Source organism: Armigeres subalbatus, chromosome 3 (assembly GCF_024139115.2).
Source record: "Armigeres subalbatus isolate Guangzhou_Male chromosome 3, GZ_Asu_2, whole genome shotgun sequence".
NCBI classification, from domain to species: Eukaryota; Metazoa; Arthropoda; class Insecta; order Diptera; family Culicidae; genus Armigeres; species Armigeres subalbatus.
In genome coordinates, this window is record NC_085141.1 from 30504992 (window position 1) to 30566319 (window position 61328).

Sequence of the window (61328 nt, forward strand, 5' to 3'; positions counted from 1 at the left end):
GATCGGTTCAACGCTTTCGTGGAAAATTTGGGCTTCAAACGCAGTGCTAATGATCTTTGCCTGTACGTGCGAGGAACGGGAAAGAATCAAGTGATCCTGGTATTATATGTTGACGACGTTCTAGTGGTGAGTCCTTCGGAAAAGATCGTGCTAGAGGTAAAGCAAGCTTTGTCCGAAGAATTCGAAATGACCGACGTAGGTCCGGTGAAAAGTTTCCTCGGAATGAAAATAGAACGGGACGCTGAAAAGAATGATATGCGCATAACTCAGAGAAGCTACTTGGAGAGTCTGCTGGCTCGCTTTGGAATGAAGGACTGTCGTCCTGTCTCCACGCCTATGGAGCACAGGCTACGACTCGCAAAGGGCAATGACGCCAAGCGGATTGATAAGCCCTATCGTGAGCTTGTGGGCTGTATCATGTACGTCTCAATGACATCGAGACCGGATCTGGCTGCAGCGGCGAACTACTTTAGCCAGTTCCAAACCTGTTTCAACGAAGAACACTGGACTCATTTACGAAGAGTGTTAAGGTACATAAAGGGAACTTTAAATGTTGGACTGGTGTATCGAGCGGATAACGAAGGACAGTTGCTGGAAGTTTTCTCCGACGCGGACTGGGGAAACGATATTACGGATCGTCGCTCTATTTCCGGGGCGGTATTCAAAGTGTTTGGTGCAACTGTAAGTTGGTTCGCGAGGAAGCAACACACGGTATCGCTTTCGTCTACGGAGGCGGAACTAGTCGCTTTATGTGCCGCAGCGTGCCATAGCCAATGGTTGGTACGAGTGCTGAAAGAACTTGGATGGAACTCGAACAATCCAGTGCTGTTTTGGGAGGATAACCAATCTACAATGAAGATAGTGTCGAATCCCAAGGACACTGGAAGACTTAAACACATCGACGTTAAGTACTTTTTCGTTCGGGATCTCGTACAGAATGGAAAGATCAAGATTGAATATGTGCCATCAGCGGAACAGCAGGCAGACATGCTAACCAAAGGTCTTCCTGCGCCAGCGTTCGTGAAGCTGCGGTCGAGCATCGGAGTTCTAGATTGCAGTTCTTGAGCGGGCGTGTTGAGAATAACAATCCCTGCTATCTGTACATCCACATCGACGTAACGCCTCGTTACCTTTTTGACAATCTGTCATTCTACTACTACTACTCTGTATATCTTTGCTGAATAAAACAAGTGTTAAAACGTATTACTTTTGATCGCTAGTGTTCAATTAATTATTATCGCGTTTCTACTCGAGTCTCCGAAATTCCTCTGGCCGTATCACTTTACAAAGTACACACTCTTCTCTCTCCCTTCTTACTTCTTCCTTCTTTATTAATATTTCTTCCTTTCTTCTTCATTCTTCCTTCTTATCCTTTTCCTTTCTTTCTTCTTACTTCTTCTTCCTTCCTTCCTCCTTCTTCCTTCTTCTTTCTTCTTCCGTCTTACTTCTACTTTTTCTTTTTTCCTTCTTTAATCTTCTTCTTTTTTCCTTTTTCCTTCTCCCTTTTCCTTTCTTTTTTTTCCTTCGCTTTTCCTTATTTATTCTTCCTTCTTACTTTTTCTTTTTTCCTTCTTTAATCTTCTTCTTTCTTCCTTTTTCCTTCTCCCTTTTCCTTTCTTTCTTTTTCCTTCGCTTTTCCTTATTTATTCTTCCTTCTTACTTTTTACAGCTTTTTTCATCCTTCTTCCTTCTTCCACCTTACTTCTTCATTCTTCCTTCTTCTTTCATCTTTTTTCCTTCTTCTATCTTCCTTTTTTTCTTCTTCCATCTTAATTCTTATTTCTTCCTTATTTTTCTTCTTACTTTCTTCTTCTTTCTTCCTTGTTCATTCTTCCTTTTACCTTTTTCATTTTCTCTACTTTCTTGTTTCTTTTTCCTTTTATTCATCTTCCTCATTTTTCCTTGTTCCATCTTCTTTCTACCATCCTTTTTCTTCCTTCTTCTTTCTTCTTTCTTCCTTATTTTTTCTTCCTTCTTCGTGTTTCTTATTCCTTTCCTCTTCTTTCAGCCTCCTTCTTTCTTTTTTATCTTACTTATTTTTCTTCCTTTTTCCTGCTTCCTTATTGCTTCTTCCTTTTTCCTTTTTTCTTCTTTCTTTTTCCGTCTTCCGTCTTTCTCACTTCACACTACTCGCTTTTCACTCTCCACTTATCATTCAGCTTGATGACTATTCGGTATAATGATCGTTCGGCCGAATGACCATTTGACCTAATGGATTTCGGCGTAATGACCCAGCATCCAGATTGAAATTTGTGTAAACTTCACTTATTCATAATATGGCAAAGAAGGTGCAACTACGATCGTGTTGTTTATAGAGGACAGCCAGTTGAAAAATCTTCTCATTGCAGCTACCGCTTGAAGATCAAAAATATGAAATCTTCGTACTTCTATGGCGTCATGACAACTTGGTTGCACGACGAAAGCTAATGTCGTGCGCATCATCGACGATACGACGAGTAGCAGTGAAGACACCAGAGCTCGTTGTGGCATTTCGGGCTGCGACGAATGACGATGGATATCGTTAGAACTGCTTCTGACATCAGCTAAAGCGATATTCGATATTGATAAGAAAATGGACTGATTTAACTGCAACGGGCAGGGTGGAGCCCGTTGACCAAACTTTCGAGAGCACATTATACAATCTGGACAAATTCTGCTATACTCTGGCGATCGAGTTGAGTATGCCGAGAAAGAAACGCGCAGCAAAATTATGTGCATTTCAGAACACCCTAACACCTCAGTTTCTAATTACAATCACCTCCTTCGACCATATTACTAACTGAGTCGCAGTTAATGCATCGTCAATCCTCGTGTAAAATAAAGGATCGGAAAAAAGTAGTTTAGCTTTAGGGGGATTGCGAAATGCACACATGCCTCGAGCACTCTTCAAACTCTGATAGCAAACCAGAGGGTACAATTCGCACGAGACACGGGACGAAGTAGGTATCATATGAAGTCTCCCCGCGCTCCGATTGTCGTTTGGTCAGGCAGTCAGTCGGTCAGTCGGCATATGTAGCCACCAACCACATCAGCGGATACCGGTTTACTGGATGTAACCAGTTTGTGAGTAGCGTTCAACTGTGTGCACGTTCGCAAACATCGTAAATATAGGGGGGCTTGAGTGCGGACTTATCAGTGTATAACTTGATATTAGATTTCACCAACGACGACGCCAAATGCCAGCGGTTTATAGCTCCCTCACGATTTTGTCTTTATTTTGTTGACTTCAAAGTATCGAAACCTGATAAAATTGCATATCGTATCGGGATCCTATCAATCTGTACTGGCCCAAGTTTATTCCAATATGTCATCTATAGCGTATTCTCAAATAACACATTTTGAAAGTTACACTTTTGAGTATATCACGGTTGAAAATTTACAAAATTTCGGCTTGAAAATCGACAATTACGCTATACTTTAAGTACACGAGGAGTCCTCATTGCACACTTAATTTTTTTTACCGGGATCTCAGCAAAATGTTGAACTTTTACCGAGATTCGCACAGCCGTGCCCCAGCAAACATGTTTTTTGCCGAGATTTCTGTCAAAATTGCTGAAAATCAGCAAATTATTTGCTGAAAATCAGCTAACAAACGCCATTTTTGCCGGAATATCAGTTTTTTATTTTGCTGGCGCACGGCTGTGCGGATTTTTGCCGAGCTGCAGAAATAAAAACTAAGTGTGTGGGGATCAGAATATTCCGGAAAATATTTCCTACGTGTGGGGTTGCAGCTGGGGTGTGGCTATATTTAGAGATGTCGCAAATTAATCGATTACTTCGATTAATCGATTCATCGTTGTGATAATCGATTAATTTTGAATCGATTATTACCCAACGATTAATCGATTCAATAATCGAGATGAATCGTGAGTAATCGATTAGTTACTAATCGATTAATCAGAATTTTACGACATCATAAGGATGTCGAAAATTAATTGATTATTTCGATTAATCGATTCATCGTTGTGATAATCGATTAATTTTGAATCGATTACTATACAATGCTTAATCGATTCAATAATCGACAAGAATCAAGAGTAATCGATTAGTAACTAATCGATTAATGGGGATTTTACGACATCTCTATATATTGATTACCAAGTCATTAGAAAAGAAATTGAGATATAATTTGACCAAGATAAGATTGGAAGCGAAGATGAATTACATCCCCGCAACTTCGACGTCGTGGCGCTGCAGGAGATTTTCTGGACAGGACATAAAGTGTGGAAAAGCGGGCATCGAGCGGCTATCTTCTACCAAAGCTGTGGCACCACCAACGAGCTGGGAACCGGCGTTATATTGCTAGGTAAGATGCGCCAACGTGTGATTGGGTGGCAGCCAATCAACGCAAGGATGTGCAAGCTGGGGATAAAAGGCCGTTTCTTCAACTAGAGCATCATCAACGTGCACTGCCCACACGAAGGATGACTCTACGACGGGAAAGAAGAGTCCTACGCACAGCTGGAGCAGACATACGATGAATGTCCACTGCGGGACGTCAAAATCGTCATCGGCGACATGAACGCACAGGTAGGAAGGGAGGAAATGTATAGAGCGGTCATCGGACCAGATAGTCTGCACAGCGTATCGAATGATAACGGCCAACGGTACATAAACTTCGCAGCCTCCCGCGGAATGGTAGTCCGAACTCCGAAGCACCTTCTTTCCCTGCAGAAATATCCATAAGGCCACATGGAGCTCACTTAACCAAAAAACGGAAAACGTTCTAATCGATGGTAAATTCTTCTCCGACATTACGAACGTTCGCACTTACCGCAGTGCGAATATTGATCCGACCACTACCTCATTGCAGTATGCCTGCGCTGAAAACTTTCGACGGTGTACAACACGCGTCGAAGTCGAACGCCGTGGCTCAACATTGGGCGGCTAGACGGTAGACTAGCCCAAGGATACTCGCAGCAGCTGGAAGTGGCACTCCCAACGGAAGAGCAGCTAGGCGCAGCGTCTCTTGAAGATGGTTGGAGAGATATTCGATCCGCCATTGGTAGCACCGCAACCGCTACACTTGGCACGGTGCTTCCGGATCAGAGAAACGACTGGTATGACGGCGAACGTGAGCAGTTAGTGGAAGAGAAGAATACAGCATGGGCGGGAATGCTGCAACACCGCACACTGGCTCCGGATCTCCAGGAAATCCAGACGGAGATTGGGTGGCTGAAGAACAACAAAGCCTCTGGGGTTGAACAACTACCAGGACGGTGGTGAGGCACTGGCTAGAGCGCTGCACTGGGTCATTACCAAGATTTGGGAGGAGGAAGTTTTGCCGCAGGAGTGGATGTGTCCCATCTACAAAAAGAGATTTAAGCTGGATTGTAGCAATTACCGCGCAATCACATTGCTGAACGCCGCCTACAAGGTACTCCCCCAAATTTTATGCCGTCGACTAGCACCAGTTCGTGGGGTAGTACCAGGCGGGTTTTATGGGCGAGCGCTCCACCACAGACCAGGTGTTCGCCATTCGCCAAGTACTGCAGAAATGCCGCGAATACAACGTGCCCACACATCACCTCACACGAGACCTGGACGATGCTTGTGGAGGACCAACGCGCACTTGGAGTTTTCGAAAGGAAAGTGCTGCGTATCATCTATAGTGGGGTGCAGATGGCGAACGGTACATGGAGGAGGCGAATGAACCACGAGTTGCATGAGCTGCTGGGAGAATCATCCATTGTTCACACCGTGAAAATCGGACGATCGCTTGCGCTGCCTCGCAGTGATTGAGATTTAGCTGAGCTACTTGCATGACCGAGCCCGTCTGGAGGCCGGACAGGCCTGCCCACCGGATGTGTGTTTGTTGTCTGTGCCAGGAACACAGATCAAACACCTCGGTGCGGCCTGGCAGGTGTGAGCCTTGTGACCTTCAGCTCCACCGCGAAGCCGACTCCGATCAGGACCTTTGCAGTCATAGGACTTATGTCCGTAATGGGAGCACTTGAAGCAGGCCTGAGGTTGTTGGTTTGCGCTCACCGAGCATACCGACCAACCCACCATCAGCTTGGCCTTATCCAGTACCTTCTTGGCGTCAGCCATAGGTACCTGGAATGAGGCATCCTGCGTTCCAGCACGCAGAATAATCTTGTACGATAGAAGCAACTATTTCGATTGTTGCATCCAACAACGCGAACATTGTTGTTGCAATCCCCAAAGTTGTTCTTTCAATACTGATTTACTGCTTTATTCAATCCAATATTATTGTCGTTTGAATCCTACGTCGCATGATTGACAACATTAGTATCGTTCTTTCGACAATCATTTCATAATAAGGAAAAACTGCATACACTAATCAACATAAATCATCCGACCTACACGAAGTGGGTATGGACCAGTGGTAAGATGGATGACTCTCACTCCCCGTGTCACTAATTCGATTCTGATTCTGATTCTGTCACCTTTTACTCTTTTGTTGATGTCATCGTATAGTCGATAAAGTAGTTTCGTGGCATTATCGAAAGTTAAGGTCACTCCTGACGGAATCCAATTTTCAAAGTACTCGCGTTTTCAAGGGCACCCCGAATAAAAAATATTATAGAAAAACAACACAATTTATTGTAACATCACTGTACAACACAATAAATTTACAATAGATTTTATTGTAGATAAAATAATAGAAATACATTAGAATGTATTGTTATGAACCATTAATTAAATTGTAAATGAAGTTTTCGCATTAGAACGTACGGGTTGTTAAGTATCGTAACTATACAAAATCTGATATTTTTTCATACACTTTTGTTTGTCAAACAATGGAGTGTATCGTAAATATATTGTTGAAATATCCAAAGAAAACCGTTCAAATTACGTTAGATTGAATTGTATTTTTATAGTAAAACAATACGATATTGGATTTCTTAATTATGACGGCTTTACCGTTCAACAATGAAATTTGAAGAAAAATAATGCATATCTGCGGCAATGGGATAAATATTGTTATATTGCTTATATGCAATTTGAACCAAATTTTCAGAAGTTATCAATGATTAAAATTTATGCACTAAATGTTCTAAAAACAATTGGAAGTATTGTTACATTAGAGAACTATGTTGATGTATTATATCCACGGTGTTGATACAATATGGGCAACCATCAAGAAACAATATATCCTATTGTATACCGTAGAGAGTATGGAAATTCAATTGTTTACACTGTTGAGCCTATGGTACACTTTTATCCGGGACACCATTCGATATGGAAGCAACGCACAACTGTCATTTTTATTTTTTAAGCTGACCTTAAAACAACCATGGATATGGTTGTTTTCTTATGTATTATTTGACAGTGACAGCTGAAAAGCATGGTTGAAACAAATATCAACAAAAATCAACCCTATTTGTGGTTGTATCAACCAAAAATTATGAATCAATGCAAAAATATTGTTGATTTGAAGCAGAATACGGTTGATTCTACCACATTTTTTTCTCCGTGAGCATAACCTTTCCGCAACCGAACCACGGTATCCTGGATTTCAACGCCACACTGATCTCTCAGTGCAGCTATCAGCTCACTGGCTTTGGTAATTTCGTCCAGGCCTCGTCAGCATAGCTCTTACCATCAGCCTTGACGATAATTGCTTTGCCTCTGTCCTTCCTGCTACAGTCCCGATTCGCTGGTTGGGCCACGACCTCGGCCCAACTAACGAATTCGGTTTTTTAGTTGGGCCAACTGACAGCCATTTGAACACGTGTATTTCGACTTGAACATCACAAATGATGTCCAGTGACGCCTAATCCCATTTTCCGTGTTTACATTGAATTTTGACGTACGGTTGCTTTTTAGTTGGGCCATCGCCCAACCAGCGGAGGCCCAACTAAAAAGTGACCCAAGTATTAAAATCCCAACCAGCGAATCCCGACTGTATGACCATTGGAAAGTGTGCCCTTTCCTCTACGGGCACTCCCCTTCTTGGCCAATCGCGCCTTAGCCTCCTCTACCGCTTTTCGCTCCTTCTTCGCCTTTTTGGGATTCACAACTTCCCTCCAGGGCAGGCCTTCCTCCCGGCCAACTTCGGTAGTCCTCGTAGAAGGAGGAACTGGTTTCCGTCGTTCCAGCCGGCATCTTTCGTTCCGCCTCCTTACTTGCCTGCAGCAAGGACTTCCACTCCTGCTTTGCCTCTACAACCATGTTGCAGAGGGTCAGCACTGAATTTCTTAAGGTCCTTGCTGTACTTTCTACCGTTGTCCAGAAAAGACATGATTACATCCGTTACGTCTGTATTCACCTCCATTTTCTGGCCTCCACTCTCCTTGTGACTGGTCATCACTTCCTGGTCAGGGTAGCTCCGTCCATCTTGATCTCTTATGTATCGCCTGCCCCTGGCGATCGGTGGAGCGACCTGTTAAGACCACTTCGTCTGGCGAAGGGATCCACCCTTTCGTCAGACGCTTCTTTGGTCGACATTTTGGTCCCACGAGTCGCCTTAGAAAATAGGTCCGCCACGCCAGAGCTCCGCAATAACGTGGTAAGGGGACGTTATACTGTGGGTATTCTGGAAGAATACCTGCAGGATTTTGTCAAGAGATTCCTGTAGGAAAACTGGTGGAAATTTCAGAAGGACTTTCTTCGACTGGAAGTATAAATTCCCGAAGAAAATTTCCAGGATGAAGGAAATCCAAATAATGGTGAAAAAATTTACTATGATGGGTCTCCAGTTAGCCTTGCGAGCAAAAGCATAGAATTGCCCTCCGGAGATGGCGAGCTCTATTCTCGATTTGACCAAGGATGTTTTCGAGTGGGCTCCTTGGGCATAGTTGTTACACAAAATACATACTCAAGCAATGGCGGGCACAGGAAAGCTTACAATTAATAACTGAGGAAATGCTAATAGAATACTAAGTTGAACAGCTAGCCAAGTTCCAGTTGGAATATAGCTCCATTGAAGAAGATGATGACTATGTTTAGCAATGCCCGGTGAGAACTTGATATGTTTACGAAGTCGCTATAGCTAAAACAGAAACCACCGGTGGGAAGATGGGGCGCTATCCTAAAATCGAGCCTAAAATAGCACTCGGGAAGGAGCGCTATTATAAGAATAGCGATGAGGCCTCCCGTGGAGGTGCTCTAACACCTTGTAAACAAGCTCTGTGAACTGTCAAAATAAGTGAGGTTAAGTTCGAGTTTGCATTGGTCTATAGCGGATCTAAATGTCAATGAAGGAAAAATTCATACGATTTGACAGTTAAACACATGTTTCGGACAGCAGAAAAACTTCTACACTTACGTCTACACACTTAAAATAAATTACAGATTTCTGTGAAATTTTAACGAAATCTCAACAGCAGAACTGTTCGGTGAATAATTTTACAGATTTTCGGTGGTTTTGACAGTTCGCCGAAAATTTCGTGAAATAATTACCGAACAATTCTGCTGTTGAGATTTCGGTGAATTGAAGCAAAATTCACCGAAATCTGTGAAATGATTTAAGTGTGTAGGGACACGGCAGGTATTTCCGTCCATCGTCTTAGGGGCTAAAACAACGTCCATTTACTAGAACTCCACTAAGTATAGCAGAACGTATCTCCTGAGTTTACAATTTGATACGGATGAGTTTGTCAAAAAAGTGTCTCTTTTATTGGTTTTCGAGACTATGACGAAAAGACGAAAATGCCTGCCTTAACCCTAGGACCAGAAAAGTCATTTTACTCAAATTTGGGTTATTGGCCCAAACCACACGTAAAAAAAATTAATGTTGTTTATTATTAATATTTCTAATACTTTTTTGCCAAAGCAAGCGCTTAATACTAATGACACACTGGTGGTATAAGTACCATGGTACAAGAATCGTGAAATGAGTTCCGTACCGATTATTGTCATTATCAAAGATAGTCTTGGAATAATTTTCTTGTCCTCTTGTACCATGGTACAAGTACCACAGGTGTGTCCTTAGTATAATGACATGTATAAGAAAAAACTTATACATCGCATTGGTCACATACATTCGGAAACTTATACTTTTCATTAACTTATGAATGTTATTAGCTTTTTGATAAGGGATAACTCATTAGCTGAGACGAGATCTGCAAAGACGCTGCTTCTTTTCTCTTGTTTTGACACTTGTTCTTCTTTTCATCACAGTTGACCATCGAGTTTCAACTGTTTACTTGACTGTTTCACCTAAGCCCCAGGTGGACCCTTCTGAGCACAATAAAAGTGTATCCAATTCACGAAATAGTTAATTCATTTTTATAAGGATTTTTATACCGGGAACAAAACACAGGTTTATTACTGATTATTAACAAGCTAAACGGAAGGTTTGGAATACTCGTTAAAGTAAAAAAGTCTTGGTAAAACCAAAATGATGTGGAATATTTTATTTGGGATACCAATACTTTCACTCAAAAAGCTGCTGGTTGCACCTGACAGTTCGTGACAGCAGTTGACTGGCAGCAGCTGAAGTTACATTTCTCGAGCAACATATGATGACGGCCGAAAAGCCAACAATGCTGAACCGAGAAAAATGAGGTTCAAGTTTTCTATGACTAATTTAATTAATTTATTGAAGTAGAAACACATTCCATTGCCAAAAACATGTCAATGCTATACGTAAATGGTTATATTATAACAGCAAATTTAGTTTAATTGAAACACTATTCGAAATCTACAAAATTTCAGCTTAAACAAAAATCGCGCCGTTTACTCGCAGCACGTCTGGCTTTTGAGCCGTTCGCTCAAAGCTAGTAATATCATCGTATTTGTTCAGATTTGTTAGCTAGAGCAGTTCTGCTATGCGATATATTGATAACCTAGTAGGAATATGCATTATACAATAACTTTAAGCCAGATTTTCAAATAAACAATAAAAAGTGAACGGCCTAAAAACCAAAGCAAAACGCTCAGCATGGTAGTTAAGGGCGCCAGTCAAAGGACTTAAAAACCACTATGGTGCAAATGGTTTATGAGACGTTCACTCAAAATAACAATAAAAGTGTTGTTTAAGGAATATCGAGAACGGAGTTTTACCTAACATAAAGATTCATTAACAAGGCAATCGTTAATGCCAAGGGGCACGACACTTCCGCTTTTTTAGAAAAAATCACCAAAAAACTAAACACTTTTTTAAATATCCTATCAAATTCGTCTAAGTGTGTACTTTCATCGCCTATCCTTTCATATCTGTTTCTAACCGTTTATATTTCTGATATTCCTTCCAAGCATATGTCAAAATTTGACAAATCAACTCAGATATGACAAAGCAAAACGATGAGATGAAACGATACAAAAGAGATACACAAAAACAAACATGATTTGTTTTCTTGAGCAAGGGTAGGGGTAAACGGAAAGCTGCAATCAGAAAACCTAAGGAGATTCACGGATAGTGTGGGGACAGGTGTCTATTAACTCACCCAACCCGCTAAAATTAAACCCTTCCACTGGCACTGGTCCGTATAACCAGCCGGCAGTTGAAAAAATATCAGGAAGGACTGTCGAAAACGCTCATACTTATGCTAACGTATTATGCATCTCGAGAAAATATAGAATACTGCTGCGCCCTGCTGGCTGTTTCTCAGGTAATCGCAACAGTCACTAAACACGACAGAGTCAATGAAAATCTTAGCCACCGTATGCACTTGTTATGATAAATACTCTCCATGTACTCAGTGACTCCGGTTGCCTCTCACTAATATAATCGAGTACTGCTGTCATTTGGCGAAAAGCACGTGGTTTTGTTTTGAGAGGGAAAATTTTCCCTATCTTTTAACCCGGCGGCTATCTTGACGTCTACCTTCGCAGTCGAGCCTGCGAGAGTAAGACCGCCGCGAAAGTCTAGAAAAAGATAAGCGCGACAATACAAGGCATTGAAATATAACATCGACTTCCAGGTGGCAATCTCACCACCCGTCGATCGCAAGCCGTGATATTGACCTAACGGTCTTTCATTTTGGGGAAGAGCACCCCGATAACAACCACCACGGATGAACTTCAATGGTCCTAATTCCCAATATCTTCATCCCGGCACATCCTCTCAGTAAAGTTGTCTCTGGTCGTATCCATGCCATTCTGCTCAACTTTTAATAGCAATTAATCAAGAAACTTTCGCCAACCAACAGAACAGAAACCGGAACAGGATCACCTATCACTGATATCAGATATTTCATTCCTTTCGCCAACTATTTCGTTCCTGTTCCGGTTGCTGTGCCGTTCAGATGCGGAGACATCGGTGCAATTCATTTAATTTGTTTGGTCAAACATCTGTGATCTGTAGAGGTTGTTGTTTAGAATAATATCAAAACATAATCAAGAATATTATTCTCTTTTTTTGCAAGTTTTTCGTCATTTGTCATTATTATTTCCTTTTAGTTTGTCATTCTGACAGCATTTGACCAGTATGCCACACGAAAATATCTTTAAATATCCCTTTCTAAGCATTTCTAATCTCATGAAAGACAGTCTAACTCATGCTAATCTTATCTAAGACACTGAAAGTAATGTTTGGAACAAATATTTCGAAAAGTTCGATAAAAAGCGTGGGTATTTTTTTGATAATTGTCTTGTGTCGTCCCCCTTGGTTAATGCTAGAAAATCGAAAATCATGGTTTTGGTTTATAAGCCGTAATCATATGTTACGCAAGATTTTTTCCTTTTTGCAGGTCTCGTCTCAGCTCATTAGGTGGCATAATGGAGAGTATTGTCAGTTTTGCTGGTAACAAAACGCGCCGATCACTTTTTAATCACCTTAAAAATCGTCGCCAATATCTTTAAATTGAATCTGTGTTAGTTCAAAGCCAAACCTTGAAAATATGTATGAAAAAAAGTACTCAATTTCAGGAAATAAGTTGATTATTAAAATCAAACAATTTTGTTCACAGTTGATTTGACAGATCTTATGGGCATTTTTGCTGGCGACGATTTGCTTTGCGACGATTTCTAATCGTCGCGGCCGATAAGGTGGGAAATTGATAATATAAGTATTTTCGAATGGTTTTTTGCCATAACATATTGCCGATTTCACCAATTTGAAGAGTTATGTGTAGATTGTGATTTGCCCGCTTCTTTTTCTCACACCCACTCTCATTTCGGGTTGATCGATTTTTGTTACTGAAATTTACCCAATTATAACCCATTACTCGTTAGTCATATGTAAGCGTGTACACTAAATCGATTCCCGCCATGATTTGACGTCTAGGGTAAAATGCCCAATAGTGGACCCCCTAGTAGCGAAATTTTGCTCTTCCTGGCATAAGGAGTGGAAATTTTCAAAATATTAATTTTGCGTGATATCTAATATCAAGCTCTGCGTCTCCTCTTCACGATACATACATGAAACACTCAAATTCTCGACGTTATTCGTTGAAATTAACATTTTAAAGTCTGACTGAATTCGCCCTCTAGTAGCCCCCCTGGGGGTCCATAATAGGAAATTGCTGCCCTATAGTCGACACTTCATTTGATTTTTACGTTCCGTTTCGGTACTTTCTTCTTCCCTATTATGAACCCCTAAAATATTCCTATAATGGACACTCTCGTGTTTATTTTTTATAGAATTGTAAAAAATCATCTAGTTTTACTTTCCATCCCGCATAATTCTGAACTATAATTGGACCATCCCTTAGATCATTCCTGACTATAAAAAACGTTAGTTCTACTATTCCGATTGATATTTATAATTATGATAAACTAACTGCATCATAGATGGTTCATACAGTATGTTATACTGTGTTTGGCCAATCAACTATATGGGTAATAGGCGGTTAAGTATAATTACAATACAAAAGAGGGCGTTTTCCAGTACATTTTTGTCGATGCACAATATGTTATATGGCTCAGTTACAATCCTTGTTTTCAGGTAAAACAATATGAGATGTAGTGTGGATACATTAGGATGATACATGAAAAAATCCACGGACCGTACCTCTTATCTTCAATTAGTAGGTCAGGCAAATGGTATTTTTTTCCAGTTATTGAATGAAAACACGTTAAATACATTACATTACAATTATGTTTTATTGACTAAACCAATTTTGAAAATTACCTGTATAAATCATAATACATTTCTTCTTTAAATTATTTCCGTGTTTTTTTTTGCACACAAACAAAAGCAACAGTAGTCTTAAAGGAAACCGGAAGTTTAGGAACTGGTTTCCATGGCAGAAGACACGGTCGTTTTCTAGGTATAGTTGTTCTTCTCATTAGACAGCATCTCGGACAGCACCGTTGGTCGTCCAGCAGTACGGTGGTCCAGGGTCTTCAGTCACTTCGACAATGATGGTACAGTTGATCTTCTCCGGTAAATTTGTTCAACGACAACTTTTTGCGGTGAACTTTTACATCTTTACTGACCTGGTTGACCGTGTAGTAACCACGCACGAGTCGCCCTTGCCTTGATCGGACGGAGTGATTCTCCATCAGTTTCTTGCCAAAAAAACGCCGGGATCAGCTTTCTGCCGCTTGTTGATCTTGCAACGTGATGAAATATTTTGGGACCTGGAAAGCCACATCCATTTTTCCTGTTTTAAACTGGAAAATAATATCAGCGTTAATAATTTATATATTTATAAATTGATTTAATACTGTATTCATCTCTAAAATATTGTTGTTCTTACCTTTTCGATGATTGAACAAATAAAACAAAATATTTCACAATTTTTCACAAACAAAGAGACTGTCTCTAGTCAGTTTGTAATAAATAATGGCAGTCGTCCGCTTGGTCGTATGTCTCTATACAAAGATACGAACACTTATTGCAAAAGAAAAACGCTTACCATAACTTTATCATTGAACAATATGATTTTTAAATGTATGTGTATAATCACAACGAAATAATATTAGCTTCGTATGATACACAATTATATCACAGCTACATTGAGTTCTGTTACTATATCTGTTGATGGCTAATCATAGTTGATTATAATTTTCTTCCAGAAGATAATCATAAACATAGACTATAAGAAATTGTAAAGAAATTATATTTGGGATCGTTCAAAAATTACGTCCATCGTTTTTCGGCATTTTCAACCCCCCTCCCCCCCTCCTGTCACAAACTGTCACAAATAATTGACCCCCCCCCTCCCCCTGTACGTACATGTCTCATTTATATTTTAGCGATTACTGTGGTTTATCTTTTTCGTACACTATTTTCACAATAACATAGTGAGTTATGTCCCTTACTAACAGTTTGAATGTTTTTAAAATGCAAGTTGTTTCTAAAATGCTTTCAGTATTTTTTTCTTGTGGACGGACGTCACATAAGACGAACCCCCCTCCCTCCCCCTGTCACAAACTGTCACAAAACTCTGACCCCCCTCCCCCCCTCAAACCTTGGACGTAATTTTTGAACGGCCCCTTTTATGAAATAATAGCATATGGTGCTGTACGTTTAAATTGTTGTATAGTTTTTGTTGGAGATAATCTTACAATAATATTTTAAATAGATTATTTTGTAAATAGTAACCATATTGCTTGAAATGAATAATAATTACAGTAAAGCAGATGGTTTTAATTTATGCGGGATAGCATTTCCAATGGATGTAATCAAATCATAGGACTGTAGGGTAGGTTCTCCCGATGGAATTTCATAGCAAAATGTTAACATTGTGCTGTAATAATGCAAACATGGCTGGAGGGTCCACTATTAGTTGGGGGTCCACTATTGGGCACTTTACCCTATTTGTTTTCAGATTGAGCACTCACACACAAATATTATACACGGAAAATCAAACTTTTTTGAGTGTATTGAGTGTGAGAAAAAGATGACTGTGAGAAAAAAAATCTCGCAGAACTCTTATAAAGTGCAAAAAGCGCAATATAAGGTTATTTTTTTACGTGTACGGTTTTGAGTGCAAACAACCCACTTTTGGGTAGTTTTGGTTTTTAGTGTACATGAAACCCAATTAATGGGTATTTTCAAGCTTCCGTGTGAACATTTTTCGTGCACTACCGTGACACTGACAGTTCTATTTCGCGCTGCAGAAAAAGCTTTTGTGACTTGTCAAAAATAAATTCATGTTGTTTCGTGTGCTTTCTAAAAGGAAGAGTGGAAAGTAGTTTCGCTGTCTCAAAAATAGTTTTTCTTGTTCAATAGTTATTTAGCTAAATCTCGGCTTTTGTGCAAACGGTACAATGTCCAACCGAGGAGGCAAAAACCGTGGGCGCAACAACTGGAACCACGGTGGGGGTCGTAAATTTTACGATGGTAAGCGGATACTTTTTTTTTCTGCTTAGGTAGTCGCCATTTTGAGGTGGCTGTTGGGGAAAATTTTTCGTGGGCTGCTTTGCAATGTTTATGTTTTTCGGTTTTCCATTTCAGGTCCGGCAAATAACAACTACTCGGAACATGACGATCGAATGGAACGAGATCGAGATCGCAAGGTGACTGACGTCAAGCGACGAGTCAGTTTCAAGCCGTTCAACGGCGGACGGAACAAAGGCGGAGTGAAGATAACGGATATGCAGATTAGGGCGCACCTGGAGGATGATGATAGAATGGGACATGCCGCCGGCGGTGATGGTTTCGATGGAGAACGGAGAACGTTTAAAAAAGGTTTCAAGGGACGAAGGAGAGGGTCCCCGGTCCCGAGAGGTCCGATGAGCAGTGGACCGGTGTTCCGGAAAAAGTTAGTGCCCGGTCCGACCGGTTGGTTCGAGGTAAAAATTCCGTATGGGCACAAGTATGAGAAGGAGTTTATTCTGCGCTCGTTGGTTCAAGCAATTTCTCCACTGATATTCATTCCACAATACTGGAAAGTGGAGGACACGGCGGTCAGTTTCTATATCGAGGATTTCCCAGCGGCTGAAGCTCTTCAGAAAGTGGATCGCACGATAGATCTCCCGGATGGAAGAAAGATGATTGTGATCGTGCGGAACAGCAATCCTCAGTTCCAGGTGAACGCGCAGCTGAAGGAGCGCATGAAACTTGCCATGGTCAAGCGCTACAATCCCACAACCAAAGCGCTGAATTTGGAGAAGTTTCACACGGATCCCGATCTGAGCGATATATTTTGTGCACTGTTCCGGCCACAGATTATGCTGGCCGCGTTTGATGTGATCAAAGACAATATCCCAGACCTGGAGGCGCTCAACTTGAACGACAACAAACTGCACATGGTGGATCACTTCAAGGTTTTGGCGCAGAAAATGCCGAACCTAAAAATTCTCTATTTGGCAAACAATAAGGTAAGCTGGCGACTATTTTGTATATTTTATTTTATTTCCGTTGAACAGAATAGTTATAGATGCTATAAGCTCAACATTTTTTTTCACTTGTTGGGTATTTTATTCACTGCGACCATTTGTTTGATATATTGAGGGTTATTGCGCTTGTTTTGATAAGCCGGTCAAAAAGCAGCAAGATAAACGATTCAAGCAAAAGTTTCAAGCACAGGGGGTGTTCACATTGATTGACAGTAAAACTATTGGATAGACGGAAGTATGTCACAGTGGAGATCAACGGAGTACCAATTAAACTTCAACCATATTTAGTGATAAACTTGGACTATGCAAAAAAAAAAATGTTTCGTTCACAGTCAAACAAGAAGCATTGGCGATCATTTTTGCCGTTACCAAATTTTATCGAATGTTGTTTGGACGTCCATGTACATTGCAGATAGTTCATAAGCCTATGGTTTCCATTTTCGGATCGAAGAAAGGAATTCCGGTTCACACTGCTAATTTGCTGCAACGTTGAGTGTTAACTTTGTTGTTGTATAATTTTCAAATCGAATTCAAAATAACGGAAAGCTTTGGATGCACCGACCGTCTATCAAGACTCATAAATCAGCATGCTTTTTTTCTGGCAATCGTCGACGGTTTCACTAAGTGGCTAAAAATTTATTGCTCAAACTCTATGACAGTATCCGTCACTATAAACAAGCTTTTAGAAACCATAGCAAGGTTTGGACTACCAGATGTTATCGTTACTAATGATAATGGGACACTGTTCGATTCAAGTTTGTTCGCAAAGTTTTGTGAAAAGAATGGAATAGAACATATTAAAATTCCACCATTTCATCCTCAATCGAACGGTTAGTCAACACATTGAAAAGGGTGTTAACAAAAATAAAATGTGATGCAATTGAAGAGCCACTTCAAACGTTTCTGTTTACGACAAACACCCTAAACACATATATTGAAGATTCAAAATCACCTGCCGAAGCGATGCTTGGAAGAAAAATCAAAATGAATTTGGGCCATCAGAAAAATGACAACCCAAGTTGCTACAGATTAATCACCAGAAAATGTATAGATCTCATGGAGCCAAGAATTTCCAAGAAAGCCAAGAAAAAAAAGAAGTGTGATGTACAACGTTTGTTGTCAGCTGGTCTTATGCAAGTGTGTGATTTACCAAATCAAAACAACAAATATTTGGACCTCGTTTTCACCACTGATGAGTTTGCCAACTGGCCGTGACTGAACCGTTAGTATAGCATGAATTTCACCACTATGGTATGCAACTGACGATCGCCACTGATGCATTACGAGAGTTAGAAGTAGGGGTGCCCAGAAGGCATCTCAATCTTGGATTAATTTATGTGACTTCGGTTAAAGCTGCTTTGATAGATGTTTTATGGAGCAACATCTTCATCTCAGTACATTCAAAGTTAATTGCCTATATGCCGGGTATTAAGCCACCCGGAGTGGAAATTAATTACTATGTCTGAAACTTGATTATGCATATGTACAACATGTGATAGATTTAGTTCGGAAAAGGTACTGGAGGGTAACCGCCCCTTCGGTGGGGTTTGATCCCACGACCCCCTTCATCTCAAAAAATGAATTTGAACACGAACACATCCTTTTCACAAATCTCTTCCTAATTTCTAAAATTAATTAATCTTATTTATAATAGGAACACGTCAAATATAATTGAATTTGCGTAAGGATTCAAGGACCAGCGGCATGTTGCACAATGGCGCGTCAATGCAAATTCTTTAGTTTCCAAAACTATTTGTGATGACAGCGCACACCTCACACCATTCGCGTTAAAATCATCTTAACAATTAAAAATCCGGAATTTCAGATCCATAACAAAATAACTTTTCTTAGTGGTTAATATAATATAAAATTGCTTCCATCTTCAAAAATGTAACGTTTTCCAAAAACATGTTTTACTAGTCAAAACGCCCCAGTGTAGGCAGGACAATATGCCCTTACCAACTGGACACAAGCGCGGCGAGTTTGAATCAGTTGCTTCCCAATTATATGGAAACTATTGAAATGGAATGTTATGGAAATCACAGTACTCGGTATAAGCGCTTTCCAAACATTTGGCGTAGACCTTGAGTTGCGGATGGGAGATAACACGGGTTTCGTCATTTACTGCAATTTGGATACGGTGCACCCCGAGACAAAATTTTTAGAAGAATTTTTTTTTCGAACCTTCTAGAATTAAAAAAATGTTCAGAAACTAACCCCCCGCCCCCCCAGACCAATTTTCTGGCTACGGCACAGGATGGAGAGATTTTTGTCGATAACTTGCACTAATGGTGTCTTCTTCTGTACTACAGGGAAACCAGCGAACTCATCTTCGCTAGTATGTAGAACTTGATCGGAGTTTTGATTTTTCACAGGAGTACGATTCATCATTCTTGATAGGGATTCAAGTCTTGACAAATGATGCGATTTTGTTTAAGAAAATTATTTTGAGCTTTTTAGTGGAATGTCTTCATTTGTCATAAGACGAGTTTGTACAATCCCATTGAATTCCACCACTTAATTGTATCTTGACAGATGTCAGATTGACCTCAAACCGTAAGTCGATAGGGTGTCGCCTGGTTGCCCAGGGATGCAACCAATAGTTCAGCACAGATTACGACGAGGTTTATGCGCCGGTTGCGAAACACCACATTCCGAGCACTCTTATCGGTAGCAGCACGTCGCAGGATGCAAGTAAAGCACATCGATATCAAAACTGCGTATCTGTATGGTGAGCTCTCGGAAACCATCTATATGCGCCAACCACCCGGATACGAAACCGAAAACCTTGAAGAGGTGTGTCTTTTAAGTAGGAGTCTAAACGGCTTAAAACAAGCTGGAAGAGTGTGGAATAAGACGATCACCGATGATCTAAAGCAGATTGGATACGAAGCAACTGAAGCGGATAGATGTCTTTAAGTAAAAAGGAATGGGAGTTTGTCCTTTATTCTGCTATATGTCGATGATATGTTGATCGTCACCAACGATAACAAAGAGTACGAGCGAATACGGAAGCATCTAGAGCAAAATTTCAAAATATCATGCCTAGGTGATATAAATAGTTATCCTGGCATACGTGTTGAACGGCAAGAAGACGGAAGCTTTCTGATAAATCAAGAAAAATATATTGAGAAACTGCTTGTGAAATTTGGGATGGAATAAGCCATCAATTCCGATGGACCCTGGATACGTCACCGCAGAGCAAAAGGAGGAGAAAATAATTAACACTAACGACATGTATCAGAGCACATAATCAGAGTCTGGCAGGCGCTTTGCTCTACATCGCCATATGCACTCGGCCGGATCTGGCTATTACAGCGTCCATCCTAGGTCGTAAAGTTTTTTTTTTTTTTTTGTGTCTTTATTAAAGAGACTTTCAGCCCGAGGCTGGCTCGTCTCCGATCGGTCGTAAAGTTAGTAAGCCTACAGAGAGCGATTGGACTGAAGCAAAAAGCGCATTGCGTTATTTGAAAGAAACTGCGAAACTAAAACTAAAGCTAGGTGGTTGTGGTGACATCAAAGGATACGCGGATGCAGATTGACGGGTGATTGTTCAGACAGGAAGTCTAACTCGGGATTTTTGTTCATGCTTGGCAACGGTACGATTAGCTGGACGGCACGGAAACAAGAGTGCGTAACATTATCGTCCACCGAGACGGAATACGTTGCACTGGCAGAAGCGAGCAAGGAGTTAATCTGGATTTTTGAACTGATGCTAAAACTTGGCGAAGACATCCAGCAACCAGCGATCATCCACGAAGATAACCAAAGCTGTATAAGTATGCTAAGCACTGAAGGCGACAATAGACGAACAAAGCATATCAAGCACGATGATTAGCATGCCATGATTTTGTAATTTATAGAATTGATAATTAAAATAAACGTTAGTTACTCTTAGATCATCAACCAAACAGGTTGTACTTTTTTTTACCTCCAAGAGATAACATATGAACAAACTGACCCGACTACTGTGTTTAACGTGTTCGTCATGGAACAGTTGTTATTATGTTGCATCATTCTGGCTATCATTGAAATATCTGATAAGAAAATTATTTTGAGCTTTTTAGTGGAATGTTTTCACCTGTCATAAGACGAGTTTAGACAATCCCATTGAATTCCACCACTTAATTGTATCTTGACAGATACGTATTTCGACCTCAAAGGTAAGGCCGTCTTCAGTGTCTCGTACGAGTCAAGTACGAGACACTGAAGACGGCCTTACCTTTGAGGTCGAAATACGTATCTGTCAAGATACAATTAAGTGGTGGAATTCAATGGGATTGTCTAAACTCGTCTTATGACAGGTGATTGAAATATCATTATATTTATTTATTTATTTATGTATTTAAGGCGTACATGATGAAAAAATGGACACAAACACTAAAACAGCTATCTTTTACGATGTGAAAAATTCTTTGAATCTTTGACGCAGCATCTGACGAGGCAGATTGAAGTCGAATATTATAGAAACCCTGTTGAATATACGCTGTAATCCTTCAATACTACCGTTCATACTGTAGTTAATCCGACGAAATGGCATTCTTAACATAGGTTTATTTCGAAGTGTTCTCGGCTGTACATTAATATTAATCTGTTAGAAAATGTCACTACAATCTATTCGGCCTTGCAAAACGTCTGCAACAAGTACAGCTCGAGCGGTGTTACGGCGTTCTCTTAGCGGCTCCAGATCGATAGGCCGACAGCGGCTTCCATAACTTGGCAGGCAGGCGTATCTCTCCACGGTAGTCTACGCATAGCAAATCGTAGGAAGCGTCGTTGCACGGACTCAATTCTTTCGGCACCGTTCGTATAATTGGGATTCCAAACGGCGGAGCAATACTCCAGACCGCACCAGTGAGCAATATAAAAACTTTAGACAGTAAATGTCAGAAAATTCTATAGTCATCCGAATGATAAAGCCCAGGGTTTTGGAAGCCTTACCTACAACGTATGAAATATGCATTTTGTACGTCAGCTGGGAATCCAAAATTACGCCCAAGTCTTTGACATGACTCAGACTCAGCTGACAGATCTGTGTAGATGACATCTGTTTGAGCTCTTTTCGTCAGGCTGTTCGTTATGAAACTTACATCTTTCATAAATTATAAATTAGTACTAGTGGAGCAACCGGCTATGAATCCATGCTGAGTTTCAGACAGATACTGCTTGCTGTGGTTATTCCTCGATGATTGTCAACGTCACGTTTGTTCCTTTTCTTGTACACAGGAAACATTTGTGCAATCTTCCAACATGAAGGAAAGATGCCACTGGATAAGGAAACAGGAGAAGCAACGGATACTGCAAACTGGAAATGTGTTTCTTCAGGAAATTGGACGGAACACCATCGGGACTAGGTTTAATCAATGACTTTAGTTTTGATGCAGGAGAGGAGATCATCTTTTCGCCTATGTCGATAACACCTAGTACATGGCCATATAGGGGAACATTGTCTGCTGCAAGATGTAGGGGAAAAGTGGGTAAAACCGACACCTTAAGCAACTTTACAGTTCCCCAACCTATGAAGCAATTTTCCGGTCTAGAAATTTCATACAAGCATACTTTGGGTCTTCATGCATCAGTCCATGAGGTCTCAGGACAATATTTTTTGATAGAATTTGATTTATGATGAAAACGCCAACAGTCCATCTTCAACCCTAACCAGCTGGGGTGCGGGTAAGATCGACACCACGTGAGGGTAAAACCGACACATCAAGTCGTTATGGAATCGAACATCAGAACAATTCTAAATTATGTAACAACATAATTGAAAATGTTAAGAAAATTATTTTGAGCTTTTTAGTGGAATGTCTTCACTTGTCATAAGACAAGTTTGTACAATCCCATTGAATTCCACCACTTAATTGTATCTTGACAGATACGTATTTCGACCTCAACAGTAAGGCCGTCTTCAGTGTCTCGTACTTGACTCGACTAAGTCTGTCAAGATACAATTAAGTGGTGGAATTCAATGGGATTGTACAAACTCGTCTTATGACAAGTGATTTGTGATTAAAAATGTTTAACAACATTCATTTTGATATTTGTGTATGGAATTCATGTTTAGGGTTCACTCATAAACGATCGTTGAACAAAAGTTTATACATTTAAAATCATCACCACGTATCATATTTTATTTAGTAAAAAATATATAGAGTATACGCTGCCGGTACTTTCATATCAGTCCCATATTGGTTTTTCGCATACTGAGATAATAGCCGATGAAGTCTCAAAACGCATTTTCCATGCAAAACTTTAAAAAAATCTAATAAATTCAAACATTCTGCGATCTGGTTGAAATTTTGCAGTCATTCCTCATTCAATGAGTTAATGCAAAACGATTCAAATCAATGGAAAAATAATTGAATTTTGAGCAATCCACTTATGTAAATTCTTAATGGGACTGGTATGCGGGTACATTCAATATGGGACAAGGTTGGTTTGGTATTTTTTCACATTTCTCCCGAACAAAGTCTCATTTTTTATCATGTTATGTGGAAGTATGATACAATTAAATGCTATTCACGGTGTTAACTCAAAAGTGACGAAAACATAAATGGGACTGATATGCGAGTAGCGGCAATACGAATGTTAGTAACAAATTTAATAACTACTGTAAATATTACCTACAATTAAATTTCACTTATTTGTTGTTTATAACGGCGATTTAAAATAAATGCGTATGGTGCAGTTATGATAACGACTAGTTCCGTAGGTGACAAGCTACATATTTACAGGGGTGAAAATGGATCACGAAAAACAACAGTAGAGAACGGCTTGAATATATCTAAGAGCAAAATAAGCCTAAAAATACGGGGCTTCTTTGAGCGCTATTGTTATTCGACCTGCAGGTTTTCCTTGATGACTCAATATTACCCCCTAGACCTATAGTCACGCCCAATGATGATATAGTATGTAATCAGTCTTTGATTAAGTTATATTCCCCGGCGCCTCGTTTTCTAATACTTAAATTATATTATGCGAATGATGAGTCTAATAAAACAGAGGTATTTCGTGATTCGATGGCAGGTGCCGAATTTACCCCAACTGATAACATAATAATGATGAGCTACATGTGGATGTTGCTAATTGGAAAAGTTGACTATTTTTCCACAACATACAGATGTTCAATTATGGATCAGAGATGGATTAAATACTGAAAATCAACAAATTATTGTCGAAAAAGCTTAAACACCGATGCCAAAATTTTACATAACTCATCTCCTCAATGATGATCGACGCCAATTGTCTTTTTATTATGACTCACGCCTGTTACAAAATCTCCGTCTCCGTCTCCGCCTGTTACAAAATCACTAGAAATACAAGAAATTAAACGTTTATTCAAAGTGTGTCGAAATTCTGTCCGATAATTACTTGAAATCAGAGATTTGAAGTGGTGTCGGTTTTACCCACAATTCCCCTACTTCGTTGTCGGTAAGCTTTTCTTCGGTGTAAACGTCAGCAAACTTTAGCGAAAACAGTCTGCAGATCTCCTGCAGTGGTGATACAGCTTCGCCCTGAAATGTCATAGAGGAAGGGAGGCCAGATACCCCGCGTTGCTTGTTGACATGATTCCATAACAGTTTAGGATGCGTTTTGAGATTGGTTTGGATCTTACTTTGATATCGGGATTAACATATACGACTGACCTGTTTATAGGCGATGTTGAGTCTGACGTAGAGTGATTCTTTAAGGAAAACGTGCGGTATTTAGTGTATTTTCTTAAGGTGGCTCTTTTGGCAGTTTTAAGTTGCCTTAATTCCCGAGTGTACCAGGACGGATGAGAGCTATTCTTGTGTACTTTTTTGGGAACATGTCGGTCAATAACGTATGCCAAGATATGCGAGAAAGTCAACGCAGCATTTTCGACATTATCGGCAAGTATAGCGTCACAAGGCATACCAGATAGTACGTCGACAATGCTTTTATGATCGGCCTTCTGTAAGTTGTATGATACGGAAGCGGGAAATACACCGAACTCGTTGGCCAGGCTCACCGGAGTTTGGGCAACTAAAGGAGGGTGATGAGGGACGAGCTTGACCATAGGAGCTGTACACATATCCAAAAAATATATTATGAACAGGTTTTGTCATTTTAGACAATAATACCAGAATCGTCTATGGAATTAGAACACGAAGTGAGCAATTTTATATCAGCTTGCAAGTTCAACACTCATAAAATAAATAAATTTTAATCAACAAAAATTAAGACTTTCAATGCATTGACTTTATAATTTATCTTTTCAATCCGAAAGAAAAACTTCATATACCATGTTATGAAAACTCATATGTGAATATGTACGTTATGTGGACGATATTGATATGGAAAATGTGATGGAGGTAACCACTTTCCCTTCGATGGGACTCAAACCCATGACCCTACAGTACGCTAGACTGGTGTTTTAACCAACTAAGCTACGAAGGACCTCCCAGCACCAGTCTAGCGTACTGTAGGGTCATGGGTTCGAGTCCCATCGAAGGGAAAATGGTTACCTCCAATACATTTTCCAAATTAATATCGTGAGTTTTCATAACATTGTAAATTAACGTCCAAGTCGGGTGGTTTAATCCCCGGAAATAGGCAATTAACTTTGATTGAACCTTAATATACCGTTGTACGGAAAATAATTTCTATTCATAGATATAGAAGATAGGGATCGCACTTTTATTATGTATGATATTTTTCTGGATTTTTCAACCACGCTTTCCCAATGTTAGATTTCCTTCAATAACTTTTTTGCAAATAAATTTGTATTGAGGCATTCCACGGGGGCATGTCAGTCGATCCTGAGCGACCATTTCGAAAATATTTGAAACTCTGCACAGTTTTTCAATTTCATCTAAATCGTCATTTTTCGATATCAAATCTTCATATTGAGTCACGACTAACTTTTCAAAAGGGTGTATGTGAAAATGGTTCAAAAATATTTAAAAAGCTGCACAGCAAAAACGGAATGTTCGATTGTTATGATTTTTTCAGCAAAGTTAGACAACTAAATGGTGATTCTTAAGAAAATGTGCACAGTAAAAAAAAAAATTTTTTTGCCTTTAAAAATATCATTTTTGTCACAAAAACTCAAATATCTCAAAACCCTATCTTTTTTCGAACGTAATTTTTTTAGGGAAAACGGTCCATTATATTAGCTATCTACCATAAAAATTTGGTGATGGTAAACTAATAAACAAAAAAGTTATGACATTTCAAACATTTCACAATTTTCACATTTAGTAAAAAAAAATTTTTTTCTGTGTAAGTTATTTCGAGAATTGCAGTTTGATGCAGATTTTATTGTTAAGGGACGTGATTTAAACAAGTTGTTTTCATGATATTTTGATTTAATTATTCATAGCATCTATAAGAAACTTAGACACGATCCAGTGTTGTGATCAAAAGTATTGATAGTGTCATAATTTTCATTGCACGTGACTGGCGAAAAATTCTTTTAATAGTGTTGAAACCTGTTGATAATAACGTTGATAGAAACATATCAGAAATGTTATTTTAAGACAAAAGCTGCAAAATCAGAGATTTATATACACGTGTACGTCTATAGTTTACCTGCAAAAATATACCTCTTAGAGAATAGACTTTATGATCGGGAGGCAACGGGTATCTTCAACAACAACAAATGCATGATAGGTACATACCATGACAATGCTCACGAAAAAGCAAAAAATTACTACTACTAAGGTTGTTAAAGATCTTATAGTAATTTTTTCTTCAGTCAAGCAAATGACACCAAACTAGTCAGTAAAACTTAAAAGTGATTTTGTTTATTGAAATATTACGAACAACATGAGTAGCCGCTTTCTCAACTGTTGTAGGCCGTTTGATGGAAAAAGTGTTCAAAAGAGTTACGAAATCTCACCGAAAGCACCATAGATAAACTGAAAGCGACTGGTTATGCTCCAATGTCCACATTGAATACAAATTTACGCATTTGCACGTCCTGCCGTCTAAACGTTGACAAAAGAGCAATCTGTATATCATCGGTTGAGCAGAGCGCAGGAAGTTCGAAAACGACAGCAACTGAGGAATTGCCAGATGTATCGACAACAACTGAGGAATTACCAGAAGTATTAAGTGCTGAGAGCCTTGCCACCGTACCATCAGCGAAATCTGTTTCAACAAATCAATCGGAAGATGAGTGTATCCAAAAGGTCAACATCGAACGCTTTAACGAGGGCATAGCTGGGATAAAAGTGACTCCGATTAAATGGAGTAAGATGGACTACGTTTATTACCCGGAGAAAAAATACCGTGAAATAAACGAAGCTGTACGAAGAAACCTCTTCAAATTAGGACTTGATGATGTGGAAAATACAGACTACGATGAGGTAATTATAAATATGAAGGAAAGGTTCTCGAATGCAGCCACGACAAGGAAAGAAAAATTATTGATTTTGTCGATGCTGCCAAGTTCGTGGTCTATTCAGGATGCCATTGATGAGTTCAAAACCAATAGAAATACAGTAAAAGAGGCAAAACAATTGAAGAATAACTGTCTTTCAACCAAAAATACTAGGTCTAGTACTGCATTAACAGATGAGACAAAAGAAATAGTAGTTCAATATTTTGAAGATGATGAAGTAAGTCGAGCTATGCCTGGTCAAAAAGATTATGTATCAGTAAAAAGATGGAAAGCGTCAAGCAATCCAAAAACGATTAATGATGACGACTTTGAAAGAAGCGTACACACGCTTCAAGGAAATTCACGATAATATTAAAATAGGTTTTCCTCATTTGCAAGCCTTCGGCCAAGGCAATGTAAGCTTCTTTCCAATTCAGGAACACATAATGTGTGTGTGTGCACAACCCATGAGAATATTAATCTTATTTTACATAGTTTGAAAAGAATCAATTTAACAAAGGATATTAAAATGTTAACTGGTAGTCTTTTGTGTGAAAATACAACATCAAATTGCTATCTACGATCTTGTTCGGATTGTCCAGATTCTTCATCATTGGAAAATACTTTATTCGCTGAGTTTGAAGAAAAATATATTGATCAGTTATCATTTGAGCAATGGGTGACCACGGATAGGTGTGACATAGAAACTATTGTAAAACCTGTAGATGAGTTTGTGTCATATTTTGCTTGAAATTAGAAAGTTTAATCCCTCACGATTTCATTAAAACAGAACAATCCAGCTTTTTAAAAAATACGAAAAATACATTACAAAATGGTGAATTTTTAGTCATTTGTGATTTTTCTGAAAATTACAGCTTTGTATTGCAAGATGAAGTGCAGTCCCATCACTGGAACGTACAACAAGCTACAATTCATCCATTCGTTATTTATTTTAATGGAAGTACGCAAATTGAACACTTAAGTTTTATTATAATTTCCGAAGATTTAAGACACGATTCAGTATCCCAAGTTTACGGATCATTGAAAAAATGATTAACTTTTTACGCGTTGATAAGCATAAAGAAGTCAAAAAGATATATTTCATGTCTGATGGAGCAGCGTCGCAGTACAAAAATCGTAAGAATTTTTCGAGCCTATGTCAATTTAAATCAATGTACGGAATTGATGCAGAATGGCATTTTTTTGCTACATCACATGGCAAAGGTCCTTGTGATGCTATTGGAGGAACAATAAAGCGCATGGCCACAAGAGCAAGTTTAGCCAAAGAACGTGAGCATCCAATTAAAACTGCGAAAGAACGTTTTGATTAAGCAAATCGTAGAAAAGAAAAAGATTTAACCAAATTATCATTTTGTTTTACTACTACTGAAGAGTACGAAATAAAGGCTTCAGAGCTCAGCGAGCAATTTAATAACGCGAAAACGATCCAAGGAACCCAAAAATTTCACTGTTTCATTCCATTGTCGGAAAATAAAATTAAAGCAAAACTATACTCAAACTGTGCTGATAATAATTCAAAAGTGTTCGATATTTTAAAAAATTTGAATAAAAATAAATAAAAAATAAGTATTAATAAACTGTTTTCATGATATCATAACCCATACCAAAATTCAAACCCAAAACTCTTAGAGTTTCTATAACAACATTGTGTAACTGCCACATTTAATTTAATACTTAGGATAATATTAATTCATTTTTATTTATTTATACATATAATATTTATACATATAATATACATAATATCGATGAATACATAAATATGGAATATCATACAAACAACTTGTTTAACTCACGCAAGGCCCTTAACAATAAAATCAGCATCAAACTGCGATTCTTGAAAAAAAAAAAAATACACGGAAATTTTTTTTTGTTTACTATATGTGAAAATTGTGAAATGTTTGAAATGTCATAACTTTTTTGTTTATTAGTTTACCATCACCAAATTTTTATGGTAGATAGCTAATATAATGGACCGTTTTCCCTAAAAAAATTACGTTCGAAAAAAGATAGGGTTTTGAGATATTTGAGTTTTTGTGACAAAAATGATATTTTTAAAGGCAAAAAATTTTTTTTTACTGTGCACATTTTCTTAATAATCACCATTTAGTTGTCTAACTTTGCTGAAAAAATCATAACAATCGAACATTCCGTTTTTGCTGTGCAGCTTTTTAAATATTTTTGAACCATTTTCACATACTTCCTTTTGAAAAGTTAGTCGTGACTCAATATGAAGATTTGATATCGAAAAATGACGATTTAAATGAAATTGAAAAACTGTGCAAAGTTTCAACTCAATAGAAAATCATGAATTAAAAATTTTCTTAAATTTTGATGCTGTTGCTTGGAATCGCTCTATTCATAGGAACGTAAAAATGACAGACCCCTCCTCCCTCTTTAAGCTGTCACGTAATAAGTGTACGGCCTCAAATATGTTTTCATGCGGTTTATAGAATACGGACTCTATTTATTATTTTCAGTTATCAAAATAATATCAAAATATGATATTTGCTAGAGTACTCTGCAATTCTATATCAAAATATGTTATAGTTATGATATCAAAAACTCAATTTGTTATCATTTTGATAATATTTTGATAGCGGACTCTGCTCGGGTAGCTATATGCGAATGCATTTTAATCTTGAAATAGGCACTGAGCAATCCACCACATTGGCGAAATTACTTCCACTCCTAGTTGATTTAAAACTAGTACAATTTACAAGCTATGTTGTGTTGTCAACAGTGTTGGTAAAAACTCAAAATCTCAAAACTCATGGATGATACAAATCAAGCGTGAGTTGAAACGCACCCAACTCAGCACCTAAAAACTCATGGATGAGTTGAATCATCCATTTGAATCATCGTAGGTTTTCTTTTGTTCTCCTTCGTTAAAAACATTGAATAATTCAGTTCAATCAAAGGTAATTGCCTATTTCCGGGGATTAAACCACCCGACTTGGACGTTAATTTACAATGTTATGAAAACTCATATGTGAATATGTACGTTATGTGGAAGATAATTGATTTGGAAAATGTATTGGAGGTAACCACTTTCCCTTCGATGGGACTCGAACCCATGACCCTACAGTACGCTAGACTGGTGCTTTAACCAACTAAGCTACGAAGGACCTCCGTCGGCCTTCGCAACCTAGCGGCTACTGAACGAGCTCGAGATTCCCAAATTGGACGCATAGTCAAATCACTCGCAATCCATTTCTCAAGCCAATACTTCCACATGTGTATTGTACACGTCCACATTAGAGGAGCGCACTATAGGATTTCGGGCGGTCATTAATCGAAAATGTCATGTCTTCCGAATTATTTTAAAATATTTTCTCTCCATTGTCAATACTCTAATTAAGAGAAATTCTGAATTTGAAGTCTCTAGGTGCACTAGTTCCAAAGATATAAGGTGGCAAAGTCAGAAATGGGTAAAAAAGTTAGCAAATTTTCTGAAAAAATATTTTATTTTCAACTATTTATTGAAATATTTTTAAATGTTTTTCTTCAATGTTAATACATCATTACAAAGGTTATTGTATAAGCTTTTAAATGGTGTGCAAAAACTAATGGTTACACTGTGAAAAAAATTGAAAAAATGCGGAAGCAATATTTTTTCCAAAACGACGCTATTTTCAACTTTGATAGTGAAGAACTTTTTTCCTCAGGAATCCCGGGTTCTTTTATGATACACATCAAGGACAAAGCTTCGACTAAAATGTCCCGAAAGAATTTCTTGCCAGTATTTGCAATTAACAGAGTTAAGTCACTCTGATTTTTTTCATTTGTTTTTTACCGTGTTTTGCCTCTCTCGTACTCCAAGGTTAATGCTCATTCCAAAACGAATGTTTGATAGAAGGCCCGGAGACCCCTAGTGGTATATATCAACTAACTCAGCGCGAAGAATTGAGGTGATGTCTGTATGTGTGTGCATGCGCGTCTGTATGTATGTGCGCAAAAGAACGCAATCGCCATTTAGACACTTATTTGTGTCCGATTTTCTCGCAACAAGTTTCATTCGACGGGAAATCTAGTCCCATCGTTTCCTATTGAAAATGGGTCAGACTGAACTATGCGCTCAAAGGGTATGGTCAAAATACATTTATTGGTAATAACTTCGACTTTATTTATAACCATTTGAGCTCATTTAATTAACTTTTCAAAGGAGTAAATGAATAAAACCCCCAATGCAATGCAGCACAACGGTAACGGAAGGATTTAACAGTTCGCTCATATATTTCCTGTCAAATTTTACCGTTTCCGTCGCCATTCCGCTGAAATGCGTTTGGGGCTTGAGTGGTTTGAGTCATTCTCTAAACCTAATTTTCTGAGCTATTCATTAGCTACTGATGGAGAACTAAATATGAGATTTCATAATATGTAAATATTTATAAATCTCCTGGAATCAATATTTTAAAGACATGTGTGTTGCAAAAGTAAAGACGAACAATATCTTAGTTAGAACGGAGCGTATGAAATTCCTGCTAGTGTTCATGAATGTCTGGCTAATGGTAGGGAAATATTTATTCACTCATCTACACTTTGATGTTCACTGGCTGAACAACCAGCGGAAAGTCAATATAAACAGTTGAAGAAATTTAGAACTCATAATGCAAGAAAATGATCAAGAGAGGCAAATGTTGACATTTTCCTTCGTGCCTTACATGAATCAGATCCATTTTAAGCTCGATTTGGATAACGAGGAGACGTTGGAAAAAATTTTTCACTTAGTTATTCTTATGCCATGCGTAATTTTGTAATATTTGAAGATTTTCAAAAGTTCTTTATCTTCTAATACTTTAGATGAATTTATCTCATCTTCCATCGTTGATGGAATTGAAGAAAATATCATTGAAGACTTAAACCTTGACACAGAAAAAGAATGATGCTGTATATAACTTGTAGAAATCATGAAAACAAATCAAAAGTAATTCAAATAGTGTTGTTATTTAAATTAAAAGAATTTTGCTTTTCGGAAGAATGGAGCATTCTTACATTCCACAATGAATGTCCACATTTTTTGAGAATATATTAATCTCATTATTGAATAACTTGTACACGTAAAAATGTCATGGGATTGCGATTTCTAATTTGCTAATACCCTTTTTCAAAAGTTATTTTCAATTCTGATTATTTGATTAACATTTAATGCTTTATGATCCTTCAGATCCTAGTACTTTGTCAAACAAATTGTTCTAAATACAAATTGTGAGGCATGAGAGTGAGAACAAAAAATATCACGGAATGTCATGAAATTAATGTCATTTAACATGATCGCCGCCATAATGTCCATAAATTGCTGAACTTAGTTTTTGTACAGCCCTTCCTTCTCCTTAAGAAAACGCACGAAATTTCAACTTCCCAAATAGGTTTGCTTTGTCAAGTTAATCGAACCTATGAAAAGAATAATTACGTAATTCATAGACGATCCCCAAAGGGGGGTTGGAAATTGTATATTCATGCTATTTCGACCATACACAGCTAAAACTAAGTGGAAAATCACTTTAAAAGTCCAATTTTATTTTTGACCGCTCGCTTGTATGGGGATCCCCCATAGTGGAGCGTGAGTATTTAGAATGTCTGGCGGCTATACATGAATAATTGTTTGTCGCATAAAATATTAGACACGCTTTTATGTATAAGCAATAAATTGCCCCAAAATTGATTTCAAATGCGTTTTTAAACCAAAATGATTTTTTGGCAAATGAGTGAAATGATGCGTTTTAGCATGAAAAATTCAAGCGTGATGCATTCCTTTAAAATCGCAGACGATTTCGTTTGCACGGGAGCGCTCGTTGATTGAGATTTATGAGTGATTTTACCATCACTGGTGGTCAATATGTTAAGAAATATATAATTGGCATATTGTTAAGGTGATACGAAAAGCATCATTTTTTATAACCCGTTGTTGTTGTTTTTTTACATTTCCAGATCCCGTACGTCGCATCGCTGGATAGTCTAAAAGCGCTATCGCTGGTGGAGATCAACCTCGAGGGTAACCCGCTGAAGGATCGCATCAAGGACCAGACAGTCTACATCAGGTATTTCGTAGGTTCCGGTGATACTATCGGAGCTCTTTCTTTACCGATCCGTCTGAGTGTTAGTGTTGTTGCATGTCGTCCTGGTGGACCGGTGGCACCGGGCCATTCGAAGGAACGTGTTACAAGTGCTAGATGTGATGATGACATGGGTTGAAGACATAGTGAAAGTGACTGTCAGTAATGATGACAAAACATTCGCTTGGGCATTATTTGCAAGATCCTGCTTCCAGTGAGTGGGAGAGGTTGAAGGTAAATCTGTGCAGCACCGTTCGTTGGATGGTCAATGGCTGGCTGATGCTGGCAGCAATCGATTGCTGAATGGTTCGATCGCCGGAGCGTTCGGGGACAGGTTTACTACGGCCGCAGAACACTGGAGCAGGATATTTTGATGATAATCGTCTATGTTTTCTTAAATTTCAATATATAATATTGGGCTTGGTGGAAATGCAATTGTCTCAAATTTTTCAAATTCACGAAGAAAAATGATAAAACCGTTTGATACCGTTAATTCAGGAACCGTTGTATATTACGACGCAAGCACATTCGATTTAAGAAATTTTCTTTGTGGCTTTATGTAAATGTCTTGAACTTGTTTTTCAAGAGTGTTCGAGTTTACCAGAATTAACGGTGTCTATCAAATATCAGGATTCAAATTTCTAAGCACATTCACGGTTTGAAAAAAAAACGCGTTTTTAATGATTGTACGCTTTTAATTCAATTCAATATTACTAAGCTATGACTGTTCAGGAAATTATCAGTTGATGTTGATCTGGTCTAACATAATACCGCAAACTTGCAATAAAAGTGGATGATTCCATAAAAATTATCTAAAAATGGTTTAACAATGATGATGATGATGAATGAAATGAATGTATGTTTGACCCAAGGCTGCATAATCTCGAAATAATGAGCTAAAATGAAATAAATTCAATTTTTCAGGAAGTAGAAATATTGTAATTCAGATAGTTTCTCAAAACGAAAAAATAAAGAATCAAAAAAGAACAAAAAGGAAAAAAATACATTCTGATTACCGCTCTGAGCTGGCTCCCGAAGACTGTTATTCAAATGTTGGTCAATATCCATTTAAACGCCAAATTTGCATCAAAACGAACTCTACATTTTGAAAACAGCTACAGGTCACGCGCACTTCGAGCATTATTCGACATTGAATAACGATGCGTTCGCCGCACTCAACAAATGGGAATATGAAATTTGCTAACGGCACAGTACCGACGCCAGTAATATGTCTCATGTCAGGTGAGAACCATTTCACGTTAGTGATGGTGAAACAAATTGGCAAAGTACTAAGCAAGTCGTTGTCGTGAAGGTCAACACAGTTGACAAGGAGATATTCCTCTCATACAACTATGACTGGTGCAGTTGATGTTTGACACCATCGCTTGGGGAACGAGTGTGGGCTTTGAAAAAAGATTTTGCCTCGTTCGACCCATTGCAGCCTGGAAGTTGAATAACGATGAAATCAATGCTCAAATCTACAACTGTAACGTGCAAAACATTTGCGATATTGGATTTATCTATGGATTGGTCAACTAAGAAAAACAGTCAGAAGCAAAGTCATTCAGAGCAAAAGAAGTAATCGTAAAAAATATATTTAAAAAAAATAGAAAATGAAAAGCCGAAAAAATAATACGGCGAAACAAAATAAAAAAAAAAACAAATGAGAAACTTGATGAAAAATGTAGGGATAAGATTACATAGAAAGCATTTAAAAAATAGTTATTTCCTTAGAAATAAAGAATTAATCTAACAGGTCATAGCAGATACAGGACATATTGGCGTTCCTAAGCCGACTGACAGAAATAGAAAGGCTATGACACCAACTGATAGCCTCCTTTTGAACGTAAAATAACCTTAGAGTCGGAATGAAATTCCCTGCCCGAATGAAAATTGAATTGAAAGCTTACAGGTCATTCTACTCGTAATTGATCCGATCAAAAAAGTTATTTTTCATTTCTGTTGGTAATAATTACTAATCGATTTTTTATCTTCTGTTTGCGTGGTTCCAGCGAGGTTCGGAAGCGTCTGCCGAAGATCATCAAGTTGGTAAGTACATCCCATTTCTACAGATTTTTGGTAATATTTTTGAATACATTTTGTACTTTTCTTCTGTTTGTTCCTAGACGTTTTTTTCGTGTTGGGAATCGTTATCACTGCGACCAGTTTTTTGATCTATTGTGATGCTTTATCACAAAGTCAAGCCACTATTTAGAATGTCCTCATGGCCTTTTCCCAGTCTGGTAGTACATTTCTAATAAATTGCACACCCAGATTTGGTGTTATTCTCCAAACTTCATAGGGTTCTAATAGCCCTTTGTAGAAGAAATTTATTCTTTTTTTTTTTTGAAAATTAACGGGCAATGGCATAAAATGTGTTCCGAGTCTTTTTTATCCACGCCACAGAATCGACATGAATCTTCTTGAATTTTTTTCAGTTGCTTTAAGGGTCTGTCTCATTTGAAAAATTAAACTTAAAAGTGGCAGTTCGAAAATTAGAACATAACCCGGTCATGAGAATGGCTGGTGCTATCCAGCAATTCCAATAAGACATCGATGCAAAATGATTCGATATCTGTCAAAAGTAATATTGCTCTGCGGGCAGGGTTATTCGATAATTATTGAAATGTCACTTTTAAGTTTAATTTCAGTTTAATTATCCAAATGAGACAGACCCTAAGCGATAAAGCCTCGGACAATGACCTGAAAGCTCTAAGATTTTACGGGCCACAGAAATATTAGGTGTGTTGAACCTTTTGGACTGCCTCGCATTAGGAGTGTGTTTCCAATTTGTTTCTATGTTCGATGTTATCCACATTTTTAGCTCCATTTTCAAAGCATATGCATAAAAACTGGTCTACAGAAACTGTTTGATGATCCGAGTCTTGCCAATTTATCAGCTCTCTCGTTCCCATCAATTCCACAGTGGCCAGGAACCCAATATAAAGTAACTTGGTTACAAAAAGACAAGTCTTGAAGGGAATTTATACATTTCCAGACGTGTTTTAATGTGGATGTCGGTGGGCATTCAAAGCGGCTGGACTGTCCGACATAATGCAGATGTTTGAATGATTGTGCCACGTTTGGCCTAAAGTCGTTTGGCCTAATGCCGTATGGCATAAGGTCGTTTGGCCTAAAGCCATTTGGCCTAATGGTCGTTTGGCCTAATGGTCGATTGGCCTAATGGTCGTTTGGCCTAATGGTCGTTTGGCATAATAGGTACATATAAGCGTAAACGATTGAAATATATTATTATATAAAATTATTTTTGTAGGTGCAAAATAAAGCCAGGTCCATGTGATCAAAAAGCGAAATACAAACTAACGTTAAAATATTTCAAATCACTTTTATAATACAATAAAACCAGGTTTTTATGAAAAGGAAGGTATAAGAAACAAACAAAACAGTATTTCAGTTTTCGTCACTTTTGAACTAACACCGTGAATAGCATTTAATGTTATCATACTTCTACATAACATGATAAAAAATGAGACTTTGTCCAGGAAAAATGTGAAAAAATACCAAATCAACCTTGTGCCATACCTGTCATAAGACGAGTTTATACAATCCCATTGAATTCCACCACTTAATTGTATCTTGTGCCATATCAAATGTACCCGCATACCAGTTCCATTAAGAATTTACATAATTGGATTGCTCAAAATTCAATTATTTTTCCATTGATTTGAATCGTTTTGCAATAACTCATTGAATGAGGAATGACTTTGAAAAATTTCAACCAGATCGCAGAATGTTTGAATTTATTAGATGTTTTAGAAGTTTTGCATGGAAAATGCGTTTAGAGACTTCACCGGCTATTATTTCAGCATGCGGGAAACCAATATGGTACTGATATGAAAGTACCGGCAGAGTATAACTTGAAAGAACTGATCATGCTTCAAAGAAGGCTTGTCATATGCAATACCAAAGCAACATGCAGTAAAACTCGAAAGAACCGCTCATGCTTTAAAGAAGGTGTCAACCATATTGTAAAGATTGTGTGTTCCCTATGCAATGTCAAAACTGTCAAACTCAAAATACAGACCCCATTCGATTTTGGCATCACGTTCGGAACATTTATGTTGCCAAAATCGAATGGTTTTTGTTTTCTTATGATACTTCAACATTTCTTCACTTTTTGTGACGCTAGACACACTGTGACCCTTTTTTACTTCAAGATACTTTTTTTTATAGTTATGTCGTAAAAATATGTTGATTTTTCTCAAAATTGAGCCCACAGAATTTGATTTCAAAATGAGAAATGAAACCCAATTTTAATCATCTTTGAGGGGAATTGATGATTTTTCGGCGGAAACATTTGTTTTAATTTAAAAAATCAAAATGTTTATTCAAGTGCATAGTATGCATCGGACAAAAGTTTGGGTTCACCTTTTGTTTAGTATAATTTCAGGCAAAATATATATTGAAGAAAGTGAGTTTCCAAACAAAACATCAAGAACTGTAGTACTTCAGACAATATTTGGCTAAAATTGTGAACGGCTAAAATAAGTGAACCCAAACTTATGGCCGATGTATACTATGCACCTATGAACTTGAGTAAACATTTTGATTTTTAAAAACAAAACAAATTTTTTTTCGCCGAAAAATCGTGAATACCCCTCAAAGATGATTAAAATTGGGTTCCATTATACTTTTCATCTCGAAATTTTGTGGGCTCAATTTTGAGAAAAATCAACATATTTTTACAACATAATAATAAGACAAATGAGTATCTTAATCAGGGCTGACAATAGTCATCGTCGCAGTACGAAATGCCACAGTAGAGACGAGTTGTATTGTCTTCATTGCTACTCCACGCATCGTCGATGACGCGCACAACGTTAGCTTTCGTCGTGCAACCAAATCGTCATGACGACATCGAAGAACGAAGACTTCGTAATATAATTCTTCAAGCGGCAGCTGCCATGCGAAGATTTTTATTAATACTTTGTAATAATGAATTTGAAGTAACGTATGAAGGCGTTATAAATGTTATCGATTCATTTATGTTACCAAAGTTCCTACTATTTGTTTATTTGAGACGCCATTATGATTTTAACCAGTCCGTCTATAATGACGTGCAGTCAATTGTGTGAAGAAGTGACGACAGAAACCGTAATAACTTTTGACTGCACGACTATCGTCGTGGCAGGCATGCGGTGCGAAGAAACCAAATGGGTGTTGCGTCGTGCAATGCTATGAAGAAGACTATATTTTTTTTGCTTTCGTCGTGCGACGAGAATGACTATTGTCAGCCCTGATCTTAATGTACAATTTTAGTACATAAAAAATTGGAAATTATGAGTTTAAAATACTTACGGTGCAAGATCTACTCAAATTCTTTGTATCGAGCTAACAATACCCGAAATCGGATGTAAAGCGGCGAAAATACGACCAAAAACTTTTGCCTATTTTTGCGAGGGTGAACCCAAACTTTTGGCCTGGAGTGTACATATCGTATGTGAATGACGATGACTATCGGATAATGTTGTTATGCACCAATAATAGTGCAATATACCCCCGCTGTTCCGACAAATGTATGGCCGGACTATCAAGGTTTCTCTCGTTATTCCAACTGTCAAATCCATACAAATAAATTAAAACAAACTCACAGCACAAGTTTGAAAATTGACAACATAAGTGCTGTCCAATGAGCAGCTCGAAGTAGCTCGAAATTGTTCCCGTCCTGCTCATTCTTTTTTTGTCAACAAATGGGCATGAGCAGGACAGGGAGAAACTTCGAGCTACTTCAAGCTCTCATTGGACAGCACTATAATGTGTTTAAATGGGTGTTGATACTTTTTAATCCGGAAAATTCCGAATTAGCGAGATCCGGACTAACGAGTCGTCGGATTAGTGAGATCCCGATAAGCAGGGGGATACTGTAATATGGATTTCCAAATGTAGTATTAAATAAAATTAACATTTTCACATATTTTACTACAAATAATAATTTACGTTTTTCAAATTATGCCAAACGACCATTAGGCCAAACAACCATTAGGCCAACCAACCATTAGGCCAACCAACCATTAGGCCAACCAACCATTAGGCCAAACAACCATTAGGCCAAACGTCATTAGGCCAAACGACTTTAGGCCAAATGACCTACAACCGTTTGAATGCCTGTATTTGCGTCGCAAACATAAATTAGAGCATTCCAAAATAGACAACTTGCGCATGGGGATTGAGATTTCTGCCCCTGGGCCAGTCACCCCAGCTCCTGCTTGATTGTTCAGTTTCGAACCATCTGTGTAGAAAACTATTGATCCTGATCGTAGATTTGGACCGCCGTTTCCCCAAGCATTACGCTCAGGATTTATTATCTGGAATAAACGTTCAAAGTTATATTTTTTACCCATCCAGTCTTCGTTGATTATTACTAGTGGGTTTATTCTAATCATATTTAGAATACTCAGATGACCTGTAAGGTCACCTTCCAAGAGGTTCGTTGATCGCCGGTATGAATTGATGTAAAGGAAGTACAAAGAGTAAGCAATCCAACGCCTTCGATGGTGTACTTTTCATTGCACCAGTTACTTAGATAGTTGCTAAGGGGCCATCCACAAACTACGTCATGCCTCTAGGTGGAGGGGGGTTCAGAGTAGCATGACGATCCATCTAATCTAATCTAATCTAATCTCATACTTGCGCAGCCAATACTTGAAAGCATCCTGGAAAATGACGGTTTTCTAAATTCCGTCATTTTTCTTTTCATACGGCCAGGCCAACTACGCAGTATGTACCGCAGAGATGATTTCTAGATACTGAGCGACTTCAGAATTTGTAAAACCTTCAAGTCGATCCATACCATGAAATCGAGGGGAAAGGAAGAAAGCGTGGACCTCCCGTACCAAACGCTTCCTGTTAGTATAAATAGTAATGAAATATAATATTAATGAATTTTTCGTTGGGAGCGAAGCTATTTAAAAGTTATGAAATGCTCCATTCGGCAAGTGATGGTTGTCGTCGTGTTCAGAATAACTACGTTCACTATAAATTAGAAAAGAAGGATATCATCATTAGTAGACGGTAACGTAAGCTTCTTTCCTCGGTGATAGATGTGATGACAATTCTGAAAATAAAAGAAGTACTAGCACAACATTAGAAGATTGGTCACTTTAATTATACTCATGTTATTTTTGAAATGCTTTTCCAGACTGCTATCAGAAATCAAGGGGGGTTTAATCCTTGATTCCAATCTAAGAAAAACATTACAGGGCTGTGAGTATTACTATTTGTGGTCGGGAAGCATCTAGGAAATTGGGAGGAAGGATTAGTGTAGTATTTACTTAATGACTTATCGAAAATTTCATAAGTACTACAGAATTGGAAATTGGGGAAGGTTTTCGTTGGGTCAGGATTTGCCTGTAGCTGGCAATGTGACCGTGGTAGATCTTACCCCGTAACACACCACGTAAAGGTGTCTACCCAGCATTACGGGAATCAGAGCAGCATGACGATCCATACAAAAAAATAGAGTTTTGTTATAAGAATCCTGACGAAAAGGGGGGGAGGGTGGTTGAAAATCGCCAATTTTTGCGTGACGTACTTTATGGATGTTCCCTAATCGTTGAACTCTCCATTTTTTTTGTACTGTTTTCTCTTTTGTTTTTGACCACCATACCAATGAAGCATAGGGTCTTACCAGAGTCTATTATATGAAGAGTTGCGCAAAGAGTGAAGCCAAATCTACCTATTGAACTGTCAAACCGTCTACTGCTCATGATCACATAGTTGACGTATAAGCCAAAATGACCAAAACACACTTTTTTGCGGAAATGGATTCTTCGTACGGATATACATATGCTCCATGAAAAAATATTCATGTTTTGGAAAAATTGTCATTTGATCGCATAAGACGTACCTCCATTATCTGCTGCAATATGGAGCAAAAACCTGTCTCATATTTTTTCGACATTCACAATCCACTAGTTAAGCACAACATAGGTTTTCATTTTACTTTCTCTTATTTCAGGACTACATTATGATTTGGGCGTAACTGATTTTGTAATCAAAAATTAATACGCATGTTCCTGCCAAAGCAAGCATTTCTTGTGAAATCCACGGTATAATCCGACAAAATAAGCTTTCATCCATCGAGGTGTAGCTCTGGAGATAAAATAATGTTTGTTTGATAAATATTGTCGCCAAAAGTTTTGATTTACGACAATCGCGATCATTCAAGTATTATGCATCTCGAGATAAAATAGAATACTGCGGGTTCCTGCTGGTTGCTTCTCAGGTAATCGCAACGGTCACTAAACACAACAGTGTCAATGAAAATCTCACCCACCGTATGCACTTGCCATGATAAACACTCTCCATGTACTCAGTGACTCCGGTTGCCTCTCACTAATACAATCGAACATTGCTGTCATTTCGCGAAAAGCACGTGGTTTTGTTTTGAGCGGGAAAATTCTGCTTATCTTTTAACACGGCGGCTATCTTGACGTTTACCTTCGCAGTCGAGCCTGCGAGTGTAAGACCGCCGCAACATTCTAGAAAAAGATAAGCGCGACAATATAATATAAAAGAAGAATGAAAATCCATTAATTATGTAACGCGATGATTAGCCATTTGTGTTACTTTTTTTTAGAAGCATATAAAAATTGTGTATGGGAAACCATATTTACTATAGATAGTGGAATATATAGATGAGCGAAGATAAATCCTCTGTCTCCAAACGAACTGTCAAACGTGTCTCCAAACGAGCATGACGTCACGATTTCAATGGAAATGTTAAGGACTGTGACGTCATATGCGCGTGTGCACGGTCAAAAAAAATCGACTCAGCCATGCTTTCGCTTATCTATAGATTCTACTATCTATAATACTTACCTATCTAAATTCCCATTTCTCCTCTGAAGTGTAGTTATTTATTGGTATTTTTAAAAGTGCATATCAGAGCCAAAATCTAGCTTCATTTTTTTTGCGTGACAGGAGAGGTCTGCCACTGAGGACTTAACACATAAGAATTAGTGCGTGTTAAATGGCTTTTTATTTGTACCTCAGCTTGATAATATTGGTATATATATTTCGAGCACGTTTACCGGGTTAGTTTTTACAATTGCAATGCAATTCTTATTCATGTTTTTCATTACCTTACCCGGACAGAACTGAATTTTAAAACATGATATGGACTTTGATGTAAGATTCAAAAGAGCAGACAAAAATATCAACAACAAAATGCACCGAAGTGTTATTTAAATATCAAGATGTGTTATGGATAAAAACAAACTAATAGCTCGAGATATTAATCACTTCTTCCAAATACCATTAACTGATTACCTCATGATATTTCAGAGCAAATTTGGATATTGTCGTCTGATATTTTGTGCTTTTATATCCTACATATAAATCAGGCCCATATCTCATTTTGCAATCTAATCACGATTGATTTACTTCTAATCCTCGTCTACTCGGGTATTTTAAAATAGGGATTGGAACCATTTTTGCTTAAAATTTGGTTGGAACGAGGGCTTTGGCCAATACATGAAAACGGTAACTGCTTGCACACTTGTAACAGAACCATTCTAATGCTGTAATAGTGCAAAAATCCCCGTACGGTACTGATTAAATTCTTTGCAACACGAACTCTTCCACACATAATTTTATCTTTACCACATAATTTTAATTTTCACGGAAAGAGCTATTCGAAAAACCTTTCACGGAAACTCGAACATTTCAAAAGATTTCCCTTCCTCAATCAATAAATCGTTGGAACTAACTACAATAATTATGCTTTAGCGCTATATAACCACACGTAGTAGCCTGGTTTTTACGCCATGTTATGGGAACAAACTTTTCACAAAACGTTTGTTTGATCGCATAAACTGTCGTATGCATATTTTGACCACTTCAATCAAAGGAATAATAATTAATTCCCCGCGGCCTTAAAATAACTACTAATATTGTCCATTTAGACAGATTAGTTCATGTATTTTGTTGATTGATATGATGATTCGGGTAAAATAAATAAAAATGCGTTTTCCCAACATCGATGGTGCTGGTTGTTACGTCAACTATGAAATCATGAGCAGTCTACCTATCGAGCAAAGTAAACAAATGCTTGTTGGTGAGGTGGAAGTATTGTTATCGCCTAATGATTATTATGGCGAATTAAAACGCATGAATTGAAATGTATTAGATTTGATCTAGAAACAGCTTCAAAAAACATCAATACATTCACCAATAAAGTAGCTAGAATAAACTCACGTGTTTGCACTCTGTGGTTGACTTGGTTATCGAATTAAAATGCTTTAGAAGTGAACGCTCCCGTGAACTCACTTGAAGGGTTGAACAAAAGTGAAAGTTGGCAACAGAATAACAAGAGCATCATTCAGAATATGTGTAAGAAGATCCTCTTTGCGTAACTCTAGTAAATCCCGTGAATCTTTGGCTTTAGGCCCCATTGCTCACCAAACGTCCGTTTACATATCCAAAGAGCATTTATCGCTTTGTTAATAGCTTGCTCAAGATGTGCATTCCAGTTGAGCTTCCTGTCAAGTATAACTCTAGGATACTTAGCCGTATTCGAAAGTTTCAAAAGTGTTCCTTTCATTTTTAAATTTTCTAATCGAAATTTTTTCCTTCTAGTGATAGTAGTTTTACATGGATTTATATTCAATCCCACCCTATCACACCACATAGCAACAAAATTTGTTGCTATTTGCATTCTGTTTTCGATAATACTGTCATATTTTCCTCGAACTATTATGACAATATCATCCGCAAAACCTATTATCTCGAAACCTTGGTTTGACAAGCATGTTAGAAGATCGTCTACTAATAATGACCACAATAGAGGTGATAGCACGCCTCCTTGAGGGCACCCTTTGACTGCTCTAATAATGCTAGATGAACATCCTAATGTAGCTGATATTTCCCTGTTTACCAACATTGAATTTTTTGAAGTCTTGCTGTTATTGGAACAGTTTCTATGTTTTCACATATATGCCTCCAGTGTATCCTTTTTGACCGTCTTATTTCTTTGTTGTAGGCATTGAGAGATTCTTTATATTGATCCCACATCTGCGTACGTTTAGCTCGGTTGAAAAGTTTTCTAGCTTGTTTTCGAAGTTTTTGTAGTTTGTTGTTTCATTTCTATTACTAGAACGTTCCTTAGCGATGCAACTTTCATTAAAACTTTGATGGATTAGTTCTGATAGTTGCTCAGTGCTTTTTTCAAATTCTTGAATGGAGCCTGAACAAATATCTAGGTTTGCTATACCATCTATTAGTTTCGTGTTATACAATTCCCAGTTTGTCTTCCTAGGGTCTCTTATTTTTTCTATGAGTTGTTGACCAGCCTCATAATCAAATAAAATATGCATATGATCCGATAAAGAAACTTCATCAGAAACATGCCAGTTTTTTATGCGGTCCGAGATTGTTGGACTGCATAATGTAAGATCAAGAACTTCTTGTCTAATTGAGTTTATAAAGGTTGGGTCATCTCCTTTGTTGCATATATCCAATTCATTTTGAGAAATATAGTCTAAAAGGTCAGACCGCATCGTGCTTTCGTGCTGTGCGATTCTTATCTCTCTTTGCGGAAGGAAGTTTTTAATACTACCCGAAGCTATTTTAATTTCAACAGTGCTTCTCAGTGCTATTTGTACCCACTGATCCCGTTACGATCGTTGCAAGGACCCGTGCCTTCGTTTTACGTTGGACCCGAAGTAAAATTCCGGCAAGCGGTGGTGTAATCCTGCAGGGACACCGTTCTGGGAAAAAAAAACCTCTTAGAAGGTCACGTCTCCACGCTTAGCAATGAGCATTAATAAAAACAAGAGGAAGGGGGAGTCTCTGAATTCTCCACTTCCTTCAAAGAAACAAGGTTTCAAGACCGTCCTGCCCAAGCGCGGAAAAAATAGAAGGAAGCTGGAGACTTCAGATATTCCTTCTAACTCTAACGTTGACATTATTTCTTCTCCTATCGAACTGAGCAATCAGTTCGATTTGATTAATGACGAATTTGAGAAAATCGAATCTACCTCTAGCCCAGGTGATTCGATTCATGCGAAAAAGCAAAGGATTCCGCCAATTGTGGTATCTGTTGCCGAGTTTTCTGGCTTTCGGAATGAAATCTTGAGTAACCTTCAGGGGATCAAGGTTTCATTTCAGATTGCTAGGAAGGGTGACTGCCGCGTTTTGCCGGGATCCTTTGACGATCGCAAACGTCTTCTTCAGTATTTAACTGAGAAGCGCCATAAATTCTTCACATACGACGACAAAACTGAGCGATTGTTCAAAGTCGTCTTGAAAGGTCTCCCCAGTGATGATAAATCACTGGATGAGAATCAAATTGAAACTTCTCAATTACTTGGATTTTCACCAGTCCAAGTAATTAAGATGAAAAAGAAATCCCACTCTGGTACTTCCCAGAGAGGCATTTCTCAAGAATTTTATTTAGTTCAGTTTAACAAAAGTGAACTAAATAATATGAAAAGTTTGGAAAAGGCCTGTATTATGTCCCATGTCCGTGTTACATGGGAACATTTCCGCAGGCCTGGAGGAAATTTCCAAAACCCCACCCAGTGCCGTAAGTGCCAAAAGTGGAACCAAACATTGTCACATGGATGCTAAATGCATGATTTGTGGTGGAACCTCTCACGCCAAGGACGCATGTCCTGTGAGAGAAGATTCCAATAAATTTAAGTGCGCAAATCCTGGGGGCAATCATAAATCCAATTTCTGGGAATGCCCTTCACGCAAAAAAGTTTTGAACTCCCGTGCAAAATTGATGACGGGAAATTCCAATCGGATCCCAGATTTGACGCTTAGAAATTTTACAAACGCTCAAAATTCGAAACCAGTTACCGGTCGAGCAATTCATACCCACCACAATTCACGAACAAATTTTGCTGTTCCTCAACGGGTAGCAACGGGTAGTAAATTCCAATTTCTCCTATGTACCTACGTATGCAAACATCGCTGTTGGTAGACAAAATTTCTCTTCGCAAAATGAGGTTTATACTCATGTCCCAACGGAAAATAACGGTCATGTTGCCGATTTAGGTAGCATGATTGCTTCCGATTTTGATTTTTTAACTGAACAATTGCATCACATGATTGATGCAATGTTCAAAGCAAACACCATACCTGAAGCTGTTCAGGTTGGAATAAAGTACACACAAAAAAATGTTATCGGACCCCGTTTTAATGGATCCAAATAATTGTGTGAATGTTCTAAATTTGAATGCCCGCTCTCTAAAGGTTAAAGAAGATGAATTATTCAACTTCCTAACAGTTCATAATGTGCATATTGCCATTATAACTGAAACGTTTTTAAAACCAGGATTCTCCATTCAAAGAGATCCAAATTATTTTATCTACAGAGATGATCGTCTTGACAGCACCTGTGGTGGGGTCGCCATTGTCATTAATAGACGTATCAAACATAAATTATTTTTTTCGTTCGAAACCAAAGGTTTTGAAACCTTGGGAGTTTCTGTTGAAACAAATTTTGGACAATTTTCCTTCATTGCAGCCTAATTGCCTTTTCAATGCAATGGGCAGCAAAAGAATTTGTTGAAAGTTGATCTTCAAATTTTGACTCGCAACTTCAATGCCAAACACCGTTCATGGAATAATGCTCAAAGCAATTCCAACGGCAAAATTTTATTTGAAGATTGTTCTGCGGGATATTATATTATTCAATATCCCAATGGCCCAACTTGTTTTTCATCCACTCGAAATACTTCGACAATTGATTTGGTTTTAACTGATTCAAGTCAGCTGTGTGGCCAATTGGTAACTCATGCTGACTTTGACTCTGATCACCTTCCTGTGACATTTGAAATCTCACAAGAAGCCATTTATAATCCAATCAACTCTACTTTCAATTATCATAGGGCTGATTGGGATTTATATAAAACGTATATCGATAGGAATTTTGATGTTAATATTCCTTTGGATACCAAAAGTGATATTGACAATGCGCTCGTATCTTTGACAAATTCAATTGTCGAAGCCAGAGGCATTGCAATTCCTAAATGTGAAATTAAATTCAACTCCATTATTTTTTAAAGACGACGATCTTCAGCTACTGATCCGTTTTAAAAATGTGAGGCGAAGGCAATACCAAAGAACTCGCAATCCCGCGTTGAAAGTTATATCAACAAAAAATAAAAAAAATAAAAAATAAAAAAATGATAAACAAACAAATTTGGTTAAACCCATGACAACGGTTAAAAATTAGAACAAATTCAAATTGTAGCTTTATTTATTATTTATCATCAGACTAAGGCCGGAGTGGCCTGTGCTGCACATAAAAGACTTCTCCATTCAGCTCGGTTCAAGGCTGCACTTCGCCAGCCACGCAGTCTGCGGAGGGTCCGCAAGTCGTCCTCCACCTGATCGATCCACCTTGCCCGCTGTGCACCTCGCCTTCTTGTTCCCGTCGGATCGTTGTCGAGAACCATTTTCACCGGATTACTGTCCGACATTCTGGCTACGTGCCCGGCCCACCGCAGTCTTCCGATTTTTGCGGTGTGAACGATGGATGGTTCTCCCAACAGCTGATGCAACTCGTGGTTCATTCGCCTCCTCCACGTACCGTCCGCCATCTGCACCCCACCATAGATGGTACGCAACACTTTCCTTTCGAAAACTCCCAGTGCGCGTTGGTCCTCCACGAGCATCGTCCAGGTCTCGTGTCCGTAGAGAACTACCGGTCTTATAAGCGTTTTGTAGATAGTCAGTTTGGTACGGCGGCGAACTCTATTCGATCGGAGCGTCTTGCGGAGTCCAAAGTACGTACGATTTCCAGCCACTATGCGTCTCCGAATTTCTCTGCTGGTATCGTTATCGGCGGTCACCAGTGAGCCCAAGTACACGAATTCTTCAACCACCTCGATTTCGTCACCACCGATAGAAACTCGTGGTGGGTGGCTCACATTGACCTCTCTTGAGCCTCTTCCTATCATGTACTTCGTCTTCGACGTGTTGATGACTAGTCCAATCCGTTTAGCTTCGCTTTTCAGTCTGATGTAGGCTTCCTCCATCCTCTCAAAGTTACGTGCCATGATATCAATGTCGTCGGCGAAGCCAAATAACTGGACGGACTTCGTGAAAATCGTACCACTCGTGTCAATCCCTGCCCTTCGTATTACTCCTCCAAAGCGATGTTGAATAGCAGACACGAAAGACCATCACCTTGCCGTAACCCTCTACGGGTTTCGAAGGGACTCGAGAATGCCCTGAAACTCGAACTACGCACATCACCCGATCCATCGTCGCCTTGATCAACCGTATCAGTTTATCCGGAAATCCGTTTTCGTGCATTAGCTGCCATAGCTGGTCCCGATCGATTGTATCATATGCGGCTTTGAAGTCGATAAATAGGTGATGTGTGGGCACGTTGTATTCGCGGCATTTCTGCAATACCTGACGTATGGCGAACACCTGGTCTGTGGTAGAGCGTTCACCCATAAATCCCGCCTGGTACTGCCCCACGAACTCTCTTGCAATTGGTGTTAGTCGACGGCATAAAATTTGGGAGAGTACCTTGTAGGCGGCGTTCAGCAATGTGATTGCGCGGTAGTTGCTACAATCCAGCTTATCGCCCTACACCTTCCATCCACTCCTGCGGCAGAACCTCATCCTCCCAAACCTTGGTAATCACCCAGTGCAGCGCTCTAGCCAGTGCTTCACCACCGTGTTTAAACAGCTCTCCTGGTAGTTGGTCAACTCCAGGGGCCTTGTTGTTTTTCAGCCGGCCGATCTCCTCCTGGATTTCCTGGAGATTCGGAGCCGGAAGTCGCATGTCCTGCGCGCGTGCTCCTAGGTTAATTACCATACCGCCACCGTTGTCTGCCATATCGCCATTCAGGTGCTCTTCGTAGTGCTGCCGCCACCTTTGGATCACCTCACGCTCGTTCGTAAGAAGGTTCCCGTTTATGTCCTTACACATATCGGGCTGTGGCACGTGGCCCTTACGTGAACGGTTCAACTTCTCATAAAACTTTCGTGCGTTATTAGCGCGGTACAGTTCCTCCGTCTCTTCACGGTCTCGATCTTCCTGCTGGCGCTTTTCCCTCCGGAAAATCGAGTTTTGTCTGTTCCCCGCCCGTTTGTATCGTGCCTCGTTCGCCCTCGTGCGGTGTTGCAGCAATCTCGCCCATGCTGCATTCTTCTCCTCAACTAACTGCTCACATTCGCCGTCATACCAGTCGTTTCTCTGATCCGGAGCCACCGTGCCTAGTGCAGCGGTTGCGGTGCTTCCAATGGCGGATCGAATATCTCTCCAGCCATCTTCAAGAGATGCTGCGCCTAGCTGCTCTTCCGTTGGGAGTGCCACTTCCAGCTGCTGCGCGTAGTCTTGGGCTAGTCTACCGTCTTGTAGCCGCCCAATGTTTAGCCGCGGCGGACGACTCCGACGCGTGTTGATCACCGTCGAGAGTTTTGAGCGCAGACATACTGCGACGAGGTAGTGGTCGGATTCAATATTCGCACTGCGGTAAGTGCGTACGTTCGTGATGTCGGAGAAAAATTTACCGTCGATTAGAACGTGGTCGATTTGGTTTTCCGTTACTTGATTAGGTGATTTCCATGTGGCCTTGTGGATATTCTTACGGGGAAGAAAGTGCTTCGGACTACCATTCCGCGGGAGGCTGCAAAGTTTATGCATCGTTGGCCGTTGTCGTTCGATACGGTATGCAGACTATCCGGTCCGATGACCGGTCTATACATTTCCTCCCTCCCTACCTGAGCGTTCATGTCACCGATGACGTCCCGCAGTGGGCATCCATCGTATGTCTGCTCCAGCTGCGCATAGAACGCTTCTTTCTCGTCGTCGGATCTCCCTTCGTGTGGGCAGTGCACGTTGATGATGCTATAGTTGAAGAAACGGCCTTTTATCCTCAGCTTGCACATTCTTGCGTTGATTGGCTGCCACCCAATCACGCGTTGGCGCATCTTTCCCAGCACTATGAAGCCGGTTCCCAGCTCGTTGGTGGTGCCACAGCTTTGGTAGAAGGTAGCCGCTCGATGCCCGCTTTTCCACACTGTCTGTCCTGTCCAGCAGATTTCCTGCAGCGCTACGACATCGAAGTTGCGGGGATGTAATTCATCGTAGATTATCCTGTCGCAACCTGCGAAGCCAAGCGACTTGCAGTTCCATGTTCCAAGCTTCCAATCGTGATCCTTTATTCGTCGCCTAGGTCGTTGCCGATTGTATCGAGTCGTATTATCTTCTATGTTGTTCGTAATGGTTGTTTTTAAAGGCGGCGCAAACCTCCTGTCTCGTCGGAGGGCCGTCGTGTCAGGGCTGTTTAGCGTCCCACCTAACACCAGGACTTGGGCTTGTGCGCTTTGAGCGGCACACGGTCGCTTTGGCGGAGCCTACTTGCGGATTCATGCAGCTTTTTATAGAGGTTTAACAGGGCCCACTGTCAAACTCCACCACATCCTAGGCAGGCGCCACAACTCGCAGATGGCCTGGGGAGGGATCGTCAAGCCCTTGGACAAATTGTAGCTGAAGGATTGCTTAGTTTTTCCAAATTTATTTTGAAGCGTTGCTTTATTTCACTGGGTACCGAAATCTTAGTACATGGAACCATAAAATTAGTACTAATTTGTTCTGACCCCAACATCTTGATTATTATATCTATGGTTATATGGCGAGAATTGCAAAATGAAATTAAAAAACGTTTCGCTATTCTGAGAAATACCAACTTTGAGAATAATGTCTCGAAGTTGGATCCCAGTTCGAAACCCTTTTGGAAATTAACGAAAATTGTTTAAAAAAAACTTTAAAAGCCAATTCCAGCGCTTAAAGAGGGAAATAAAATTTTATTAACAAATGGCGAAAAGGCTCAAAAACTTGCTCAGCAGTTCGAGAGTGCCCATAACGTTAGTCTAGGTCTCACTAGCCCAATTGAGGATCAGGGTACACGGAGCTTCAAAGACATTCTCAAAAAAGAGAATGTTTTTGACCCTTCGTTGGGAACTAATTTGGATGAAGTGAGATCTATTACTAGAAAATTTAAAAATATGAAAGACTTGCCTAGTGCCACGGTATAGGATGATTCAAATATGATATCCACTACTTTTTGCGATTTTTGATCCGTCTCCCTTCTTTGTCACGCTTTTTTTTTGTATACCGAGTGCATGCACTGTTTTAAAAATCTTGGAGTCCTCCCCTCAAACTGTGGACGTCCAATACAGGTTTTGTATGCCGTGGTGCACAGGTTGCATATGAACCGTTGCCAGCGCAAGTGGTACATAAACCATTTTGATCAATTTTGAGTTTTTTACATCAACGGCTTCTATTTGCAAAGATCTAGTGAGGGAATAACGAAAAAGTGATTTTTGGCAACTAAATCTGGAGATATGCACATTTTATTTTCTGGTATATATCACAATGGCCATTTCGTTGCCAGAAAAAGTGGTACATGTACAGTCCCACCTCTAAAATCAGCTTATTTAAAAGAAAATTCGGCAACATGACTGTTTTCGCAACAGATTTTAATCCTATTTTGAATTTCAAGATAGTTTAGTGCCGTTTAGAGTGATTTTAAAAATGTACATGTACCACTTTTACTGTCAACGATTTTCGGTTTCTGTTTCAATTTGTTCCCATTAATAGTGGTACATGTACAATTTGTTCCAATAAACTTGAAATTTGTCAAGAAACTTCGCTTATTTTTCACTATCATCTTTAGGCACATCAGTCATAACAAGTTGGTATAGTTAAGTTGTAGAACATTGTAAATATGAATTTATTATTCGATATTTTTGGGAAAAATTTACTCAATGTAACATGTACCACTTTCGCTGGCACCGGTTCATATGCGGGCGGCGTCTCTGCATGTCGCTGCATTGACATATGTTGTTCTTATATTTGATGATTTTTGCCTTTCTCGTATACTAAGTATACGTAAAGGCTATATGATCGCTCCAAAAACTTTATAGAAGGCCCGGAGACCCATAGTGTTATATACCGATCGACTCAGTTCGACGAATTAAGGTGATGTCTGTGTGTGTGTATGTCTGTGCGCACCCACCCAAAAAAATGTAGCAAAAGTGTCACTCATTTTTCGGGCACTTATCCTTGCTCGACGCAAGTTACATTCGACACAGAATTCTGTCTTTTGTTTCCTACTGAAAATTTTCCATTTTCTATAAAAAAAAAACAATTTAAAAAGTTTGTCACTCATTTTCAGGTACTTATCCTTAATCGATTTGCTTGCAACAAGTTGCATTCAACGCAAAATCCTGTCTTATTGTTTCCTATTGAAAATTGGCCAGATCAGACTACGGGCTCAGAAGTTATGGCCAAATTACTTGATGAAGCCGCAATTCTCCAGAGTGCCGGAATTTGGAGGGTTTACTTCCCGTTCTAATCAGAACGGCGCACAGGAACCGTACAGCAACTTAGCACACACCAGAACACTATTCTCAGGATCGTCCCTTTTTTGATGAACGTGGATAACAGAAAAAAAAAAACAATAGCCGAACGAAGTACTTTTGCACGCTACCGAGTTATATTTCGTACTGCCCTCTCACTACAATATAAATACTTGCTACGGTGCAATCAACAGGATGATAAAGACATTTGCTCTCGTGAGAATTTATGCTTCAACGTTAGGATGGTTCGATAAATTCTAAGTGTTTCGGAATTCAATATTAAATTATTTTTCTTTTAATTCTATGATCGTTGAGGACCGATCATTACTAACACACGAGAAAGGCTCTATCACCGCTAGGTGGTGATCTGTTTTTTTTTTAAATAATTTAATGACAGCGATTTTTTTAAATTTAAATTGAAGTTCATCACTTCTTCTATTAGTGAGATCATCTCCTCGATGGGCATGGGACATACCTTTGTAATTAACGTTAGGTCTAGAGATGCAACGATAACTAGCATTAAGGCAAAATGTATCTCAAAAACACAATTAACTATTATACTCAAGCATATGTATTACCTTGAAAATCTTATACCAAATCGTTCATTCACTCCTACCAGGACAACATCGACCTCCCGCCACCAATTGGTTTCGACGTTCCGGAGGACGACCACAAACTGCCCTCGGCAAAGGCATCCTTTTTGTGTGACACTGCCGGTGCTGGCATCGTGCGCCAGTTTCTGGAACAGTATTTTATGATCTACGACTCGGACAATCGACAACCGCTGCTGGAAGCGTACCACGAGCATGCCATGATTTCCATGACCGTCTTCAACAGCCCCAGCCAGAGCAGCCAACAGCGATTACAAAGCTACTTGACCTACAACCGAAATTTGACCTCGAAACGAGATCTGGACACACGGTGTCGTTTCCTGAAGATGGGTCGTTTGCCGGTGGTGTCATTCCTGTCCGAGCTGCCCAACACCAAACACGACCCGCAAACGTTCGTCGTCGATCTGACGCTATTCACGGTACGTTATTTTATTCTTTACCAAATAATATACAACCATTAATAAAAGGGTACCTTACATAAAATTTGAAAATAAATAATTTCATTTTTTCCTTACAGCCCCAGCTCATTCTGCTAACCGTAACTGGCGTATTCAAAGAACGAAAACTAGCTGTCATCAACGAGCCATATCGATCGTTCCAGCGCTCGCTTGTGATCGTTCCCTCCGGAAGTGGGTTCTGCATTCGCAACGAAATGATCCACATCAACAACGCCACCCGGATACAGGAGGAGAAAGCATTCAAGGACCCAACCTCCAACGGGTTCCAATCTACGGCAGCAGTGGCACCTCCGCCAGCTTCGGTGGCTCCCGTTGCTCCGATAACTGCCGTCCCGCCGGTGGTTGGTGGCCCCGACGACAACACCAAACTTCAGATGGTTCAAGCGATGGCCGCCCACAGCAACATGAACCTGGAATGGAGCCGGAAGTGCTTGGAGGAAACGAATTGGGACTTCGAACGAGCCGGATTCGCATTCACCGAGCTTCACAAACAGAACCGGATACCGCCGGAAGCGTTTGTCAAAAATTGAGAATCGTTTCGCAGCGAGGTACCACTGGATGTTGAAATGATGACGACGATGATGCGGTGGATCCGCAAGGGAGTCCCAACGGGGAAATATTTTAGGTTTAATTTGCTGTGGGGGGATAGGCGGGAGGGAGGGTTATGTATTGGGAGAAGGATCAACTTGTTGGTCTAAAAATGAATATCAAATTACTTATAAGAATATAAAAGACTACATTCAAGAGCAAACTGAAAATATGTTGGGTTTTTTTTTGTTTCATTACAAAACATTCTCAATGCATTAGTAATCAATTTGGTCCTTCTCTCAAACACATTTCAACTTTGTGTAGTTATTTGTAGGTAAGTGTAAGCAGTTTGAAACCGATGTAGAAAATGCTTTAAAAGTATAATCGAAATGAACATTGTGGTCATTTGTACAGTAATAAAATGGCGAAAACAAATGCTCTAACTGGTTCACCAGCTATAGAATAGTTATTAAATGAATGAACAAAAACAATTGCGATTATAATGAAATTTTATGTCTTAAATATGTCCAATGCGTGACAAAACATGCATATTTTATTTATGGTTTACAGTCTGAATGTTTGTTTACAGCCAAAAGCAGCCAATTAATGCAAAGTTTTATATAATTGATAGAAAATATTTTCTTATCTATCCTTAATTTAAGGTTTTGTGTAAGTCATCTATCATGAAAGTAATCCATTGTAGAAAATTAGCTCCTAGCAAAAAATTTATATTTTTATTGATATTGACGAAAAGAATACCAACTGATTACTAAGTCAGTAAATTTCGATCATGAAAAGTAATGGTAAAATAAAAATATTAAATTACTTTTATGTAAACGTCTTGTACAACAAACATCCGAACGCCTATTATCGGTCATTCAAATTCGATATAGCGACACGAACGCCCATTGAAAAATTTTCATTTTTCGTTTTCGCTTCGTTTGTTTGTTCCCACTTTCGCGTTGGCATTTCGCGCACCTGATCCCAGCATGGATGACACGGTAACTAACCCGGTCACTAGCAAAGTGCCTATGCGCACTGCCGTTGGAGGCGCGGGCAACCACTCCAAGTAGCTACTCGTCGTTGAGCGACGATGACGCTGGCAATCCGCTGACGAAAAAAGCGGGAAAAGCAGCAGAGTCGCAGTTGCCAGAAGTGCAACCACTGCGGAAGGAGAAGTGCCCGCCGTTTTTTTTTATCAAGGGTGATTCGCCAGACCTGCGCCCAAAGCTCCGCCAACTGGTTGCCAGGGGTCTAAACTGGCTGTGTAGTGATGGTAATGCCAGCAAACAAAGACCACCACAAGTCCGTCGTGGAGTTCCTTAAGGCTTCATGATCTCCTCGAAGCCGGTCAAGGCTTTGCTGCGTGGACTTCACGATATGGATGAAAAGGAGATCATGATGGAGTTGGAATTTTTGTGACCTCAAACTTGTCGCCATCCTCAAAATCGCTCGTCACGATAAGACGAGAAAGTGCCGGGATCAGTTTTTCCCGGTCGACCCCGAATAATGTGCAAACCTCTCCTCATTCACTTCCCCGCGCTCAGCCTGTTTTCGCTCTAACTAACCAATCACAAGTTAGTCATGCTTGTCGACTGCTGCTCGGCGCGCCAGATTCTCTGCAAGCTGCAGGCAATCTGAGTGGCTGCAGTCGAAACTGCGTTCCACTTCTCCACTGCTTGGCACATTCTCTGGATAAGGGTATCCGGAGTTGTGTCCCGTCTGCAAACGTCTAGCATAGCTCTTCTTTCGACATCAAAACGAGGACATACGAAGAATATGTGTTATGCAGTTTCATCAACACCTGGGCAGTCAGGACAGACGGGACTCTCCGCGTGCCCAAACCTGTGGAGGTACTTCCGGAAGCAGCCATGGCCTGACAGAAATTGTGTCAGATGGAAGTGAACTTCTTCATGGGGTCTCCCCACCCAGTTCGATATGTTAGGTATCAGCCGGTAGGCGCTGCCATCTGACAACCGAAGTTACCAAAGCTCGAAACACTCTTCGTCTTCCCGGATGACCAGTCCGACTGGCATCATGCTCGCAATCACGCAGGCTGCATCGTGTGATATCGTGCGGTAGGCAGATATCACTCTGAGACACATCAAGCGGTATGTGCTCTCAAGCTTCCGCAGGTAACTGGTAAGCCCCAGAGGTCTCGCCCAGGACGGGCCGCCGTACCTAAGAATAGATACGGCAACGTCTGCCAGTAGCCTACGTCTACCGGCACACACCTTGGGACTGTTGGACATCATCCTCGATAGTGCCATAATAGTAGTCGAAGCCCGAAGGTCAGCTTGTCGTCTATAACGGCCCCAAGGAGCTCCAAACTCCGCTTTGATGCGATCGCAACTTCACCCACATGAATCACTGCATGTTGAACCAACTTGCGGTTGTTGACGGTAACCACCTCCGTCTTATGTTGAGCGAGCTCCATGCCTCTAGCACTCGTCCGATCCGCCCTCGTGCTGATCGCGTGTGCTGGGGTCAATTCTATCTCGGAAATTGACTCCTCGTAGATCTGTAAGGTCACGTCATCGGCGAAGCCACCATAATGTTCCATAATACCAGGCCCAATATTGAATCTTACGGAACTCCTGTGGTAATAAGAACGCTGCATCGGTCTTGTATTATAGTACACGGTTCGGAAAATAGCTTTCCAAAATCCGGTACAGGCCTACCGGCAGCTAAGCCGGTGTAACGAGAGCGCGATGGCATCTCAGCTTGTGCTGTTGAATGCGTGCTTCACATCAAGTGTCACTAATGCACAGTATCGAATACGCGAATACCTCGTTTTTACCACCAACCAGCGTCCAACGTGGACTTACCCTTGCAAAAACCGAACTGATTGCTCGCCAGGCTGTCCACTGCACTGCCCAAGCGTTAAAATCTCCTGCTATGACGACCGGATTACGACCCACTAGGTCAGACGATAGCCTATGGACCGCCTCTTAGGCGTACAGAGGTCTTCTCGACCTGTGTGCCGCACTGGTCAATGACGGCAGAGACGCCGTCTTCCGCGTTCGTGACCTTATCCAGTTGCTTGCACTGGAGGGTCACTTCCGCCCCCAAAAACCTCACCTCGGCGCCGTCACCCAAGACCTCTTGGGCCAGCTTCCTGTAGTCAGTCTGAAACTAGATCGTCAATATATCAATAGCCAGGCCAGACCAGGACACAAGAGACTCTCCGGCAATCCCAGGGTCGGCTAACTACTGGGTAATCAAGGGTTTTTCGCGGTAAACAAAAACTAACAACACGGGAACTTTCACATTACTTGCACATATTTTATTTTTCCTAATTGTGGCGTGTGCGTGTTGTTCTGTGTAATAAATTTGTGTTAATTTGTTAAGTGTGACCTATTTTTAATGTTGGTACCGGTACATACCGCTGCTGCTTCGGTTGTTGGGGCCGGAATAGCCGGCACAGCGACTCCTGTCCAGCTGTGCGGCCAGAAATCTCGCCGGAATAGCGAGGCGAGCGGCTATGCGGACGATCGTCGTCCGACGGGACCAGCGGGCGTTGCTGGACGATGGTGGGCAGGCGTCTTCCCTCGTAGGCGCGATCGGCCGGCCGTGGCTTAGCCACCTTGGACGCCCGAGAGGGGAATCCCTCCTTGACAATTAGGGCCTTCGGCCCGAGGAATCGTCCGGTGAAGGACGTCACAATCCTTTATTACACTGCACTTTGAAATTCACGTCGTCAGCACACGGACGCCTGTTTTATTAAGAGGCCGAAATTGGGCAATGGCTACTCTTTTATTACCAATTCCCACTTCATTTTCCCGCTATTTTCTATCCATTTTCCGTCAACATGACATTTGCTTCCATAATGATGCCATGTTGAATAATTGGGTCCTAAAATGAAGAATCGATATTCGACTTTCTTTCAGGGAACGATGAAGGTAATCATTCTAAACGTGTCAGTTTTTCTTTAGACTTAAAAATCGAAAAGAACATTGTTTAATTTGAAATTGAAGAATAGATGCAAAATGCTTCCTCGACATTTTCGGTCTTGTTTGACGTACGGATTCAAACACACTAGCAAAACACCGCAGGGCACTTGACTCAACCTTTGACAGTTAATATATGGGCCTGACGTTTTGGGCTGATGGTTGATTCGTTCTGAAATGTTGCACAGACCAATATTTGCCTCAAAATGTATTAAACATAAAAATATTATTTTTACTGGTTTAGACTTTTACCAGATTTTTTATAACATCGGTTCAAGTATTCTTGACCGATGCACTATCGTTTGCAACCATAAACGAGGAAGAACTTTAGGACCCAATTGGTAGCATGTCCATTCTTTTACAGCGGCACAATCCCTAACGCTTCTGTGGTAGCATCTACTGTTATTGCACAAGAAACGTGAAGGTTCCGACAAAACATTATAAAAACAAAACAAAAATTAACAATTTGTAACCAAACGGTTACAAGTCCCATTCATTTAATTTATTCAGACTAAGGCCGAAGTGGTCTGTGCGGGGTATAAGAGTCTTCTCCATCCGGCTCGGTCCATGGCTACACGTCGCCAACCACGCAGTCTACGGAGGGTCCGCAAGTCATCTTCCACCTGATCGATCCACCTTGCCCACTGCGCACCTCGCCTTCTTGTGCCCGTCGGATCGTTGTCGAGAACCATTTTCACCGGGTTACTGTCCGACATTCTGGCTACGTGCTCGGCCCACCGAAGTCGTCAGATTTTCGCGGTGTGAACGATGGGTGGTTCTCCCAACAGCTGATGCAACTCCGTGGTTCATTCGCCTCCTCCACATACCGTCCGCCATCTGCACCCCACCATAGATGGTACGCAGCACTTTCCTTTCGAAAACTCCAAGTGCGCGTTGGTCCTCCACGAGCATCGTCCAGGTCTCGTGTCCGTAGAAGACTTCCTGTCTAATGAGCGTTTTGTAGATTGTCAGTTTGGTACGGCGGCGAACTCTATTCGATCGGAGTCATCTATCTTGCGGAGTCCAAAGTATGTACGATTTCCAGCCACTATGCGTCTCCGAATTACTCTGCTGGTATTATTTTCGGCAGTCACAAGTCAGCCCAAGTACACAAATTCTTCTACCACCTCGATTTCGTCACCACCGATGCAAACTCGCGGAGGGTGGCTCACATTTTCTTCTCTTGAACCTCTTCCTATCATGTACTTCGTCTTCGACATGTTGATGACTAGTCCGATCCGTTTGGCTTCCTTCTTCAGTCTGATGTAGGCTTCCTTCATCTTTTCAAAGTTACGTGCCATAATATCTATGTCGTCGGCGAAGCCAAATAGCTGGACGGATTTATTGAAAATTGTACCACTCGTGTTAATCCCTGCTCTTCGTATTACCCCTTCCAAAGCGATGTTGAATAGCAGACATGAAAGACCATCAACTTGCCGTAACCCTCTGCGGGTTTCAAAGGGACTCGAGAATGCCCCTATAACTCGAACTACGCACATCACCCGATCCATCGTCGCTTTGATCAACCGTGTCAGTTTATCAGGAAATCCGTGTTCGTGCATTAGCTGTCATAGCTGGTCCCGATCGATTGTATTATATGCGGCTTTGATGTCGATGAATAGTTGATGTGTGGGCACGTTGTATTCGCGGGATTTTCGCAGTACCTGGCGAATGGCGAACACCTGGTCTGTGGGGGAACGTTCGCCCATAAAACCCGCCTGGTACTGCCCCACGAACTCCTTTGCAATTGGTGCTAGTCGACGGCATAAAATTTGGGAGAGTACTTTGTAGGCGGCGTTCAGCAATGTGATTGCGCGGTAGTTGCTACAATCCAGCTTATCTCCTTTTTTGTAGATGGGACACACGACACCTTCCATCCACTCCTGCGGCAAAACTTCCTCCTCCCAAATTTTGGTAATGACCCAGTGCAGCTCTCTAGCCAGTGCCTCACCACCGTGTTTCAGTAGCTCTCCTGGTAGTTGGTCAACCCCAGGGACTTTGTTGTTCTTCAGTCGGCCAATCTCCTCCTGGATTTCCTGGAGATCCGAAGCCGGTAGAATTATGTCCTGCGAGCGTTCCCCCAGATCCATCACCATACCGCCATCTGCCACATCGCCATTCAGGTGCTCTTCGTAGTGCTGCCGCCACCTCATACCAGTCGTTTCTCTGATCCGGGGGCACCGTGCCAAGTGCAGCGGTTGCGGTGCTACCAATGGCGGATCGAATATCTCTCCAGCCATCTTCAAGAGACGCTGCGCCTAGCTGCTCTTCCGTTGGAAGTGCCACTTCCAGCTGCTGCGCGTATTCTTGGGCTAGTCTACCATCTTGTAGCCGCCCAATGTTAAGCCGCGGCGTCCGACTTCGACGCGTGTTGTACACCGTCGAGAGTTTTGAGCGCAGGCATACTGCAACGAGGTAGTGGTCGGATTCAATATTCGCACTGCGGTAAGTGCGGACGTTCGTGATGTCGGAGAAGAATTTACCGTCGATTAGAACGTGGTCGATTTGGTTTTCCGTTTCTTGGTTAGGTGATCTCCATGTGGCCTTGTGGATATTTTTGCGAGGAAAGAAGGTGCTTCGGACTACCATTCCGCGGGAGGCTGCGAAGTTTATGCATCGTTGGCCGTTGTCGTTCGATACGGTATGCAGACTATCCGGTCCGATGACCGGTCTATACATTTCCTCCCTTCCTACCTGATCGTTCATGTCACCGATGACGATTTTGACGTCCCGCAGTGGGCATCCATCATATGTCTGCTCCAGCTGTGCGTAGAACGCTTCTTTCTCGTCGTCGGATCTCCCTTCGTGTGGGCAGTGCACGTTGATGATGCTATAGTTGAAGAAACGGCCTTTTATCCTCC

General features: G+C 40.1%; 1 protein-coding gene across 1 annotated transcript; it reads left to right on the forward strand.

Moving 5' to 3' along the window:
- Positions 1-15945: 15945 nt before the first annotated feature.
- On the forward strand, positions 15946-55348 carry LOC134224917 (nuclear RNA export factor 1). The gene is made up of 6 exons (XM_062704571.1): positions 15946-16144; positions 16259-17124; positions 33440-33549; positions 35577-35613; positions 53540-53950; positions 54049-55348. Exons 1-6 carry the CDS (start codon positions 16072-16074, stop codon positions 54517-54519), a joined length of 1968 nt encoding a protein of 655 aa, XP_062560555.1. The 5' UTR covers positions 15946-16071; the 3' UTR covers positions 54520-55348.
- Positions 55349-61328: the final 5980 nt, after the last annotated feature.

Bases quoted from the DNA above. Each gene is read 5' to 3' on its own strand.
- LOC134224917 (XM_062704571.1), top strand. From the start codon at position 16,072: ATGTCCAACCGAGGAGGCAAAAACCGTGGGCGCAACAACTGGAACCAC. The intron at 17,125-33,439 runs GTAAGCTGGCGA...TTACATTTCCAG, and splicing joins TCTATTTGGCAAACAATAAG to ATCCCGTACGTCGCATCGCT. The intron at 35,614-53,539 runs GTAAGTACATCC...CACTCCTACCAG, and splicing joins TGCCGAAGATCATCAAGTTG to GACAACATCGACCTCCCGCC.